At 36.2% G+C, this 72,089-nt stretch overlaps 6 protein-coding genes across 12 annotated transcripts in view; 3 read left to right on the forward strand and 3 right to left on the reverse strand.

Annotated features, from left to right (window-relative positions):
- The window catches only part of LOC127807816 (cysteine protease XCP1), a 40,729-nt gene extending 40,556 nt beyond the window's left edge, over positions 1–173 (forward strand). The window contains exon 4 of the mRNA XM_052345937.1: positions 1–173. This exon is cut by the window's left edge and continues 52 nt beyond it. The gene's annotated coding sequence lies outside the window, so the exon portion shown is untranslated.
- Positions 167–3,098, reverse strand: LOC127807815 (probable inorganic phosphate transporter 1-9). The gene is made up of 3 exons (XM_052345935.1): positions 2,936–3,098; positions 1,809–2,862; positions 167–1,307 (listed from the first exon to the last, which is right to left on the reverse strand). The coding sequence occupies exons 2-3, from the start codon at positions 2,498–2,500 to the stop codon at positions 359–361; spliced, it is 1,641 nt and encodes a 546-aa protein (XP_052201895.1). The 5' UTR covers positions 2,501–2,862; positions 2,936–3,098; the 3' UTR covers positions 167–358.
- Positions 3,099–29,858: 26,760 nt separating this feature from the next.
- LOC127808335 (heavy metal-associated isoprenylated plant protein 28-like) lies at positions 29,859–31,231 on the forward strand. The gene is made up of 3 exons (XM_052346840.1): positions 29,859–30,281; positions 30,602–30,674; positions 30,777–31,231. Exons 1-3 carry the CDS (start codon positions 30,276–30,278, stop codon positions 30,977–30,979), a joined length of 282 nt encoding a protein of 93 aa, XP_052202800.1. The 5' UTR covers positions 29,859–30,275; the 3' UTR covers positions 30,980–31,231.
- A 1,028-nt stretch (positions 31,232–32,259) lies between these two features.
- On the reverse strand, positions 32,260–60,641 carry LOC127807573 (AT-hook motif nuclear-localized protein 10). Of its 6 annotated transcripts, XM_052345538.1 has the most exons (7): positions 60,476–60,553; positions 60,276–60,346; positions 59,393–59,892; positions 58,324–58,376; positions 45,904–46,035; positions 45,217–45,378; positions 32,260–32,884 (listed from the first exon to the last, which is right to left on the reverse strand). In XM_052345538.1, exons 3-7 carry the CDS (start codon positions 59,874–59,876, stop codon positions 32,639–32,641), a joined length of 1,077 nt encoding a protein of 358 aa, XP_052201498.1. In that variant the 5' UTR covers positions 59,877–59,892; positions 60,276–60,346; positions 60,476–60,553; the 3' UTR covers positions 32,260–32,638. The 6 variants fall into 6 exon arrangements, with proteins under 6 accessions (XP_052201498.1, XP_052201497.1, XP_052201502.1 ...); XM_052345537.1 differs by lacking the exon at positions 60,276–60,346 and having other exon boundaries at positions 60,476–60,641; XM_052345542.1 differs by lacking the exon at positions 60,276–60,346 and having other exon boundaries at positions 59,393–59,857; positions 60,476–60,623.
- Positions 60,642–65,822: 5,181 nt separating this feature from the next.
- On the forward strand, positions 65,823–70,547 carry LOC127807514 (psbP domain-containing protein 3, chloroplastic). Of its 2 annotated transcripts, none has more exons than XM_052345415.1 (10): positions 65,823–65,989; positions 66,063–66,132; positions 66,212–66,330; positions 66,414–66,479; positions 67,967–68,047; positions 68,128–68,210; positions 68,339–68,414; positions 69,081–69,199; positions 69,336–69,380; positions 70,031–70,547. In XM_052345415.1, exons 1-10 carry the CDS (start codon positions 65,911–65,913, stop codon positions 70,055–70,057), a joined length of 765 nt encoding a protein of 254 aa, XP_052201375.1. In that variant the 5' UTR covers positions 65,823–65,910; the 3' UTR covers positions 70,058–70,547. The 2 variants fall into 2 exon arrangements, with proteins under 2 accessions (XP_052201375.1, XP_052201374.1); XM_052345414.1 differs by lacking the exon at positions 70,031–70,547 and adding an exon at positions 69,572–70,019.
- Positions 70,548–71,301: 754 nt separating this feature from the next.
- The window catches only part of LOC127807516 (probable RNA-binding protein ARP1), a gene marked incomplete at its 5' end in the record, with an annotated part of 9,474 nt that continues 8,686 nt past the window's right edge, over positions 71,302–72,089 (reverse strand). Inside the window, 1 exon segment of the mRNA XM_052345416.1 lies at positions 71,302–71,830.

The raw sequence follows: 72,089 nt of genomic DNA on the forward strand, positions 1-72,089 counted from the left end.
TATATATATATATATATAATTCCCTTTTGCTTATCCGCATCATTTGCTTTCTAATATGAAGAACACGTTGTTGTCTTCTCAATAATTTAACCACGCTTTTTGTTCCCTTCAACTGGCTATACGCTCCTGTTTGCTATCAAACAATGTTGCTGGTTGCTGACCATAATAAGAAAAGACAATACTTGCTATATATATATGCTATATATATATATAGATAAGACTCTGAGACTAGAGAAGTGAGGAGCTGTACAAGAAGGCGAAACCTATAATTAACTAGATAGAGGTAACACAAAAGCAACAGAAGATATATATATATATATATAGGGTTGGTAGGAAAGCATGCACGGTCAAGTTTTCTTCAATCAGCTCCAACTTCACGGACGAAATTAGACCCCTGGCCGGCCATGCACCAACCAGTGTTAAAACACCTCAAGAAGCAAACATTATCATTTTCACCCGTCGGCTCATCCTTCTCATTCTCCTCCAGTGATCTTCCCATGGTTTCGAACATAAACAAGTAGGTTACGACCACGCCCACGACGCACACTCCCCCTAGAACCAGCAACGCGACCAACATCGGCGTCTTTTTCAAGTCAGAGCTGTCGGCGGCGTCTTCATGCTGATGAACGGCCCATAGAATTCCCACTGCCCCGATTATTGCTCCGACCTTCCCAACCGCCCCCGAAATGCCATGACACGTGGACCGGAACCTTGCCGGAAAGAGCTCCGCCGGGACTATGAAGGTGGTGGTGTTGGGTCCGAAGTTGGAGAAGAAGAAGGTGATGCCGTAGAGGAACAGGAATCCTTTGTTTTTGATGTGGTCGTGCCAGTAGGCGGCGTAGGGGATTCCCATGGCGAACAGTGCGAGGGCCATGAAAAAGAAGCCCATCATCTGGATCTTGACTCTGCCGATGCGATCGATCAAGAAGACGGTGGCCCAGTAGCCCGGGATGGTGGAGCAAATTGCCAGCAGGGCTTGGAATTTGGCGACGTTGAAGGCGTCGCGAAAGGCATTGACGTTGTGGGGATTAATCTGCGTTTGCCTGTTGGGAAAGTACTTGCCGTAAATCTCGGCCTGGACGAGGTTGGTACTGTAGAAGACGATGTCGACGAGAAACCAGGATACGGAGCAAGAGAAGAGATCGCGGCCGTGGCGGCGGAAGAATTGTTTGGAGAAGAAGGGGTAAGATGGAGGTGGGTTTTGTGGGTATTCGGCATCCTCTGCGATTTGGCTCAGGGAAACATCTAGCACCTTCTCCATGTTCTTCGCTGCCTGAATAACATTCTGCTCCACCAACGCTGTATATCTGTAAATAAAGTGAAACTACCAGTTAAATTAGTACTCCTAACACCCTATAAATAGAAAAATTAATCAAGATCTTACACTAGAATGACATTATAATATATCAAATCTTAGACTAGTTGTTAACTATTAGTTAGTAGACACCCATTTCTTCTTCTCATTTTATATTTATAGCTAATATCTCGCCTATAGTCAGATAAAAAAACTCAAAAGTTTCTAGGATAATACTAAGCTCAATAATATAATTTCCCCTTTTATTCGGCTTCCGCTAATTATGTCTGAAATTGGAGGGTACGTTTTCAATGATACTTATATATGAAAGATAAAAGATCGATGATGCTAATTGCCAAGTCACCAACCCAATAATGGAACTCCTCTCTTTAGTTAGTTAGACAAAGGACACTAAGAAAGTGAAAAGTCAACAAAGCATGCAAGAAATCATCGGAGAGGCGCGCGAGCAAATCAAAACTAATCCATAGAATATATAGTGAATAAAATAATTAACCTGGCAGTTTCCGGCATCATCATACGCCAGTAGCACGTCAAGGCGGCCGGCAGAGCCCCAATCATGAGAATGAGCCTCCACGCCAAGTCGGCCGCCACCTTCGGAGTCTGGTTCGGCCCCGGGTTCGTCGCCGCCTCGAAGATCAAGCACACCACCATGGTGACGGTGCTGCTCACCACAATCCCCAGCCCCTGCATCGAGAACACCGCCGCTATAAACGCGCCACGCGTCCTCTTGTTTGCGAACTCCGACATGATCGTCGCCGACAGTGGGTAGTCGCCGCCGATTCCGATCCCGAGGAGGAACCGGAAGAATACTAGACTCGCCAACACGCAACCCGGCTTTGTGCATATCGAAAACCCGCACCCCAAAGAGCTCAGCACCATCAACGTCAGGGCCAGACCGTAAACCCTCCGACGGCCGAAGCAGTCGCCGAGGCGGCCGAACACCAGCTTTCCGATCACCGTGCCCAACAGAGGGATGCCCACCATTAGGGAGCTAACGAAGATGGGCGGGCCTTTTTCTTTTCCAACGTCCTGGTAGTATATGCGCGCGATCAGTCGCATGATCGGCGGAATGCAAAAGAGGTCATAGGCGTCGGTGAACATGCCCATCCCGGCGACTATAATCGCTTTGAAATGATAGTACTGCGTTTTAGCAGTGTCCAGCGCCGAAAGCACCTTCAACGCCATGGCCTTCGCTTCACTGAATGATTCTCTGGGTCAAGAGAAGATCAATTGCTCAAGTAATTAAACATATATATTCTGATACAGGCCGGGTTAGGTAGACGAAAGCTGGAGGGAGCTTCGGCTTCGTTGACTGACTAGGAGGTTGGGATGGAAAGATTATTCCATGGAAAAATACGAATCAAGACCCTTTGATGTTGCTCTCGTTTCCGATTAACTAGTATACTTTTCGTCTCATTTTATTGTATGTGGTGACAAGGACTTGCGGAGACGTTCATTCGAGGTTTTCACTTTGCTCCGTCTGGAGACAAGGCTTAGAGGGTTAATCCTGTCGGGTTTGTCGTCGCATGTTCTAGCCTTGGTTTCTCCTTCGTATATACATGAAGGCCCGATGGTTAATTAATAATTATGATATATATATACACACACATAAATCCAAACCTCCGTTGATCGAGCCACGAGTTCATCGGCGGCGCTCGTCCTGGACGGCTGTGTTGCAGTTCTTACAACAGACTCACAAGTTAATAAGTTACATAAATATGGCATATACGTTGATTGGCAAAATTTGTTCTTCTTAATCAATTTTCTTCCACCGGAGAAGAAAACTGTAATGCCGATCGAGTCGCGGTCATATATGTCAAGCTTCAAGCAACGACAAAAGATTAGGGTTGTCTTATTGGATACGGACATACTTTCATTAAATGCTGAGATGGAAAGGAAAAATCAATCGCCTGCAGGAGCCAAATGGCCACACACACACGCACATATATATATATATATATATATACACGACACCGCGTGGACCCTCGCACATGCAAGCAATGACCGCAGCTTGATGCATGACTTTTAAATGGACGAATATGAATTTTGTGTAATAAATAGAGAGCATGACATGAGAGAATGAGTAGAGTAGGCATCGAATTCTGAGATGAATGGCTTAAAAAGCTGCTGTCACTTCGTCCATTGAAAGCTCAATTAACCAACCAGCAGCAAACTACTATAGTACGTTGGGGCCTTAATTTCATTAATTCCAACTGTGCGTGTTGACCTTGTAAGTTTCTAAGAAACGTCGTCTGGTGTCTATTCTCGGATAATTAAGGAAGAGAAATAATATATATATATATATATATAGAAACAGAAAATGCCAACCAAACGAGCCTTGAATGAGAAGAATATAATATATGTCCCAATATATATATATATAGTTGTTAATTAGGTTTTAGTAAGTGAAAGAAATTTCAAAGGATGGATGAGGCTGCTGCTATATATGATTCATGTATAATTAATAAACTTAACAATATCAGCTAGCGTAGCGTATGGCGGCTCTCATCTTCATCATCATCTTGGTTTAATTGTTGGCTCTGGCAGTTGTACGTACTATTTGTATTGTTTCAGTCAAAACCCAAATCTACGGGCCGTTTAGCCTAGAGTTTGTTGGTTCGAGGGTCAAAGACCAAAATTTAATGCTCCCTATATAAATTGTTTTAAGGCAGGCAAAAACTTAACCTCACAATTTTGATAGGTTGAATTTGGAAAAGTTGAGGTCCAGAGATACAATAAACTCTACTTTTTAAATATATTTTAATTTTGTCAATAACTACAACAAATTTTAATTCCTTACATATATATATATATATCCTAATAAAACCCACCCCACATATATATATATATATATATATATACTTTTCCTTGCTTTATATTTATATTTATATAATATACATATATAGAAAATATATTTATTTTCACATTACTTTTAAATATTTTTGTAAAATAGATTTATTAATTATACATTCTTTAATCACAAATGTTGAGAAGTAAAAAAAATTAATCAAACTTTATTTAATGTTGATTGAAGGAAATAAAAAATATAGTTTTAATTGAATTTTGATTTTATATTTAAAATTATAAATTATTATAACTTATATATATATAGATAATATTCATGACTAATTTTATGTCTTCTTTTTTTTTTGTTATTTTGCTACCTTAATTCACCTCAGTTGAAATATTTACCAAACACTAATTATTGAAACTCATCGCACTTTATCTCACCTTACTTTACTAAATTCATCTTATGTGAACGAAACCCAAATCTCCACCACATGTGGGTTAATTGAGAGTGAGATGGAGACCCAGCTAGATATTCTATTTTCAATAATATATATTTATTATATTTTATTTTAATATCTACATAAAATGTAATAAATACTTATATATATTTAGGGGTGTGCAATTTTTCGGTCTGATCGAACCGACCGGTTCGGTTCGATTATTTAGCTTAGTGGTTTGTGGTTCGGTTTTTAGATTGGTTTTTGGCTGGTTCAGTTTTGCGGTTCAGTTTGTTCGGCTGCGTACCCAAAGAAATCGAACCGACCGAAATCTAAAACGACGTCGTTTTGTATTTCTTGAAATGACGTCGTTTTGCGCTTAGAACCCATATACCCAACCCGACCTTAGGTCAGTCCGTTCGATCGAGAAGCTTCCTGAGTTCAAAGAGAGAGAGAGCGAAATCGGAAACCCTAACCCCTCATTCCGAACCGAACCCCGACCGTCGCTGTTGCCGTCGTTCGTCGCCTCCGCCTTCCGTCACCCTCGATTCCTTCGTCGCCTCTGCCATCCGCCGCCTTTCCCTTTACTGTTAGACATTAACCAGTCACATAGGTGACAGGTGAGTCTCATGACTCTCATCGCCTCTCTCTCTCTCTCTCTTTATCTCTCTCTCTCTGAGTCTCTGGTATTTAACTTGTTTGTTGATTTTGCAGATATTAGCGTCGATCGTCACCATCTGTCTGCTTTCCATCTTCCGTCCACTCCAAGGTATTTTTTGATTTATTTGTTTTTGTGGTTTTGTTTTGTGGTTTTGGTTTTGATATGCTACTGCTACTCAACAAACGACAGTTGGAGTTGGTTTGGTTTTGTGGTTTTGTAACTTTGTTTTGTTTTGTGGTTTTGAGTCTTAAGTCTTAACTTCGTGTACACAGTACACTGTTGCGAGTCACTTATGTTGACCGATCGATTAATTAAAATGTATAGTTGTGAAATTTTTGTGTTTGGTTTGGTTGGATAGAATTAAATATTTATTTCTTTATTTTGTGTTGTCTTGAGGTTCATTATTAATTTATTGATGAGAAAAGACTACATTCCTAATTTGTTAATCAGTTGATAAATATGCATGATTTATGTTAATCTATGTAAAATTGAAAGAACTCACTAAAACTAGAATACATTTAATTAATAGAATACATTTAATTGAAAGAAAAGAACTCACTGGAATTAGAAACTAAGGTTTTCTCTTCTGCTTTATGTTTTCTTTTTTGGCTCTCTCTCTCTCTAGGTTATAATAACAGAATACATTTAATTAATAACACTATTTAATTAAGTTATTAATAGTAGAATACATTTAATTAACAATACATTTAATTAAGTTATTAACAGCAGAATATCCTTGCATAGTTGCACAATACAGACTGAACAGTATACTACTTATGAACACAGGTTTCTATGGATGCTAGTGGTGGTATTATTTAAACCCCACTAAGGCTATCCTTCCAAGGCCATTCAAATAATAGTAATGACAACATTACTATTATTTGAAAGAGACTAATTTTGATAATATTATTGTAATGTAACAATGAGTATAAGTGTTATTACACTGGTACTTCATTCGAAATGGCAGACTCAACGTCCTTATCTTGCAATGTACGTAAAGTCATACTCCTATATGATATTTTTGTAATTGATCCTTTTTTTCATGTGTTGGGTTTCCTAATTTATGTACATAGATGCCCTTTCCAACTATAATCTTTAGTCTTTAAAAATATTTAAATTAAATTAAATTACTCTTTAGTCTTTACTCTTTAGTCTTTAAATACATTTTAATTAAAATTACAATTTTCAATTGTATTAATTTAATTTTAGATGGCAAGAGAAGAAGACATGACTTACACCACAAATATCTCTAGTGTGGATGATAGTTCAAGGCCTGCACCACCAATAGCACCAACCCAAGATAGCCAACTAGAAAATGATAGAGGTACAACATCACTTGGTAAGACAAAAAGAAAACCAATAAGAGCTAGGTCAAACGTTTGGGATCATTTTACCAAGTTTACAAATTTAGAGGGTGAGATTAAAGGGAGATGCAACTATTGTTCTAAGGAGTTCCACTGTGATCCCAAAAAAAATGGGACTACAGTTTTAAGGAATCATATGAGAAATTGTAAGAAACACCCTCATGCATTAGAATCTCGTCAAATGGAATTATATTTTCAATCAACTACAACAGGGGGTGGGAGAGAGGGTAGTGATAATGTTGCTTCAGTGGTTAATTGGAAATTTGATCAAATGCTCGCAAGAAAGGCTTTAGGTCGTATGCTGATGGTAGATGAGTTACATTTCAAGTTTGTTGAGCGTGAGGGATTTAGACACTTTGTGAATGTTATTTGTCCAAAATTTTGGTTTCCTTCACGTTCGACTGTGACAGGTGATTGTTTTGAGTTATTCAAAGAAGAGATGTTGAACATGATGAATGAGTTAAAAAATTCTTGTCAAAGAGTTTGAATAACCACTAACACTTGGACTTCAATTCAAATGATTAATTATATGTGTTTGACAGCGCACTATATTGACAATACTTGGATTTTGAAGAAAAAAATCTTAAACTTTTGTCCAATATCTAATCATAAGGGTGATGCCATTGCTATGGCAATTGAAAAATGTCTCATGGGATGGGAACTTGATAGAGTTTTTACTTTGACAATGGATAATGCTAGTTCAAATGATGTTGTTGTAGCTAATTTCAAAAAAAAATGGCAAAATGGGATACTAGCATTATGAATGGGTAATATTTGCATATGAGGTGTGTGGCTCACATTATAAATCTAGTTGTACAAAATGGGTTGAAAGACCTAAATGAATCGATAACAAAAGTTAGGGATGCAGTGAGATATGTTAGACAATCCCCAGCGAAATTGAGAAAATTCAAACAATGTGCTGAAATGGAAAAAATTGAATGTAAGGGCTTGTTATCGTTGGACGTTACAACTAGATGGAACTCCACCTACTTGATGTTAGAGACTGCTCACAAGTTTGAGAGGGCTTTTGAGAGATTTGATGAAGAAGATCCTTGTTTTAAACTTGATCTCAGTACAAGTAATTGGAATACTGACTTGAACCAAGTTATTACTATTGATGGGAGATCGAAGTTAGAGGATTGGAATAAGGTCAGACTTTTTGTCAAAGTGTTGAAACATTTTTATGAGCTAACTTTGCGAGTATCGGGTTCATCATATGTCACCTCAAACACATTTCTTCATGAGCTTGGTAAGATACATTGTCTCTTACAAAGGTGGTTGGAGAGTGACGATTTTGAAATGGTGGAAATGGCGATAAAAATGAAAGAAAAGTTTGATAAATATTGGGGGGATCCGTACAAAACAAATCGCTTAATTTATATTGTTGTGGTGCTTGATCCGAGATACAAGTTATAATATATGGAATATGTACTGAAAGAGATGTATCAGGGTGAGAGAGGAGTTGGTTTAGTTTTGTTATTAAAAAATTCCCTACATGCTTTATATGAGGATTATAAGAAAAAGTTGGGACCTCGAAGTGATGTTGGAGAACCATCTGAAGTGTTTACTCCAACTATTGTGGCGGATGACGAGGACGATTTTGAAAATTCATTTTTTTCTTACTTTAAAAAACATAAGTGTGGCGGTGGTAGTGAACTTACAATTGTGCCTTCAGAATTGGATAAGTATTTCAGTGAAGTGTGTGAGCCTCCAGCTAAAGAATTCAACATTTTGAAATGTTGGAAAGCAAATTGTCATAGGTTTTCTATTCTGTCTTCAATGGCTCGAGATGTATTGGCAATTCCAGTTTTTATTGTTGCGTCTAAGTTTGCATTCAGCACTAGAGGTCGAGTACTTGATCCATTTAGGAGCTCTTTATCTCCTAAAGTGATTGAAAGTTTGATTTGTACCCAAGATTGGCTTCGGTCATCTACCACCCCAATAAGTGTTGAAGAAGACTTGAAGCATGTTGAACAACTTGAAAAAGGTAAAACTCAGTGTTACTCTTTTTTAAATTTATTTAAGAGTTAGTTCAATACATGTTATTTTGATATTAACTAATTCATTTTACTTAATATTTTAGAATTGTCAAAGGTTATCATAAACAGTAGCAGCTCAACGTCCAATATAGAAATTTAGATTTTTGATTTTGAAGATTGGTCGCATTTGTAAGTATATATGTTTTTTACTTTCTAGTTGTATATATTTTAGTTTCTGTAAATTAGTATATATATGTTCGTCCATAATAGTTTCATGTGGCAATAGCAGTACAGTTGCTAAATTGAACATTTTCCATGTTTTTCCCATTTCTTAGAATTTGTATGCACTTGATTTACTGCTTTTCATCCTCCATTTCTTGCTTTAAAGATGAGATGTAGTGGTATTAGGCTTATTATTGCATTTTATGTGGAGAAGACCTGCTCATTCTGTTATAGCTAGCAAAGCCTCTGTCAATTATTTGAAGATGGAATTGGTGTATGACCCAGTCAAATGTTATTTGGTGAAGTCATGATGACTGGTTTTTGGTGAAGTCAGTGAACAAATGATTGATAATTGCCCACGTGGGCTTTTTTTTTATCTCATGCACGTGAATTGCCCACAGTGAACAAATGATTGATAATTACTCATTCCTCATTTTCTTTATGTCTCTTGAGTCCCTAACATTTCAAATTAAATTGTCCATAGTGTTTTTTTTGTTTTTTTATTGTGATTAATGGCTGTAGCACCATAACATGAACTGTCATTGCATTTTCTTGTGATTAGCTTTCTGATTGTTTTTTATTGTGATTAATGTTTTAGTTGTTGGTATGATAATGCAATGTTCATGTTGTCTGAATGCAGTTTGGCCCCTTAGGGTATGATAATGCAATTTGTGATTGGCTTTCTGTTGTTTTAGAGGGCGTTGCACCTAGGAATTATTATTGTCCAGTCTAGCTATCACAAGGTAGGTACAAAACAACAATCATTTATCAGGTCTTTCTTTTTTCTTAGCTTTACTGGATTCATCTCATTATTAGTGGTCCATGAAAAATTATTGAGTAACTTATTTCAATACTATTCTCTAAATCTGTCAAGGAAGCATAGTTATTTGGCAAGGCTTTATGGAATTACTAGTTCTCAGTTGTTATCAATGTTGTGAACAAACTTGTAAATTGTATTGAAAGAACAATAGCACTAATTATTGTACAGGCCTTATTGTTTAATAGCACTTATTTATATGTTTATGTTTATGTTTATAATTTAACTCTTTTCTCTTTTGTTTAGTTTTGTTCGATTTGGTTTTGGGTGGGTTTTCGGTTCGGGTATCTCGATTTTTGTTTAAATTCGGTTCGGTTAACTCAGTTTTCGTTAAATTCGGTTTGATTCAGTTTTAGGTAAGTTTTTCCGGTTCGGTTAGCCTAAGTTTAAAATTGGTTTGGTTGATTTCGGTTATTTTGGTTAACTTAGGGTTCAGTTCGGTTCGATTCGGGTATATACTTAGAGGCGATTCGGTTCGGTTTGCCGAAAATCAGTCGATTCAATTCGGTTAAATCGGATGCACACCCCTATATATATTTATACAGGCTTTTTCTAATTAAGAAATAATTATATATTCAGCCATAAATATTACTAGAATACAAGTTCATTACTTTAGCCCACCACAATAAATTATAGGGTGCGTTTGATAGGGGTGGAATTCATTCTTTATCCGAATTTTAAGAAATTATATCAAAAAGTTTTTTTTATTTTTATGGAATTCAAATTTCATTTTAATTCAAAAAGTGAAGATTTTCCTTGAAATCAAGAAATTAAAATTTCTAGGAGATGGGGTGAAAATTAAAATTTCATCTCTCTTTTCACCCTCCACGTCCCACTTTTCACCGTACAATCAAACACACTCAATAGTCTCGAGAGTTGCAACTTAGAACTGTGCCCATGAATAGCAGTACTACGTCCCACAAAGCAAGAGAGTCACTTAAACCAATTAATTAAGCTATCATTTAAATGATTTAAAATATATATATATATATATATATATATTGAAGAGAAAGGAAGAATTAGGGATAGTAATATAATTGAAAGGCTAACCTTTCCCTATCTTTGGGAGTTTGCAGGGGACCGAAGAACCAAACAGAAATGACAAAGAAGGAAGAATAGCTAACTTATCCTACGGATGTTAAAAACAAAATTGAGTGAGAAGGAAATTGGGAAAAGAATATATTATGTGTTTAATTATTTTTGAAATTAAGAATAAGGCGTATATATATAAGTATTATTTTTTAAAAAACAAACGATAATAAAATATAATTATAAGCATTGCCCATATATATAATATATATATATATTAGCGTATACTCATACCTAAAGACACGGTATAAATAATATTAAGATTAAAATATAATTATAATTTATACATATTATGTTAAAATTTGTGAAGAACTTGTAATAAGAAACAAACATATAAGATTTATAATGTTTACTAATATTACAAATCAAAATATAAAAGCAAGTAAAAAAAATTATAAATACTAAACAAAAAACAAAAATTAAATTATTGTATACTTGTTAACGTTTTATAATAAAAAGAAAAAAATTACTAAATCTATGTAAAAAAATACATCCGTAAGTGTTCCACAATTTGAATAAATTAAATTAAAAAATTAAATATCAAACAATATATATCAGTCGTCAATGGCCGCCATGGCCACGGCCATCAATCGGGGGGAACCCTGGTCCATGGTCGGGGAACCTTGGGTTCTCCGACCATGCGTGGTCGAGAACTCTTTGATTTTTATATTATTTTAATTTAAAAATAATTTTATTGTGTCTAAAATAAAAAATAAAATTAGAATTAAAAAAATAAATAAATTCTTTTTAAATATTTGTATCTTTAAGTAACTAAATAGGATATATTAACCAATTTCACATTTTTTTAAATCTCAAATATTCAACACCTAAAGATAAAAATATTAAATTTTGAATTAAACTTTCTACTTTGATATCATTATTTGAATAAAGTTTTACACTAAAAACAGTATTTAATCACCAATGATTTAAAAAAGAAGTTTTTATTTCTTTTCAAATTGAATCATCCATATCAAATTCTTATACATTAAAACATACACTACTAGTGTTTTTTTATTTAAAAAATTTTAAAAATTAAGTATTAAAACTTACATGATATTTCAAAAACTTACACCGTTGATATTTATAATACTTAAAAATTAAGTATTAAATGCTTTAAAAATTAAATTTTAAAAAAATTAAAAGTATCAAATATTTAACACCTAAAGATAAAAATATTAAATTTCGAATTAAGTTTCCTACTTTGATATCATTATTTGAATAAAGTTTACATTAAAAACAGCATTTAATCATTAATGATTTAAAAAATAGATTTTATTAAGTTTCCTACTTTGATATCATTATTTGAATAAAGTTTTACATTAAAAATAGCATTTAATCATTAATGATTTAAAAAATAGATTTTTATCCCTTAGAATTGAATCATCCATGTCAAATTCTTATACATTAAAACTTATATTGTTGGTGTTTTTTTATTTAAAACTTACATGATATTTCAAAAAAATTCAAAAACTTACATTGTTGAATGCTTTAAAAATTAAATTTTTAAAAAATTAAAATTTTAAAAAAAAAAATTGAAAAAGAGTCACCAACCTTTATATTATTTTTTTTAAAAATTAAAAATTAAAAAAAAATTAGAGTCCCCGACTGTCGTTGGTCTGGGGCTTCAAGGGCCCCCGACAGCGGCTGGGGGCCCTCAGGTCAAGGGTTAGTCGAACCCCCGTTGTTCCCCTTATCCGTCATTGATAGCGTGGGTGGGTGGGTGATGAGAGGTCAATATTTCCTAAATCTTAATGAATTATATCCCCATTTTGGCTTTATATTTATGCTTAAAATAAATAATTATTTACATTACATATTATTACAGGATGAAGCAAGGAAGTTGACTTCTACAATTAATTAGGGGCATAAATCGAAGACGTTGGATTACCCATTATTGTTGCTCAAATTCATGGACAAACTATGGAGTCTAGAGGATATTTCAAGTGCACTTGGCCCAACTATCAAATAAAATCCAATATAAGAAAGGTCCAAGACCAACCAAAGACCCAAGACCAATCAAAGGCCCAACAAAGTCCAATTTGTAGAAGACTTTTCTTTGTTTTGTATTTTTTTTATAAGTGATTTACCACTTAAAGTCTTTTGTATTCTTATGAGTAGTCCACCACCTAAAGTCTTTGGTATTTTTTGTCTTTTACCTAATTTTCTTCCATTAGTTAGGTGAATATTTTGTGAGTGCCCATTAGATATAATTATGTTTAGTTGAATAATTGTGTAGTTTGTATTGCATCTTGTGAACTATAAATAGCTCACTTGGATGCATTTGTAAAAAAGTTGTTATTATTTGAATCAAAGTTTAGTTTTGTTCTTAGAGTTTCTCTTAGAGAATTGTTCTTATTCTCTCTCTTTTTTTCTCTTGTAATCTTACTTCCTTTCTTTTTTCTTTTAAATTCTTATGTCATTTATCGTTACTTTATTATCCACCGTCTAAATGGCCGATTAATTTCTACCTTTAAATTTCTGCAATTTTAATTCTTGTCTTTTAATTATCCATCGCCTAAATGGCCGGTTAGTTTCTACTATTTTAATTCTTGTCATTTAAATTCTGTTATTTAAATTACGCCATTTAAATTCATGTCAATTAACTTTTAAATGAAAATGAGTAGCTAAATCTAATCTTGGGTTAAGGCAAGGACAGTGTCCAACGCCAATGATTGCCAAAGAAAGCTGCGCTTTAAATGAGTAACATTAATTTAAATTTCAGTATGAGTGTGTTTTAATTATTGGAAAATCACTAGGTTTGGATTGGAGCGTAAGCCTAATTTAGAACTTTCATGTCACGCATGAGAGTTGCTAGAACTGGAAACGCTATCATACCCAAATCCGGATGATTAATTTAGTTGTTTTGTATATTAATTGTATTTGGATTTATGGTAGTTGCTTAAATTAGAATCCCACATATCATGTATGGGGATTGCTTAAACTAGAACTATCATCATCTCTGATTGCATTTAGTAACAAACCCTCATATTTGAAATTAAATTAATGTTACTAACCTTGTCTGCTAAAATTTGGGAAGCAACGGATTGGTGCTGAAATTGTCTTAACTCAAGTGCTATCCAATTTTATATCCTCACATTAAGCATTTATTTCAACTTCTACCTTACTTTATTTTCTAGTATCTGTTATCTAAAAAATCATAAAAAAATCTTGTTACCAATCCATCTAAATGCGTGTGCGTGTGTGACATTCTTTTTCTTTTGCCATAAATAAATCTCTCAGTAGACGACCTGAACTCATCCAGAAAATATAAATTTAAATTTGGACTATAACTGCACTCGTATACTGACGAGTATAAACCTCTCACCTAAATAAACAAAAAAATATAAAATTTTTATTGTGTTTTGTTTTGTATTTTAATTGCAGGATGAGAGTGCAAAATTTGGCTGCACTCTCACTCTGCAATTAAAACACAAAACAAAACACAATAAAAATTTTATATTTTTTTTTTATTTAGGTGAGAGGTTTATACTCGTCAGTGTACGAGTGTAGTTGTAGTCCAAATTTAAATTTATACTTTCTGAATGAGTCCAAATCGTCCACTGAGAGATTTATTTATGGCAAAAGAAAAAGAATGTCACACACGCACACATTTAGATGGATTGGTAACAAGATTTTTTTATGATTTTTTAGATAACAGATACTAAAAAATAAAGTAAGGTGGAAGTTGAAATAAATGCTTAATGTGAGGATATAAAATTGGATAGCACTTGAATTAAGACAATTTCAACACCAACCTGTTGATTCCCAAATTTTAGCAGACAAGATTAGTAACATTAATTTAATTTCAAATATGAGGGTTTGTTACTAAATGCAATTAGAGATTATGATAGTTCTAGTTTAAGCAATCCCCATACATGATATGCGGGATTCTAATTTAAGCAACTACCATAAATCTAATTACAATTAATATACAAAATAACTAAATTAATCATCCGGGTTTGGGTATGATAGCGTTTCCAGTTCTAGTAACTCTCATGCGTGACATGAAAGCTCTAAGTTAGGCTTACGCTCCAATCCAAATCTAGTGATTTTTCAATAATTAAAACACACTTATACTGAAATTTAAATTAATGTTACTCATTTAAAGCGCAGCTTTCTTTGGGAATCATTGGCATTGGACACTGTCCTTGCCTTAATCCAAGATTAGATTTAGCTACTCATTTCCATTTAAAAGTTAATTGACATGAATTTAAATAGCGTAATTTAAATAACAGAATTTAAATGAAAAGAATTAAAATAGTAGAAACTAATCGGTCATTTAGGCGGTGGATAATTAAAAGACAAGAATTAAAATTACAGAAATTTAAATATAGAAATTAACCGGCCATTTAGGCGGTGGATAATAAAGTAACGATAAATGACATAAGAATTTAAAAGAAGAAAGAAATGAAGTAAGATTACAAGAGAAAACAAGAGAGAGAATAAGAGCAATTCTTTAAAAGAAACTCTAAGAACAAAACTAAACTTTGATTCAAGTAATAACAACTTTTTTATAAATGCATCCAAGTGAGTTATTTATAGCCCACAAGATGCAATACAAACCACACAATTATTCAAATAAACATAATTATATCTAATGGGCACTCACAAAACATTCACCTAACTAATGGAAGAAAATTATGTTAGAACGGGAGGTGCTATGGCACACACCAAGAGGGGGGGTGAATTGGCTATTTTAAAAACTTAATTGAACTTGAAAAGCTTTTTAACACAAATTGAGGTTTTGTAACACCCCAATTCCTGGGAGCGTTAACGTAACGTAAGATTTCGGGGATAAATTTTTTTTTCAAACAAAAACCCATCACAAAAACCATTCCCTGAAGATCCCGTTACACCTTCTCAGTATATCAACTATGAACCATTAATAAACTAAGACAGGTTCACCAACACAAATGCGGAAGCTAGATCGAAACCTCAACAGGTCATAACCGAAACCACTTTATTTATATATAAAGTTGCACCAACGTTTACATGACGTTTTCAAAAGTAAATAACATAACTGAAAAGACATAATGTAAACTATCCGCTAATCGCCGTCACTCCTCGACGATTCCTTTCCCTTTTGCACCGCTGCCTTCACCTGGAACGTTTGAATATTCTAGGGACAAAGTCCAAATTAGATGATGAATCATCTAAGTGAGAGTTCAAAACACATTTTTCATGAATAATGGAAGACATGAAATAAACCAATATACCCGGTAAGCCCTAGCTCAAGAGGATTCCCACGCGCTTAACCCTACCACGGGAAAAGAGCAATCTCTCTAAAAGCTATGCCACCACACCGACTCGACGACACGACCACGCAACGCGATTCTAGCTTAAATGGGGCTACCAACGCATCTCACCAGAATACGTTCCCACCTTAAGCATCCAGGAACCACCATACAATCCCAACTCCAAAATTTCACATGGACCACCTAGTCGTCCTAATGTAACTTCCCTAGCCAAACGGTCTGGCACGAAAATCAAGGCGGCTATCCTGACATGCACACCTAGCATTAGATACCCCTATTATTCCATCACACCCTTGGAGAATTACGGCTACACTATCCAGACAACATCCTAGGCTGACATCCCACATGAACAACACAGTATAGACCACCTAGTCGTCCTAGTGCAACTTTCATGACCAAACGGTCTGGCACAGAAACCAATGCGGCTATCCTGACATGCACACCAGCATCAGATACCCCTATTATTCCGTCACGCCCTTGGAGAATTATGGCTACACTATCCAGACAACATCCGAGGCTGACATTCCATACGTACACATAAAACTCAAGACAATGCCACAATTCACAATTCAATGCATCGTATAAACAACATTTATAAAATGCAATGCACAGTTCAAAACGTTTAGGGACAAACCTCCCTCATAAATCCAACCGTCACCGGTTACCATTTTAATGCACAAAATCATTTTGCATGAAATCACCATATGTTCAGATAGAACAAGCACAATAAATCAAGTTTTGGGGGAAAACACTCACAACTTAAAACCAAGTTTTTCGGTAGAACACTCACAATAAATCAAGTTTTGGAGGAGAACCACTCACAACTTAAAACCAAGTTTTTAGGTAGAACACTCACAATAAATCAAGTTTTGGAGGAGAACCACTCACAACTTAAAACCAAGTTTTCAGGTAGAACACTCACAATAAATCAAGTTTTGGAGGAGAACCACTCACAACTTAAAACCAAGTTTTCAGGTAGAACACTCACAATAAATCAAGTTTTGGAGGAGAACCACTCACAACTTAAAACCAAGTTTTCAGGTAGAACACTCACCTTGAACGAAACTCAGAACACCTCGAATCTTGTGCCCAACCTCAATTTTCGTGCAACTCCTCAAGTCTTTTAACCAAACCACCTCCTTACAGGTCCTCACGCGCTGCCTAAATGCTCTACGCGTGTGATGCCTCGCTTATGCTTTAAAAACCCTCTATCCACTAAACCCGAAACACTCTCGTCTAGCACAAATGTATCACAACTTCGAATGAGAGAATCCTTAACCTTGAGCCCCTATTTATATGTTTAGGAAACTTAGCCACCAAGAAATATATATTCTGCAATCATTTTAAATCTTTCAAAATCTTTTCCAATCATTCCAAATCTTCTAATATTTTCTATAATCATTCCAAATCTTTTGATATCTTTTGCAATCATTCCAAAATCTTCTAAGATTCTCTGCAATCATTGTAAATCTTCTATAATCATTCCAAATCTTCTAATATCTTTTGTAATCATTCCAAAATCTTCTAATATCTTTTGTAATCATTCCAAAATCTTCTAAGATTCTCTGCAATCATTGTAAATTTTCTATAATCATTCCAAATCTTCTAATATCTTTTATATAATCATTCCAAAATCTTGTAAGATCTTCTGCAATCATTGTTATCCAAATCAAATCTTTTCTTATTCAATCAAATCTTATACAAATCTTATCCTTAAAGTCATCATGAGTCTTTATTTTATCTCTAACGTCATCATGAGACTTCATCCTTATCTCTAAAGTCATTTATGAAGCTTAAGTATCCCAATAAGTATCCCAATTGGTATCTTACAATTGTATTAAGGATTAGGAATGGTAACCCATTGGTATCCCACGCTCCTCGAGTCAATGAAATGTATTTTGAGGACACGATTAGAAATAATATTAAGTATTATGAATTATTCTGGATATGTGTAACCGCCTGTTTTGAGCTACAACAAGATATTCTGGAAGATAAGAGACATGTTTGGTAAGCTCGAATCATATAGAGATGTAGGTTATGAGTAAATTCTAAGGATTAGGAATGGTAATTAGGACATTTCAATTGGGAGACATTAACAATAGCAGTGATTCAATTATCACGGACCAAATTTCGAGGACGAAATTTATTTAGGGGGGGAGAATATAATACCCGAGAATGATTTGAAGTCATAAATAATATTTGATGAAGGGCATAAATGGACTTTGTGGAAAATAAGACTATAGGGTACAATAACGCAACTTTGGACGATCGAATTAGTCAGAGGGAGTACCCTGGACCCTAGATAGCCAAGGAAAATGGTATAGTATCGACAAGTAATACGAGTTATGATTTTAGGCATCAAAAGAAGTTGGATCGGGAACGGTTCCCGGTACAGCTAAAAAAAGGCAATTGTGATTTAGGCTGAAATACCGAATTATCGTACGGGGCATCCGGGAAGTCAATGAAACCCCGAGAAAGTTCATATTTCGCATATAGAGTAACCCTTCAGTAGTTTTTGGAAGAAACAAAAGGGTTTGTAGCTAAAACGAAGATTCGGGCCTAAGTGCAGTTTTTTTCGAAATTGACAGAGGGAGATCGAAACGATATTTTTTCGAAATTTTAAAGAGAATGTTTTAGGATATTTCAAAGGGTTATAAAGGTCTTTAAAGAGAAGTTAGGTTTTTGAGCCAAGGGAAAAATCGTAATTTTTGAGGTGGGGGTAAAAGTGTAATTTACCTAAAAATTAGGGGCATTAGCGCAATTAGTCCATTTTTCAGGGACTAAAATGCAATTAAAAATTAGCCCAGGGACCATGTTGAAAAGAGTCTAAGTGCAATTATCCAAAAATTCGGTCCAAAGTGTAATTCTTGAAATCTTTTTACTAGGAGCATTTGGGAGATTCAGGAAAAAGCTTCATAAATGACTTTAGAGATAAGGATGAAGTCTCATGATGACGTTAGAGATAAGATAAAGACTCATGATGACTTTAAGGATAAGATTTGTATAAGATTTGATTGGATAAGAAAAGATTTGATTTGGATAACAATGATTGCAGAATATTTTACAGGATTTTGGAATGATTAAATAAAAGATATTAAAAGATTTTGGAATGATTACAAAAGATATTAGAAGATTTGGAATGATTATAGAAGATAGGAATGATTATAGAAGATTTACAATGATTGCAGATAATCTTAGAAGATTTTGGAATGATTACAAAAGATATTAGAAGATTTGGAATGATTATAGAAGATTTACAATGATTGCAGAGAATCTTAGAAGATTTTGGAATGATTGCAAAAAATATCAAAAGATTTGGAATTATTATAGAAAATATTAGAAGATTTGAAATGATTGGAAAAGATTTTGAAAGATTTGAAATGATTGCAGAATATATATTTCTTGGTGGCTAAGTTTCCTAAACATATAAATAGGGACTCAAGGCTAAGGATTCTCTCATTCGAAGTTGTGATACATTTGTGCTAGACGAGAGTGTTTCGGGTTTAGTGGATAGAGGGTTTTTAAAGCATACGCGAGGCATCACACGCGTAGAGCACTTAGGCAGCGCGTGAGGACCTGTAAGGAGGTGATTTGGTTAAAAGACTTGAGGAGTTGCACGAAAATTGAGGTTGGGCACAAGATTCGAGGTGTTCTGAGTTTCGTTCAAGGTGAGTGTTCTACCGAAAAACTTGGTTTTAAGTTGTGAGTGTTTGCCCCCAAAACTTGATTTATTGTGCTTGTTCTATCTGAACATATGGTGATTTCATGCAAAATGGTTTTGTGCATTAAAATGGTAACCGGTGACGGTTGGATTTATGAGGGAGGTTTGTCCCTAAACGTTTTGAACTGTGCATTGCATTTTATAAATGTTGTTTATACGATGCATTGAATTGTGAATTGTGGCATTGTCTTGAGTTTTATGTGTACGTATGGAATGTCAGCCTCGGATGTTGTCTGGATAGTGTAGCCATAATTCTCCAAGGGCGTGACGGAATAATAGGGGTATCTGATGCTGGTGTGCATGTCAGGATAGCCGCCTTGGTTTCCATGCCAGACCGTTTGGTCAGGGAAGTTGCACTAGGACGACTAGGTGGTCCATACTGGGTTGTTCATGTGGGATGTCAGCCTAGGATATTGTCTGGATAGTGTAGCCGTAATTCTCCAAGGGCGTGACGGAATAATAGGGGTATCTGATGCTAGGTGTGCATGTCAGGATAGCCGCCTTGATTTCCGTGCCAGGCCGTTTGGCCAGGGAAGTTGCACTAGGACGACTAGGTGGTCCATGTGAAATTTTGGGATTGGGATTGTATGGTGGTTCCTGGATGCTTAAGGTGGGAACGTATTCTGGTGAGATGCGTTGGCAGCCCCATTTAAGCTAGAATCGCGTCGCGTCGTCGTGTCGTCGAGTCGGTGTGGTGGCATAGCTTTTAGAGAGATTGCTCTTTCCCCATGGTAGGGTTAAGCGCGTGGGAATTCTCTTGAGTTAGGGCTTACCGGGTGTATTGGTTTATTTCATGTCTTGCATTATTCATGAAAAATGTGTTTTGAACTCTCACTTAGATGATTCATCATCTAATTTGGACTTTGTCCCTGGAATATTCAAACGTTCCAGGTGAAGGCAGCGGTGCAAAAGAGAAAGGAATCGTCGAGGAGTGACGGCGATTAACGGATAGTTTACATTATGTCTTTTCAGTTATGTTATTTACTTTTGAAAACGTCATGTAAACGTTGGTGCAACTTTATATATAAATAAAGTGGTTTCGGTTATGACCTGTTGAGGTTTCGATCTAGCTTCCGCATTTGTGTTGGTGAACCTGTCTTGGTTTATTAATGGTTCATAGTTGATATTCTGAGAAGGTGTAACGGGATCTTCGGGGAATGGTTTTTGTGTTGGGTTTTTGTTTGAAAAAAAAAAATTTATCCCCGGAATCTTACGTTACGTTAACGCAGATAATTCCTCAGCCTCTTACGGCTGGTCATGCAAATTATCCATTTAGGTTTCCCAAAAACACAATTTCTCTTACAACAGCCTAACATCCTGACATGTTACTATTTCTCTTACACTATCCATCAAAAGGTACGCAGAGTTAAAGTTCAATGTTATCAATTTTTGTGTGATCATGGCATATGCATTAGTATAAGAATGGGTTGGGAGAATTATTAGTCAAACAAAATGGGTTTTGAGGATATAATTAGAAATGATATTAAGTATTACAAATTATTTTGGGATTTGTGTAACCGCGTGTTCAGAGCTACAACAGGATATTCTGGAAAATAAGTAAGATGCTTGGTAAGCATGGATCGTGTTAGGATGTAAGTTATGAATAATTGTTAAGGATTGGAAATGGTATTTATGATATTTCTATTGGGAGTCATTAGCAATAGCAGTGATTCAATTATCACGGCAAAATTTCGAGGACGAAATTTATTTAAAGGAGGGGAGAATATAATACCCGGGAAATTATTAAGGGTATAAATAATATTTGATGAAGGGCATAAATGGAATTTGCGAAAAAATGAGACTATATAGGGTACACTAACGCAACTTTGGACGACCGAATTAGTCAAAGGAAATACCCTGGACCCTAGATAGCCAAGGAAAATGGTATAGTATCGACAAGTAATACGAGGTATGATTTATGGCACCGAAAGAAATTAGATCGGGAACGGTTCTCGGTACAGCTAAAAAGGCAGCTGTGATTTAGGCTGAAATACCGAATTAATGTAGGGGCAATCGGGAAGTCAATGGAACCCCGAGGAAGTTCATATTTGGTATGTAGAGTAACCCTTCAGTAGTTTTTGGAAGAAACAAAAGGGTTTGTAGCCAAAACGAAGATTCGAGCCTAAGTGCAGTTTTCCGAAATTGATAGAGGGAGGTCGAAACGATATTTTTTCAAAATTTTAAAGAGAATGTTTTAGGATATTTCAAAGAGTTATAAAGGCCTTTAAAGAGAAGTTTAGTTTTTAAGCTAGGGGAAAAATCGTAATTTTTTAGGTTGGGGTAAAAGTGTAATTTACCTAAAAATTAGGGGCATTAGCGTAATTAGTCCATTTTTTTAGGGACTAAAATGTAATTAAAAATTAGTCCGGGGACCATGTTGAAAAGGGTTAAAGTGCAATTATCCAAAAGTTCGGGTCAAAGTGTAATTATTAAAACCTTTTTACTAAAGGTATTTGGAAAATTCAGGAAAAAACCTCATAAATGACTTTAGTGATAAAGATGAAGTTTCATGATGATATTAGAGATAAGATGAAGCCTTATGATGATGTTAGAGATAAGATGAAGGCTCATGATGACTTTAAGGATAAGATTTGATTAGATAAGATAAGATTTGGATAAGATTTAATTGGATAAGATTTTGTTGGATATGATTTGAATAATATTTGATTTGGATAATAATGATTGCAAAAGATATTAGAAGATTTAGAGTGATTGCAGAATCTCTTAGAAGATTTGGTAATGATTATATAATATCTTTGAAGATTTACAATGATTGCAAAAGATATTAGAAGATTTTGAAATGATTGCAAAAGATATTAGAAGATTTGAAATGATTATAGAAAATCTTAGAAGATTTACAATGATTGCAGAAGATCTTTAGAAGATTTGAAATGATTGTAAAAGATTTTGGAAGATTTGAAATGATTGCAGAATATATGTTTCTTGGTGGCTAAGTTTCCAAAAACTATAAATAGGGGTTCATGGCTAAGGATTCTCTCATTCGAAATTATGAGAAGTTCGTGTTAGACAAGAATGCTTCGGGTTTAGTGGATAGAGGGCTTTTTAAGCATACGTGAAGCAACACACGCGCAGAGCACCTGGGCAGTGCGTGAGGACGTGTAAGGAGGTGGTTTGGTTAAAAGACCTGAGGAGTTGCACGAAAATTGAGGTTGGGCACAAGATTCGAGGTGTTCTGAATACGTTCGAAGTGAGTGGTCTGATCCTATCTTTACCTTATCTTGAAAACATGTTGGAAGGTGTGTAGTGGGTTCAGGTGGGCGGTGTTACCCTCTCGAACTTAGGTTACACGCAAATGGGATCAGTTCTAGTGAGCGGTTTTACCCTCCGGAACTTGGGTTGTACTGCGAAAGCATTTCATTTATGTATTTATGTCATCATTTGCATATTGTACATGAGATATATTACATCAACTGTTTTTACTTACAAAAGAGTCGGTGCATGGCGTGTGATTTTTCTATCATCGGGGTATTGATATTCGTGTCAATGTTGTCTTCTGTGTTGGACGGGTTGGGGTCTACTTGAGAAAGGGACAATGTTAATCCAGGTGAACGGGTGTCACACTAGGGCACTCGAGGGAACAATGTTAAACTAGGTGAACGGGTGTCACGACGGTGCACTCGAGGGATTAACATTAGACCAGGTGAACGGGTGTTACAGTGGGGCATTCGAGAGATTAAGTATGTCAGGGGAGTTTCTCAGGTTAGACGTGTCTTGCATATTTACGTTTGTCTGAGTATGCCATGCTCGTGTGTCTCTCATGCATTGTATGAACTGTTTTATGCCGTCACTTAGATGTTTATCATCTAACTTAGGCTATGCCCCTATAACGTTTAATGTTCCAGCCAGGAACTGCTGCGAGGGCAAGGATGTGGCCGATTGAGGGCCAATGGTGCTTAGTTTGTTAAGTCATTGTAACGTTTGGAGGATTTAATATGCATTTCAGGTTGTAAATGAACAGTTGTATAATAGCAATTTTATCATTTGATCTGTATTACGTATTTTGCTATGGAAATACAATGTAAGAACTATGGTGTTTTGGTATTAATGTATCCGCTGCGTTGTATTAAGACTCGTTTAGTTTAAGATTAATGATCTTGATAGTTAAACGGGCAAGGCTGGGGTTCGCGGGGTTTTGTATCTGCATGTGAAGACTGTTCTTGATATACCGCGTGTGTTGAACTTGAAGAAAAAAAAAAGAAATCCCGGGAATACCCTTATAGTGACACGCCTGGCGAGACGGGGTGTTATAAAGTTATCATGAGCCTTCATCTTATCTCTAACGTCATCATGAGACTTCATCCTTATCTCTAAAGTCATTTATGAAGCTTTTTCCTAAATCTCCCAAATGCCCCTAGTAAAAAGATTTCAAGAATTACACTTTGGCCCGAACTTTTGGATAATTGCACTTAGACCCTTTTCAACATGGTCCCAGGCTAATTTTTAATTGCATTTTAGTCCCTGAAAAATAGACTAATTGCGCTAATGCCCCTAATTTTTAGGTAAATTACACTTTTACCCCAACCTCAAAAATTACGATTTTGCCCCTGGCTCAAAAATTGAACTTCTCTTTAAAGACCTTTATAACCCTTTGAAATATCCTAAAACATTCTCTTTAAAATTCTGAAAAAATATCATTTCAATCTCCCTCTATCAATTTCGAAAAAACTGCACTTAAGCCCGAATCTTCGTTTTAGCTACAAACCCTTTTGTTTCTTCCAAAAACTACTGAAGGGTTACTCTATATGCCAAATATGAACTTTCTAGGGGTTCCATTGACTTCCCGGATGCCCCGTACGATAATTTGGTATTTCAGCCTAAATCACAATTACCTTTTTTTAGCTGTACCGGGAACCGTTCCCGATCCAACTTCTTTTGATGCCTAAAATCATAACTCGTATTACTTGTCGATACTATACCATTTTCCTTGGCTATCTAGGGTACAGGGTACTCCCTCTGAATAATTCGATCGTCCAAAGTTGCGTTAGTGTACCCTATAGTCTTATTTTCCACAAAGTCCATTTATGCCCTTCATCAAATATTATTTATGACCTCAAATCATTCTCGGGTATTACAGGTTTTATGAAATAAAACGTGAAGTATATAAAAGTGACAGATGAAAGTTTACAAAAAATAAATATGTGAACCAAGTAAGGAAAAACGAAATGCTTAGAAAGATAAATAGATCAAAGAACACAAGCACAAGAAACACAAGGATTTATAGTGGTTCGGCTTAACCCAAGCCTAATCCACTACCTTAGCTCCTCACTAAGAATTTTACAAACAATCCACTAAAACCCCCTACTTAAACCAAGTAGGTCCTCTAGTCCAAGACTAGGAATTATAACCTCTTGCTTATACAAGCAAGTCCTCTAGCACCTAGCTAAGAAATACAAAACCTCTCACTCAAAATGGGCCCTCTAGCTACACAAGCTAGGAAGCATAGGAAATATAGAATATGAGAGAATCTAAAAGATGAATCTCTTAGTTACAATGTATCTCAAGATTAAACAAGGCTTAAATGAATGCATTAACAATAATAGAACGAAACCTTGGAGAGAAAAGTATAACAATGAAAGCACAGAACACTATAAATACAAATGAATATAAAATGTAAGCTCAAATCAATTCGTTCACGTCCATTAGCCTTCTCTTAGTCATCCATGACTTGTATTTATAAGCTTCCCACAAGATTGAAGAAAAATGAAGTCGTTTGTGACAGTTGGAGAATGAGAAACTAGCCGTTGTAAGTTTCTGTGAAACACACAGTCGACAGAGAAAATGGATTAGTCGACTATTCTATCAAATAAAGCTAAGCATAGTCAACAGACAGAAAATGATAGTCGACTATTTTATAGCACAAAAAATCTCATAGTCGACAGATACAAATGCATAGTCGACAGATGTGAAAATGTAAAGAGAATTTTGAATTTACAGAACAAAAATAGTCGACAGATGAAAAAATAGTCGACAGATGCCTCACATAGTCGACAGATCAAAACAGCATAGTCGACTATCCTTATACATAGTCGACAGCACTAAACAACATAGTCGACTATCTTCTTAGAAAATCTGAAAACTTAACAGATGACATGTAGAAGCACACTTGATTAATACAAAACATCACCACATATTTACATTTCTTTAGTTTAAGTAAATGTCCTCATTTTGTTTAATTTATATTTTACCTTCCATTTATTTTAATATATAAATGTAAATAAGAAAATACCCCCCATTTGGATTCAATAAAAATATCTAAAAAATCAAAATCCATAAGAATAAAAAATTAGAATTTGGATTTTAGTAGGAACTTAGGATTTTGCGATTTTACCACCTCCGAGATATACATTTTCTATTTCTTGAAAAATTCTTTAAAAATCATTTTATTACTAATGAATGTTAACTATTGAATTACCGGGAGTTAGTTTTCTAAAAAGAAAATATTTTCATATATGTCTCCTTATAAGGTGCTAGTCTTCCAGACTTAGAAAAAATATTGAAATGTTCTCAAAATGAGTTTCAAGACATGATGCATGAACTAAAAGATTTTTCATACGATTAAGTTTCAAGCCAAAACCTTTCATGCACGTTTCAAAATATGAAAGCTTATTTTGAAGTATGAGATTAACATAAATGATTTTTCATACTTAAGATTGGATTTTTATCAAACACATATATGTTAAAGATGGTCTTTTGCCTTAGAACAATTTTAGCTCTATGTTAACCAACGACTTCAAACCTAATTTGAAAATCATTTTAAGAGATTCTTTTAAGACTAAATACTTGACTTTGCAAATCTCCAACTAATATAGAAAATCATAAATCTTTTTGGTTTTCATTTTAACAAAGCACTTGAAATTGATTTTTGTTGAAAACCATATACTTGACTCATGACTTAGGGATAAAACAAGATATTGTTTTTCATCATCAAAACTAAACACAAGGGTAGAACATCAAATTAGGTAAAAGATAAAAAATACCAAAAACTTTAGGTGGTAGACTACTCATAAGAATACAAAAGACTTTAGGTGGTAAATCACTTATAAAAAAAATACAAAACAAAGAAAAGTCTTCTACAAATTGGGCTTTGTTGGGCCTTTGATTGGTCTTGGGCCTTTCTTATGTTGGATTCTATTTGATAGTTGGGCCAAGTACACTTGAAACATCCTCTAGACTCCATAGTTTGCCCATGAATTTGAGCAACAATAATGGGTAATCCAACGTCTTCGATTTATGCCCTTAATTAATTGTAGAAGTCAACTTCCTTGCTTCATCCTGTAATAATATGTAATGCAAATAATTATTTATTTTAAGCATAAATATAAATCCAAAATGGGGATATAATTCATTAAGATCTAGGAAATATTGACCTCTCATCAGTGGGTCTATGAGAGAGAGGGAGAGAGAAAAGTAGTGAGTGAAGGCGATGGGCTGGTGATCGCGCGAGTGTATATGTGCTTGTGTGTGTATATGTATGTGCATGTGTGTATATATATGTATGTGTGTGTGTGTGTGTTTGGGGGCGATTGGGAAAGGGGACGACGACGTTGGGGCTGGGTCGAAACGGTGAAGGGGGCGGCGACAACGGGGGGCCTGGGCCAAGAAGGGGTGCAGCGAACGACGGAGGGATGGACGATGACGGTTGGTGGGGCAACGGGGGGGTCAGCGATGGCATGGGTGGGGGCCTGTGAGAGAAAGAGATAGTGAGTGAGAAAGTGGGTGGATGGGTCTGTGAGAGAGAGAAAGAGAGAGGCAGTGAGTGAGGGAGTGAGAGAGAGAGAGAGAGAAAAGTTGGGCGGAAAGTGAAATTTCTCTCCGTCATTGATAAATTTTGAAATTCATCTCCGCCATTCATCTCAAATGTGTCTCTGATTCATTTGAGACATTTTTAGAAACCCTCTTACCTTATTATATAGATATGTACACATTTTGTAAGATTAAATAGATGAAAAATAAATATGAAAGAGCACGCATTGTAAAAAATAATGGGTGCCATCACTGGCAATCATTTTTTTAATTTTTTATTTAGTTAAATTTATCTTAATTAGAATTTAAATTATGTTTTAACTACTGTAGTTTATGAGAAAATGAAATATGCAAGTGAAAAAATAACCATAAATTTTTTTAAAATGTACAGTTATTATGGAAATGAATATATTACAACAATAGATTTATAGTCATGGGAGAAATGTCTTCAATTCTTAGGAATCTTGTAAAATAGAAGATCTTTTAAGGGCACGAGGTGTTTTTCATGTGGATTCTCTAATATCTAAGTTAAATCCATCGGAAGTCAAAAGAGATAACAATGCATTTTGTCTAGTATTTTTTGCATACCTGGAGAGTAGGTGGTCACCCTTATTTATGGAAGTTAAAACTGAAAAATTGGAGAGTATTTGTATCTTTCGAGATCTTTTGTTTCGACTTTTAAGACATCAATTATGAAAATTCGTTGGCATATTTCGACCAAAACTACATTCAAAGGGCATCTAGAAAACTTGTCACTCTTCCATAGACTCTTCCCTTAATGTTTGGATGAGAGTTACTAAGAGGGTCTTCAAGAGATTTATACGAGAGGGTCTCTTGGCCTTTTGTGATTTTTTGTTTTATCCTTTAAACTTCTTTGACCTTATTTAGTTTTCGGATAATTTTTTTTATAAGAAAAAATGTTATTGGTACACCTTTGTGTATACTTTAGACTACATAAAAGTGTATCAATGACAAAAAAGTCCTTCATGAGGCGCGTGAGGCGTATGTGAGGTGAGAGGTATTTTAATCATAATATCCCCTTATATAATTCAAAATGTACAAATGTGTTGTACATCTAGAATGATTCTTTTACAAGTGGGTTGTGATGCAAGATACATCAAGAATTCAAAGGGTATAAACAAGAATTCAAGAATTCTAGGATGATTCTTTTACCCTTGTATATGTTAGTGGTACCACGTCACTATTACATGGTCCCAGAAAGAAATGCTGGGTCTCGTGGCCACGTAGGAAAAGATATCGGGCTTACAACCGCTGTGAGGACTAGAGAGTGGGCCACTTTCAATCTGTTCGATCGGAGCAACAAGACCAAGACAGTCCCAAGCAATTCCAACAACAGTGGACTGCTGGGCCGCCTTCTGTTTGGCTGTCCGAGGTTTGATAAAAACGAAGATGATGATGATGATAACGAAGTGGTTTTCTTTCTTTTGTTGTTGTTTTCGTTTCTGTTTTGACCAGCATCGTCAGTATCTAGAAGAAGCAACGAGATTCTCGAGGAATTCTAGATCCAGATTCCAATTCCAAAGCACCCCCCCGTCCTCGATTGATCTATTCCAAGCATATGGGACTGCATCTGAGAGAGAGAGAGAAAGAGAGAGAGGAGGTTTTAATCGGCTTCCAACTCCACAAAGCAATCAATCCCCTTCTCCAATGTGCTTCTGATCAGATCCTTGTCTTTTTGCTCCCTCCTCAAAAGCAGTGGTGGCATCCCACCTCTCAATCCATCATCATTTGCTTGAAAGATTTTTATATAAACTTAAACTCAAACTCCAATCATAATTGAATCAGTAAAAAAACACTTCTTAATAGATTGGCATTCAGCAATCCAATGTCCATCAAGACTAGAAAATGAAAACAAGAGCCACACCCAATTAGGAAAAGATGTGAACCTATAACTGATGGAATCACATTGCTCGGATCCCACCCCGAAAAATACCAAACTTGCTGAGCAGTTTATTTGTTGTTCCATCCTTCAGCAGCCAAGTGATGTTGTTCTCTTTTTCTTTTCCTCCTTTCTTTTTCCCTTTTCACCCCCACCAGCTCTCTTGCTTGATCATCTTGAATACTAGAACATAATTAATAGTGAATATGTGAAATTCTTAGCACCCATCAAGCGATCGCCACATATACAACTTAATTTATCAAAAGGAAAGAAAGACAAGTCCCAGATTATCACAAGCTTTCTCGTGAACAAAACAGATGAATCGTTAGGAGACAGTTTTGCCTGCATTTTGATGAGAAAAGTCAAGTCCAAATACCGGATGAGAGAGAGAGAGACCAATCTATAAAGAAAAGTTAAGTTGGACCCGTCAAAGCCAATCATTTGAAATGCTTGAGACTCGCATTACTTTTGGAAGACGGCAGCTATATATTGAACCTTGAAGCTTGAGCTATCTATTTATCCATATAATATATGAGGATTATAATTGAACTACACGTATATCGACATAACCGTTTCCTTGGTATTCTGGTTTTCGTATTAGTAGTAGTAGTGTTCCTTAAATTCATTTTGTTTCTTCCCTTTGAAAAAAGCAAAGCAAAGACAAAGCAGATGTTTCCTTCTTCCGATCCCAGTACCCAATGCTCATGAATTCACTTTATTGTTTATTCCAAGCATCTTTTCTTGCCCTTCCCCTGGTCTCCTCCATATATATGTGTGTGTGTGTGTGTGTGTGTGTGTGTGTAAATTAATCCTCCTCGCTATTCTCTATCATCAACTCATCCCAACTTTCTCTCTCTCTGCCACAACTGATATTCCTGCAACAACCCTCCCATCGTCTAACTTGCCGTCCTTGTCTCCTCTCCATTTCTTCATTTGTTCTCCCCAAGCACATCATTCCTCCATGGAGGTAAGTTTTTTGCTTTCTTCTCTTTATATTTTAAGAGCAGTATAGATGAAGTTACTCCTTGCTATATATATATGTACACACCCCTTAAACTAATAATAAGATTGCTCATTTATGATTCGTAGAAGATCACAGATTTTAATTATAGAAATAATATCTTTTTATCAAAACAAACAAATATTACATACAAATACGATTCTAACTTGATCCCTCACAAAATTGAGCGAGTCTTTCTTGTTTGTTTTTTTTTTTTTTTTTTTTTTTTTTTGAGTCTTTCTTGTTAGTCTCTCTACTCTAATTCATGCTTTATATATGATTGGCAGAGTGTGGAACTGAAAGTGGAGATGGTTGGCATACACGAGAAAAGGCTGAGGAAATGCCTGTCCAAATTGAAGGGTATGTACGCATGAATTGATCCTCTCTCACATAATTGCTGCATCAACAGATTTGAATGTGGTGTTGATGAATTAATTACACAACGTACTTGTATATATACAGGGATAGAGAAAGTGGAAGTGGATGCCAACAATCAGAAGGTGGTGGTGACGGGTTACGCACATCGGAACAAGGTGCTGAAAGCAGTGAGGCGAGGTGGTCTCAAAGCCGACTTCTGGTCCGCCCAGAATGAGCTTCTCACTGCATACGCTAGCGCCTCTGCCACTTATGGAAGCTTCAGATTCAACAACTTCGGCTTCTCCTAGACAACGTACCTGAGGTCCGCAGGACATACCAAATTATATAAGTTTTTGGGTTTTTCTTTCGTGTTTTTGGGTTTTTTTTTTTAACAGTTTTTTTAATTTTTTTATTCCCTTCTCCCCCAAAGAGATATCATATAGATGTTCAATGATACATAGAGTGAGTTGGAGTTGATGGAAGACTGTTTTCCGCAGCTTAATTTGTAAGATTTTCCTTGAATCAAGAATACACAATTTTACCTTTTCCTCGTGGTTAGATAATGTGCTAGACTTGGCTCTCACTGCATCATCAACACTAAACAAATTGTTCAAATTTTCAACAAGTTTCGAAGCAATTCCTATGCCAGAGACGAGACACGGTCGCAAGTCTTTAGAATGTTCATCATCCTTAGCTTGGGTTGAAGTTGGACCATATTTATAAACACTACTCAACCAAAATAAAAAAAGCCCTTTTTTGTTGCTAACTTCAACCCATCTTAAATCTGGTGCAAAAATTGAAGGAAATGTAGTTTCTTTCTTTTAACTACTTTTAACACTCTGTAACTTTAATCTTAATTTGTTGAAATCAATTTTATAAATCTTACTATTTTAGACTGCCAATTATTTGAACTTGATAAAATTTTGATACAATTTTATATACTTCAAAACTGAGACTCAATTTCATCAAACTGGATTTATTTGATTTTGTTGTATCATAAAGTCAAAGTTAAGTCCAAATTCACACTCTTAAAATTCGTTCAGATTGAGATATATATATATATATATATATATAAAACCCAAACAAACCTAACACATCCGACACTCCCTCGTAAACCGAATGGTCAACATCAGTACACCAGATGAGGAAATCTTGCATTAGTAGCCAATCGACCAGCCTCAAGCTTCTTTATCTGCATTGCGTGTTTGTTATGAGACCTACTAAATTGTGCTTATTAGACCCCGACCCCAGGGGAGGGCTACCATACCTACCCCGTTACCATGCCATACAAATTTCATGGTTTTGAGATTGACCCCACCGTTGTTGGTTTAGGAATAGTTATTGCCAAAAAAGAAGAGTTTCCGTACAGGGAAGTACGAATTTCAGGTTGATCACAAAGGCACAATTGATATTTCAACATCGCCCCGTCTTCTAAAACATGCTACAGCCAACAAAGGCACTTGTCACACATTCTGCAGCATATCCTATATGAAGAAATTGCGATTGCTCTCTACCACTATAAACCGAACGTAAACATTGACATTAGAAAGCGTTATCTAGCACACAACCCAAAAAAAAAGGGCTATAATTAATAAGAAACCCTTAGAACTGTCACTGAAAAAGGTCTTCGTACCATAACAGTGGTGCAACGCGTACTACAAGTCTACAACAGTCAGAACGAAAGACAAACTACAATCACTGTCCCTGTTCCACTGAACCCTACAAACACAAATCTAATTCATTTTGGATACAATAGGGAAGGCCCAACACTAAAACTACAAGGGAGGCTATTCCCAGCACCACCAGGGTCAAACTGGAAAATCGCCGGTTGTCCTTCATTCTGCACGACTAGAGTTACATAATGGGCTTAAGTTACAAACTCATCACTCCAAAAGAGGAGGGATTACCTAATAAGCTATAGAGCACATGCATCCACAAGTTAGTGACAACACGGTGCAGCAGACAGATCACCTCCATGGCATACCCAACATCCCTTGAGGATTACTGTTGTTGCAAGCTCCTGAGCTCTGGTTGAGAGGACTCCCAGGTCCACCTGAGGATTCACTGAGCGTCCCACGTGATGGGGGGCTGCTGCTAGCACCCGTTGCACCACCACTTGGGCCAAGTCCTGGGGGAGCCGGCAAGGCTTCCATTTGGTTTGGTGGCTTTGATTCCTTGCGACCACCATCCGCGATGAAACTACCCACAATCACCTGCAGCAGCAGATAAGACACTCAAGCAATGAAAAGAATCAATTACCAGAGACACATGAAAATCACTACCGTGATGATGTTCATCAAACTAAATCAACGCTGGTGTTTACATAACCACCATATAATATTCATTGCAGTATTGACAAAAGAAATCTACTGAAATAAGAGATCTTTACATATACTCAGAAAGAGTAATGGCTTTGAAAGGATTTTAAAGGTGTAGCTAGCTTCAAACTGAAAAGAAAACAAAAGCCAGTCAGAACAAAAATCTGAAACACAATGACTCAAAGAATAAAAATGATTAGTAGTCACCCAGTAACTTGACAACTTAGTGTATTTTCTCAAAAACTTACTTCACAAAATAAATTATAAGGTCGCAGGCAAATAAATGCAGGACAGGGTTATGTTGCCATATGGTGCACGTGCACTGCTTTAACCTCTATCAAAATATGATTCTACTCCCTAAATCAAATATAACTCTATCATCTTATCAAAGCCCCAAGGATATAATAGTAATTATCTAATACACGTATTTCTTTCTTGGTGTTATTGTTGTACTTTAGGCTGCTGTAGCAGTTGTACCTTTCAGTTGTATTGTAACTGAAAGAATAGTAAAGCCTATAAATAGGCTAGATCAGTTAGAGAATGATAGTTGTTGAATGATAATAGAAATCTCTCTCTCTCTCTCTCTCTCTCTCTCTCTCTTCTTTCTGCTCTAATTATCCCTTATATTTCTATGTTCTTCTGATTTCTCCCTCCCTTTCTGTCCTATCTCCCTTGATTTCTTCCAATTTCTCACTAAAAACCCTAGGTCAAATCTAGGTTCACGACATTTGGTATCAAAGCCAATGATTCTTGGCTGTGATTCTGACACTTCTATTAGTTGATCCCGCGAAGTAGAGACAGGCTATTTCTGGCGACCCAGGCAAACTCTCAAGCTACAACAGAGCCAGGTTGATTCTTGGCTGGATTCCGGCAATTCTTAGCAATGGTTCTAGGTTTGGATTTTGAAAGCGTAGCAGAGCTGGTGGTCCTCAGCTGCTGAATCGCGATTGAGGCGTGTCAGGAAGGAAAGTGCTGGAAGCCGTTCCTGAGAGATTACTGATCATAGACAATTGCAATCATAGGTGGTCATTTGCAGTTGATTGGAGACAAATTTTTTTAAGCAGACCAAGGCAATTCTCGGCTGCTGATTTCTCTATTTCAACTGTGGACACAGGCAGATTCATGCAAGTACAGGAAACTGTTTCAAAAGCAGTTTTCAAAGAGTTTGAACTGTGAAGATGGCAGAAGGCATTTACATGAAGCAATTGGAGAATACAGCAACCAGAGAAGCTGTGCTCTCCTTGGAAAGAAATGTACAGACAATTGAGACAATTAACAGAAGATTTACGGAAATTTTTGCTAATATCAACCAAAAGCTGGATGAAATCACGATTTTGATATCACAAAAGTTTCAGATCAGCCACCAGAGGAATTTCTTTCAAATTCCACTGTAGAACCGATTCAAGCAGGCACCGGAATCCTACCTAATGCTTCCAATTTGCAGGAAGCTGATGAATTAGCATTGGATCTGCGCAGATACTGGCGCTGGAGTCCTTCCTCAGAGGTCTGACTTGCAGGAAACTGAGGAACAAACGGAATTGGAACAAAACATTGATTCCTTAGATATGTCGTTTATCAATCAGGTCAGAGATGAGAGTTGTGATGAAGAGATCCTGTATGCATCTGATGAGATGTGAGCCTGTGACATCTATCCTAGGTCGGATCAAGTTTTTGATGCTCCACATGCAGTCAAAGGAGTTCTGATTGGGCAATTCGAACAGGAGCAATCTTATATTGGCTCTAAGGAAATTGATCATAAGGCTAATAAGGTCCTATGGCTAGGAATTTTGGACCTTTGGACTTCAGAAAATCATTACAGGAGGTTTAAATCAGGATATGGAGGTCGTGTTTCAGCCAATAAGGAACCTGTGTGAGATTCTCATCTCTTCTCCTACAATCATGATGCCAAGAAAGGAGTGGCAGTTGCAAGGAAAGACACTGCGACAACATTGGAGCATAAATCTGTTGCAGAAGAACCTTTGGTGTACGCTAGTAAGCAGGAAGCAACAAATGCTTTAAAAGCATTGTTGGAGTCCACAAATGTTGAGTCCAATTGGACATGGGAGCAGATAATGCAAGTAATCTTTAAGGACAAGAGGTATGGTGCTTCAAGAACTTTTGGTAAGCATAAACAATGAGTACTTGGACCAAAGAAATAAGCTGGAGACTGAAGAAAGGCGTCATTTCTGCTTGAAGGTCAAGGAAATCACTGGAACTTATAGAACAATTGGAGAAGAGAGCATTGACATGGAGATCTTTGAGGACTACATTTTATATTTGCTGGAAAAGCAAAAGGAAAAGAATGTAAGTGAAAACAGGAAAAGGCTTAGAAGGAGAAAGAAAGAAAGAAAGGAAAAAGAGGAGGATGGACCAAATAGCGAAGGCAAGAATTGGATAAAGAAAATAGTGGTTGTTGGTATAATTTCTTGAGGATAGGAAATCTCTGAAGGAGGGGGGAACTGTCACGACCCCAAGAATATAATAGTAATTATCTAACATGTGTTTCTTTCTTGTTGTTCTTCTTGTACTTTAGGCCGCTGTAGCAATTGTACCTTTCAGTTGTATTATAACTGAAAGGATAGTAAAGCCTATAAATAGGCTAGATCAGTTAGAGAACGATAGTTGCTGAATGATAATAGAAATTTGCTTCTCTCACAACTTCTCTAATCCCTATCTTAATTCCCTCTGATTCTCTCCCAATCCTCTTTGTTCTCTTTTCTCTCTCAGTTCTCTCTGCTCTAATTCTCCCTTATATTTCTCTGTTCTTCTAATTTCTCCCTCCCTTTCTGTCCTATCTCCCTCGATTTCTTCCAATTTCTCACCAAAAACCTTGGGTCAAACTTAGGTTCATGACACATCTAACAACTATGATAAACCAAATCAAAACAAGATACATATATCCCAACCATGCTCACCCAGTGGGAGAAAGCTTGCCCTCAAGTTTCGTGAATATGCACTATCAAAACAGTACATGAGTGAGTTAGTTAGATAATTATTTGTTTTGTTTGTTAAAGTTAGTTAGTTGGTTGAGACAGGTAGAATCTGTTACCTGTTAGTTGCAACAATTCTGTATATATATTTGCTTTTCTTCTTTGTTTTCTCTGAATAAAACGAGAGCTGCCTTTCCAATCTCAAGTAATTCTCGTTCTTCTTACATGGTATCAGAGCTCTGAGGTTCAAAGTTTCTTCCTCATTTTCTTTCTCTGAAGCTCTCGTTTGTTCCTCTCTTATGGCGATTTGGACTCAGTCCTCGGTCTCATTAGTTGAAGATCCTCATTCGCCATATTATCTTCATCACTCAGACAATCACAGCACTGTGGTTGTTGTTCCTGAACTTACTTCGAGCAATTACCTGTCCTGGAGCAGGTTGTTTATGCTTGCTCTTTCAATTAGAAACAAGTGTGGATTTCTTGATGGCACTGTCTCAGAGCCTAGGGCTACTGATTCTCTCCCCGTTGCATGGAAAAGGTGCAACGATCTGATTGTTGCCTGGTTGTTGCGTTCCATTTCTCCGCCAATTGCCTCTACAGTGTTCTACATGAGCTCTGCATCACAGATTTGGGACACACTGAAGAAGTGTTTCTCACAGCCGGATGATTCAAGAATTTGTAAGCTTCAATACCAGCTTAATATCTTGACTCAGTTACCAGATCTGTTGATTCGTATTTCACAGAGCTCACTGGGGGGCTATGGGAGGAGTTAAGGCAGTTTAGGCCTCGCCACATTATTCTTGTGGATGGTGCAATTCGGAATGTTTTCAAAAGTTTGGGGACGTTCAGCAAAAGGACTGTGTGTTTTGGTTTCTGAATGGACTGAATGAGTTCTATTCATCAACCAGGTCTCACATTCTCATGACAAGACCATTTCCTTCTTTGGATGAAGCATATAATCTCGTTACTCGAGAAGAATCACAGCGAAATTTCCAATCTGTTACACAGCCATTCACAGAGTCCTCTGCGATGGCAGTCACAGTTAACAATGGTAGCAGCAACAAGAAGAAAAGTCAGGTGTCATATGTAGTTACTGTGGGAAACCTGGACATAAAAAGGAGAGTTGTTACAGGTTGATAGGTTTTCCTCCAGATTTCAAGTTTCACAAAGTCAAAAACACCACAAAGTACCAATTGAGTTGCAGCAGTGTCAGGCATGACAACAGAGGAGAATTCTCAATCCGAATCATTTGCACGGCTTGGTCTCTCCTTGGCTCAGGTTCAGAGGCTCATAGCCATTCTTGGTGAGAATGAAGGTTCACCAAACACCTGCCACTCAACCAACACAGTTGACCCTACACCAGCTGCCTCCTCTTCTAATGCTATAGGTAACTCTCTTGGCACTTTAACTTTCTGTTCTACTGCTCATTGTCCTTCAACAAACCAATTAACCCCGTTTGTAATACCCGAAATACTTGTAAGATGTTGTTCTTAAAAAAATAGAGTATCTCTTGAAATTAGGGACCCTGGCATGTAAGAGCAGTTTTTGAAAGATGGAAAAAATTTGGAGAACAAGTGTAAATTCCCAAAAACTTTGGGAATGAATGCAATAGACCATTATTCCAAGGGTATTTGGAAGATATAAAGCAAATCCAAGGGCTCAAGTGATAAAAGGGCAAAGTGCTTCGGGCCAAAGCATAATTCTTTGAAAGTTTATAGCTAGATCCTTAGAATAACCAAACGGGGCAAACAGGCAGTTGAGGGAGTAATGATAAGGCATTAATCTCAAGGGGCAAGTGGCGCAATAGGGTAAAACTCATGATGGGGCTCTTATCTCGAAGCAACACATGGCGAAACCCGATTTGTCGAAGAAGTCAACGGCACATGCAATGCATGCGCCGCTGCTGGCAGCCCGTACAGGAGAGTGGGCCATCTTCTCTGGGCACGTGTGGGCCTCCCTTGCTCTGCAATTTTCTAGTTATGCTCATTTAATTTTGCCATGCAACCTTATATAAAAATATTGGAAGTTTGGTATACGAAAACCCGTGTTTTTTTGCAAAAATCCAATCCCTCTCACAGTGCACAGTCAAGGTAAACCAGCAAAGTAAGTGGTTCTTGCATGCTTTTGCTTCATACCGATCATTTTGGTTTCATTTGGGTGAGGGTGTTAATTTGCATATCATACTTTTCCTTTGCTCCAGCATATTTCTTTACTTTGTCATGCATCATCGTGGTATATGTAGCTAGTTGATGTCAGGGCCATCGTGTTGGTCTAGGGAGCGATCATGTGAAGAGTTTGAACATTATGAATCAGCAAGGGTGATTGCAACGCCTTGACATCTCTACCACACAAGAGGTTTCACGACATACTTACGCATTTCATTTACATGCATGAATTTTCTTTACTGAATCACTTACTAAGATGTTCATATCTTACTATCGGCATATTCAACATGCTAAGTACCCCAGGGACAAGCCAAAGGAAAGGCAAGGAGGTGGTCCACGATTTGTTTAACTTTCTTTAAGTTCTGTTATAAAAGTGTCACATGTTTGTATACTTTTGTATTTTAAGTGTTGTATTGCAAGAACGATGTAAGAAAAAGGGATCATGTATAGTCCCTAGCTTCCTATTTTGCAATAAGGTGTGTCGTGATGTACTTGTATCAAGAACATATAGTGGAAGCCTCAATTTCTTAACTTGTGGTTAAGCTTTCAAGTCCGATCCTTTGCTCCCATTGACATAGGCTTCCATAACGCCCATTTGAATGTAATTGGTTCCAGATATTGTCATGTAATTAGTATTGTTGTATGTGGTTAAGATGCGAGGTGTTACACCGTTGCCCAAAACACTTGGATTATAGACACAGGGGCCCCTGATCACATCCCCTACTCCCTAAATTCTTTTCTTTCTTCCCGATCGGTAAACAATGTCTTTGTGCATTTACCGAATGGAAACGAATCCAAAGTTACTCATATTAGCACTGTGATCTTGTCTCCTTGGTTAATTTTGCATAATGTTCTCTATGTCCCTTCTTTCACATTCAATCTCTTCTCTGTTAGTCAATTCAACAAGTCCCCAAACCATTGTCTAATCTTCCTTGGTCCAACTTGCTTGATTCAAGACCTGTCTTCATGGACAATGATTGGGCTTGCTAAGGTGAAAGCAGGTTTAGACATTGTACACTTTCCGGAAACCAGCTTGTCCATGAATGAGCCTACCTTTGTTTCTGCTAATAACATTGTCTCTCCTTCTACCTCTATTCCTTTTGATTTGTGGCATTGACATTTAGACCATGTCTCTGTTGATAGAATTAGACAGATTCAACATCTCTGTACTGGTGTCAAATGTAATTCCAATTTTGTGTGTGAAGTTTGCCCTTTAGCAAAACAGAAATGATTGCCTTTTCCAATGCATACCACCAGTACTTCTCGCCCCTTTGCGTTGATTCATACAAATATTTGGGGGCCTTATTCTGTCACATCCGTTGGAGGCTATCAATATTTCCTTACTATTGTGGATGATTTACCAGAGTTACATGGGTATATCTGATGAGGTCAAAGTCTAATGTTCTTTCCATAATCCCAACCTTTTATAACCTAATCAAGAATTAACTTGACCTCACCATTCAACGCATAAGATCCTATGATAAACCAGAATTCAATTTGGTTGATTTTTATGCCTCCCATGGGATCATCCATCAAGTAAGTTGTGTTGGCACCCCATAGCCGAATGGCACTGTTGAGAGAAAGCATCAGCATCTACTGGTAGTAGCTAGTCCCTTTCTGTTTCAAGCTTCACTCCCTCTCCATTTTTGGGGTGATGCCATCCTTACAATAGCCTATATTATTAACCGGATTCCTACCCTTGTTCTCAACCAGAAGACTCCATTTGAGACCCTATTTCACAAGCCACTTTCTTACTCAAACTTTCGAATTTTTGGTGTTCGGTTTGCACAAGTACAGCACCACACCGAAGAGAGGGGGTAAATTGGGTGTTTAAGATTTTTGAAGATTTGCTGGAGATTTTCAAAGATAGATGTGAAAACAGTGAAATATAAGTGAAGTACACAATCAAAATAATGCTAGAGACACAAGAATTTAGAGTAGTTCAGCTAAACCTAGCCTACTCCACTATCTTAGCTCCTCACTGAGGATTTTCAAATCCACTAAATCCTCCTACTTTGCCAAGTAGGCCCTCTAGCATAAATCGCTAGGAAATACAATCTCCTACTTATGCCAAAGTAGGCCCTCTTAATTCACAAGCTATGAATTACAAGAATGATATACAAATAGAGAGTTGACACTCTCAGTTACAATGATCCATCGTGTTGATTGGCAGGGCTCGGATGTTGCTGTAAAGATTCTTATTGATCAAGATTTCCACCTAGAGAGATTGCGGGAGTTTTTGAGGGAGGTCACAATTATGAAAGGCATGCAATATTGTTCTTTTCATGGGAGAATTGAAGTCTCCAAATCTTTTGGTTGACAAGAAGAATACAGTAAAGGTTTGTGATTTTGGCCTATCCCACTTAAAGGCTAGCACATTACTTTTTAAAAAATCAACAGCAGGAACTCCTGAATAGATGGCTCTAGAAGTTCCCCGTGAAGAACAATCCAATGAGAAGTCAGATGTATACAGCTTTGGTCTGAAATTATGGGAAATTGCATGGAATTCCACACTCTATTGGTCTGATAGAAAACCATTGGCTCTGCTGCTACTTCCAGTTCGATTTTACTTCAATTCCCAGATTTGCTCAATCAAATTTCCCGAGCTGCTCCGCTTCTTTGGTTTTTTGTTTCTTGAGGACAAGAAAATTTTCAAGGGTGGGGAAATGTCAGGTTCCTAGGGTTTTAATAGGATGTAGCAAATTAATTTGCCTAACAGCTATAGCCTATTAATTTTGTAGAGGATCAGTTACAACTTGTAACTGATTTTTAACTGTTGTAACTGTTGATTGGTTAGCTTTATAAAGCTAACCAATCTGCTTTGAGAATCATTAAATGAATTACTGAATTTCAATTTCACAATTCTCTCTCTCGATCTCTCTCTCAGAATTCTCTATTTCACTCTCGATCATCCTCTCTCTCTCTATCTCTCTCTCAATTCTCCCTATTTTCTGCCTTAATTCTCGCCACCTTCTGCCCTAATTCTCCCCATTGACTGAGAATTTACACCATCAGGTCCAGGTTCCTAACATTTCTCTTGAATAATCTAACCTGAAACTGAAAATAAGATGACTAATGGTCATAGATCAAAAGGAAATCCATTGAGGGTTATTTAAACCCCATCCACATCATCAGCTGTATATTATGAAGCAGAAAGAGATGACTGTACCTTCAGATTTTCAAGAAGTTTAATCAGCATATAACCTAAATTCCTATCAGCTGTCTACATCACTTTTTTGTTTCTTTTGAGACAGGGTCCCATAGAATTGTTTTCTATTTCTTTCAAATTTCCTTCCCAACATAAATATTCCTTCAGAAACTAAATGTAACATAAGTACAGCATGCAATCAGGCATTAAATGTTTTCAAAAGAAATTATTTCCGGGAAAACCTGCAAGCTGTAATGATACTAGATGGGCTACATGGTTTCCACAGAAGATATGTACAAGTCCAATGTGCCATATGGTTAGCACAATTAATGTTTGCCACTGGTGTAACTTGAAAGAGCAATAGAAGGTATTAGACAGGTGAGATGGACCAGCTTCCCATAAATTAATTATAAGGAAGATGCTTTCAACAAAACACTTTTGCAGCATAAAATAAATTGTGCAAAAGGAACAATCTAATACTTGAAAACAAATAAATAGGGTACCAAATATCCCAATTTTGTCCTCATTACGTATTATGTTAGAAACTAATTTGTTACATTTGGAGTGCAAAGAATTAATCAAGAATTAATCCTAGGCTAAGTCATTTACTATGAAGTATGAATTAATATGTCTTATGGTATTCTAAGTTGCTTGTTTAAGAATTTCAGGAAATCCTGTTTGTAATTTTCATATCCCTTGTGTTATGGAACACTGGAGCCACTGTTAAAACTGTTGAAAGCAAAATAAAGTTTCCACATGACAACTGCATAGCACACAGTAGCTGAGGCTGCTTGCTCAGCCGGCTTCTTTTATTATTTTTCCTCTCCCACAACCCGCCAGAGGAGGAGGAGGAGGAGAAAGGGGGGCGTGGAGGATGTGAGGGCAAGCCTCAATAACAGTGAAGTTGCTTCTTTGCGTGGCATCCCATAAATTAATTAATAAGCATGGGAAGAAGGTCACAGGGAGTAGAGACTTATAAAAAGAAGACATTTGCACCAAAAATTCACTGTTGAAGCAGCTGAAATACCTCAGGTAAATTGCTGAATTTAAAATCAGTTTTGGGGGGCTAAATAAAGAGATAAATTCCTGCATTTCTAATATGTTATTAGGAATAAAATGGGGATTCTAATGATATAAAAATTATTAACTTTGGTAAAGAATTGAGACAGTCGGATTAAGGACTTAATGAATGAAATTAAAGTTAATCAACGAAGGATTAGCACAGTCCCAACTTAGGAAAATCCACCAAACAAGTGCTAGGTGGCAGCCATTACTTCCTAACAAATGAGAAAAATAGGAAACAGCCCATTCTTCAGTTTGGTCTTTCTCTTGGTGGGATTCTCTATTCGTTCCTCAAAGCCAGAAAGATCAACGCTTCTCACTCTCCATCAGCGACCCCTCCATATATAATATATGGGCCTTTAATTACATAAAGAAAATTAATTATTAGGTTGTGGAACAAAATTTTGTGATGGACAATGAGGGTGACTGTAGGAATAAAGATGGAAGTGGAGGAGAGTGAAGCAGGCAGAAGCTTTAGTTTAGAGAACATGATCTGCAAGCATGGGTTGTTCATATTATGGCTCCAAATGTTTGGAATCCATCCATCATAAACGTTGGGTGTCCTTTGAGGCTAGCAGACTTCACCTCTTCTCTGACAATTTCCATTAACCAATTTGCTTCTTCTTCAAATCATTATCCCATGCTCCTCCTTCTCCGAGTCCACAACACTACATGCCTCTCAGATGCAGACAAGCAGGCAATACTGTCTTAGGTTGCTCGCATGTTAAGGATCTCAACCAAAGACGAAAGGGACGTCCAAGACTTTCACAAACTTAACCCAGATGCCCGTAAGGTAGGTTTTGGTCGTCTCTTCCGATCGCCCACATTATTTGAAGACACTGTTAAAGTCTATTTTGTTGAAAATTTCCTTATTGTGGGCTAACATCAATTGTAGATGTTTTTTAGTTATTAATAAATTGGAGTCCTCTGCGATAAATGTGTTGAGCCTATATCTTTTGTGATCTTTTAAGAATGGGTCAAGTCACTTATTTTATGCAGATAAGGACTGACAGTAGTGTGGACTAAAAGCTTATATTGAGCCTTAATGGGTGGCCTAATATAATTGTTTTATATTAGGCTAGGTCCTCTCAATTTCTCTCATGTGTCTTGAGTTCTACCCATTGAGAATTGCCATCATCTTGCAAGGAGAAAGAGAAAGACTAGTCTGGACAATTTCTCTGATTAGTGGAGGTTTGTGAATTACTCTCATGTTGTTCTTGTTCATGGCTCAAACAGGTACGAATCCAAAATCTTGAAGGTGTTCTATATTTGTGTATGATGCCACATATTGGATCAATATACAAAATCATACACAAATATAAAACACCATAGAACACCTTCAAAATTTTGAATTCGTACTTGTTTGAGCCATGATCGGGAACAAGATGAGGGACGACCTGAAACCCATGGACTTAATAGCATCTTCAAATAATGTGGGCAATTCAAAGAGACGACCGAAACCCACCTTGTGAGCATCCATGTTAAGTTTGTGAAAGTCTTGGACGTCCCTTTCATCTTTAGCTGAGATCCTCAACATGCGAGCAACCTGAGATAGTATTACTTGCTTATCTACATTTGAGAGGTATGTAGTGTTGTGGACTCGGAGGAGCAGGCAATAATGATCAGAAGAACAAGCAAATTGGTTAATGGAAACAATCAGAGAAGAAGTGAAGTCTGCCAGCCTCAAAGGCTGCCCATCAGTTTTGGTGGATGGATTCCAAACATTTGGATTCATGAACAGCCCGTGGTTGCAGACCACGTTCTCTAAGCTAAAGCTTATGCTTTCTTCACTCTCCTCCACTTCCATCTCTATTCCTACCATCACCCTCATCATCCATCACAAGATTTTGTTCCACAAACTAATAATTAATTTTCTTTATGTAATTAAAGGCCCATACATTGTATATTATATATGGAGAGGTCGCTAGTGGAGAATGAGAAGTGTTGATCTTTCTGGATCTAAAGAATGAAAGAGAATCCCATCAAGAGAAAGATCAACCAAATAAACTGAAGAGTGGGCTGTTTTCTATTTTTCTCATTCATTAGGGAGTGGGCTGCCACACACTCAGATGTTTCAGCAGCTTAGAAATGCCCACTAAATAGGCCTTCAGCCTTTCATTTTAAGCAGAAGCAAGATAGAGTGAGAAGCTCTAAGTAATAAAGCGTTAAGATTGAAAGCTGCAGAAACAAGCTTAAATAAGGGAGATTCTGCTGGAAATACAATAAAAGGCATTAAGGAAGAATATTCTGAACAAGGTATGTGCATGGTTATGGTTTAGTTATTTTGGCATTGAGCACAAAATGATGTTATGACTGTTGTTATGCATTTAAACATGATTGTGTCCAGATATGTGGCCATAGTAAACATACTGCATAATGTAGGTCAAGCATGAATGAATGAGAAGGTTCATTGTCAAACTGAGTGTGTGTAAAAACCCTCTTGGCATGGGAAATGTGTGGAAAGACCAAGGGTGAGCCTTATGCAATGTAAATGATATGGCAAGAGTGGTGCACGATGGGCATATACCTAAGGTGTAGCCATTAGAAGAGAAAATGGGGGAAACAAGTGTGCCTTATGGCTTAGGTCAATGCAAATGCACACAAGTATGTTTTCAGTTAATATAACATGCATATATCAGAGACCATGAGGATACATCCACATAAAAACCAAAAACCTAAAAGATCCATACAGCTTCTCATAACACCCAAACCATACAAGTATGCATCAAGGGGCAGTAGGTATGTTGCCCCAGGCACCAAATGCCCCAGTAATGGAAAATTTATCCAAGATGAGTCTAAATCTTAGCCACCCTTCTATTAGTACTGATACAGTGGATAATTTGACAAGATGTTGATAAAATGTTAAATTTAAGTACCCAGGTTTACACAATATGCATAAAATTTGCTAAATAAGTGACAAACCTGAACGAGTGATGCAGCAGTAAGAAGTCCTGCAACACAACCACCCAAAACACGCCCATCTGGTCCAGCCAATGAGACACTCAGGCCACCAGTTCGGCTCCTCTGACCACCGACCTCGGTCAGCAGAAATGAGCCACACAGAGACAGAATATCAAAACGCCCCTGCATAATTGATTAAGATGAACTGTTTGGTAAGAGATAGGGTTTATAGCATGCATATATTGATCTGTTCCATGCAGATAATGTTTCATGAAACGTAAAAGTTGACAAAAAGTGGATTGTGGTAACTGGACGACACAGCAGGTGCCATAAAGCTCCACAACAAGATCACTTTCCACAATAACTGAATAATATGCCAGCTCTTGGAAAGAATTGTCCATTGCTAAATAAATTAAAAGGAAATTTTAACACACTTAATAATCTCTCCAAGTTCCACTATAATTCCTCAATCTCTACTGTACACCTTACAGTTTCTACTATGCACGCTTCAAACAGAAAAATTAACAATACAAACATATATTCTTAACTTTGATCCAACAAATTAAAATTCAGCATATTTTCCTTCAGTTCATACTTGGATTTCAGAGATTGGATATTTTAAGGAGAAATTTGCAACAATTTTAAACAAGAAACAAGCTCATGTTCCCCCGCAAAAGATGGCCAAAATGTGACAGACAATGAGACAACCTCATATGTTGCAGTTCCACCAGATGTTGCTGCTTGACGCAACGTCACATTAGAAATGGCACCTGTTGCAGACAGGACACAAACAGCCCTTGGACCATGCTGAGAGAATGACATTATCTTGGAGGACACATCCTGAAAAGTACAAGAAGAAAATTAGGAACAAATTTCTTTTCTCAACCTAATTGGATTGAAAAGGTGAAGAATTTTATGGAACAGGAAGATTGATAATAGATGCCAAATATGAAGAACTGAAATTCAACATAAACAAATATGACAAAATAAATTAAATATACAGCTTCAATAGGCACAGAAAATATACATATATATATAATATTACAAAGAAGAAATCCAACATCCACCATATTATGTCGGTTTTAGCATCTAGAACACTCCACAATTATGTGGAATAGTACACCCAAACCCAATTCAGAAGGCAAATGGGCTCGTGTCATTGATAAACAACTAAATAAATGATAAACAATTATTTTTTATTAGATAGCCAACTCAAGGAACAATTCTTTTTTATTAGGTAGCCAACTCAAGGACTAAAAACAATTCTTTTTTATAACAGAACCAACTCAAGGACTATATACAATGCTTTTCTGTTAGATAGACAACTCAAAGGACTATTTACATAACATCTTTTTTAAGGCAGAAACTCAACACAATCAGTAGTAGGATGGTCTTCAAACATAGTTATTATAAGGATATCTCAGAAGGATGGACCTTCAGTAGAAAAATAGAAGTGGCAAATAAATCAAAATTTTAAGAAGCATAGACCAAAAACTTAGTTCTTTATTGGATTAGATGAATGGTTTTGAAAAAGAAACCCTCAAACAACATATGCAGAGTAAAGCTTACTGCATTCTGTACTCAGAATAAAAAAATACACACACATCTTATGAATTGCAAAAATAGAAGTGTGAATAATGACGTGATGAGACTTGAATATCAAGTTATTCATATAAAATATATGTTTAAATATGTCAGACCAATTGTTTAAAAAGATCATTGAGGATGTTACTCAAAATCAAATATAAGCATAACTTAGATGAAAATGCTATAGTGGAATTGCAACCATATAAGAAAAGACATAATTAGAAACAAGATTATAGGTAATAAGGATGGAGTGGCACCTTCCAAAAATAAGATGTGAGAGACGCAACTAAAATAGTTTGGGCATGTGAGAAGAAGACCAACTGACACAACTATAATGGAAAACCCTTAAACATGCTATGCTGTATAATAGCTTTATAGATGATAAGATCATGGATAGAGATGGTTTATGAGCTAGAATTCATGTAGGTAACCCCCTTAGTTGGATAAGACTTGTGATTGTTGTTGTATCTTAGAACTAGTTAATCATTTACTACAACTGTTTGCCCTCAAGAAAAACATAGATTGTGCCTCCACAAATGTTCCTGCCGCCACTATTTGTGGAGTTCTATGACCAAAAAATAATTATTGAACAAGAAATAAAATGATAGCAACCTCCCAGTTCTACAGGAAAAGAAGAAAAGAGGAACCAAAATAAATTAGAAATATGAGACAAAATCTCTAAATGAAATATAAATCAGATCATATATTTCTTCCAGACATCGCTACTAGCACCAAGTATTGAGCAAGGGGAAAAATATTAAGTGGATAGGCATCAATGGATTTCATCTTACTCAAGATGTGGAGCATCATAAATCTCACCGCCACTCTCCAAAAAATATATTTGTAAAGTTAATAATTACCATTACCTATTAAGCAGCTCTTATTTGTTGCATTTAACAATATTTTTTAACTTTTTTCTTCTTCTTCTTTTTTTTCTTTTTTACAAACTTCTTTCATCCCATCCACTCTCCTTATGGTGCATCTATTGGTCTTTTTTCTCACATAACCAAACTATCTTAATTCTGTCTTTGAACATTTTATCCTCAAGTCTCACCACGATAGCATCCCCAATTCTATTTTTACTAAGTTTCAACTCCATGCATCCTATTTTCAACTTGCTCAACTAAAAACCTTTGTGTTCTAAGGTATTCCACTATTATTCAAGCTTATAGTATTTGCACTTCTTTCATCTAATCTATCAAAACAATATCATCTGCAAATAACATATACCAAGATCCCTATTCTAAGATAATTATATGCTATATTCCAGATTAAGTCAAATTTGTTGAAATTAATTAATTATATCATTAACATCATTACAAGCCTTAATTGCACTAGGTGGGTTGATTATATGAATGCTAGCCCTTTAATCATCTCTCTCCATGGCCATAGCTCCTGTAAGACTATTTTTATCCCATGTCATATCTAAAAGTTACCCCTTTTTTTTCTTTTTTTTTTTTTTTTTTTTTTTTTTTTTTTTTGGGGGGGGGGGGGGGGGGGGGTTCTTCCTTTACCTCTTTTGCAACAAGCATCTTCCATTTCATCTACCCATCTCATAAGTGCCTCTACTAATTCTCTTTTCACAGGTCCAAACTATTTCGATCACATCTTCTGTATTTTATCTTCCATAGGCATTGTTCAAACCTTAAACTTGAGTATCTTGAGGTTTCCAATGAGAATTAGTGCTAGATACCACATCCAAGTATCCATGCTCCATAGGCATACAAGATCATACTTACACCTGTCAATCACCACAAAAACTGAATCTACTCCCCGTTGAGTCCGCAGTAATCCCAGTACAAAATCCATGGCGAGATCTTGCCAAATGCCATCAAGAGCAAATGGCATGTGCAACCCAGTATTCTAGACTTGACCCTTCATCACCTTGACAAGTGTAACACTTTCGGATTATGGTGCCAACATCCCACTTCAGTTGGGGCCAATAATCTCTCTCCTCCATACTGGCTATGGTTTTGTCACGCCCCAAATGTCTGCTCAAACCTCTACCATGCAAATCCTGAATCAACTTCTCATGCAAGGATGAGGTAGGAATACAAAGCTGATTGCCCTTAAACAAATAGCCATCATTGACATGGAAATCTGCCATTGGTTCGCGATTCACACATCTGCCCCAAATCTGCCTAAAATCATCATCCTAATATAACTCCTTCACACACTCAAACCCAACAATTTCTTGGGAAAGTGTGATCAACAGAGAGGCCCTCCAACTGAAGGCATCAGCAACTCAATCCGAACTCTCGAATTTGTGCTTGATCACAAAAAGAAATTTCTGTAAGAAGGTCACCCACCGAGCATGCATCTTATTGACATGTTTCTGGCTGTTAATAAACTTTAGGGCTTGGTGATCAGTGAAACAGTACAAATTCCTTCTGCATAAGGTGGTGTTCCCATTGCTTCAAGGCTTTCACGACTGCATAGAATTCTTGGTCGTATGTACTCCATTTTTGCCAGGCATCACTCAATTTTCCATAAAAGAAAGCCATTGGTCTCTTTTCTTGGGAGAGTATCGCCCCAACACCCACGCCACTGGCATCACATTCAACCTCGAATACTTTGTCAAAACTTGGCAAGGCTAGTACTGGAGTGGAGCACAATTTCTCCTTAATGAGGGTGAAGCTTTTATCTTGTTCCTCTCCCCAGCTAAATCGTCCCTTCTTCAAACACTCCATAAGTGGAGCCACAATGGTGTTGAAATGTCGAACAAATCGTCTATAGAAAGTGGCTAAACCATGGAAACTTCTCACATCTGACACGGATTTTGGAGTTAGCCAATCTCAGATTGCCTTTGTCTTCTCCTCATCCACTTGTATACCACTCTCACCAACCACATAACCCAAGAAGAGGAGTTTATTGGTGCAAAATGTACACTTCTTCAGGTTGATGTAAAGTTGATTTTCTTTTAGCACGTCCAAGACTTGCCTCAAATAATTTAGATGTTCTCCTTTGGTCTTGTTGTAGATGAGAATATTATTCAAATACACAACAACAAAAGAGCCAATGAAAGGTTTAAGTACCTAATCATTAATCTCATGAAGGTGCTTGGAGCGTTGGTCAATTTGAAAGGCATTACCAACCATTCGTAGAGTCCATCATTGCTCTTGAATGCAGTTTTTCACTCGTCTCCAAGCTTGATTCGGATCTGGTGGTAGCCGCAACGAAGATTTATCTTTGAAAACATACGAGACCCCTCAAGTACATCCAACATGTCTTCCAGTTGGGGAATAGGGAACCTGTACTTCACAGTTATTTTATTGATGGCGCGGTTATCCACACACATGCGCCAGGTCCCTCCATTCTTAGGCACCAAAAGAACAGGAACAGCATACGAACTCATTATGTAGAATTTGATGAACCCCTTCCTCGACAAGTTTTCAATCTAATCTGGTAGAATTTGATTCTTCTTCGGACTCATTATGTAGTGAGGCAAATTTCGAAGGCTTGCCCTTGGTATTAGATCAATCTAGTGTTGAATATCTCGCATGGGAGGCAATTCGTTTGGTAGCTCGTCTAAAATCAAAATTTGAAAATCATTTAGTATTTTCTGCGCTTCAACCGGAATCGTTTCTCCTTCATTAATGGTCACCATAAGGCCTTTAACCACCACTGGACAGATGCAGTCAAAATGTGTTGCAGAATCCACTATCTCTCACTCGCTGCTCGTAAGAGTAAGGAAATTTTCTTACCGCTATTTGTTCGCATTATCGATCTATTTGAGAGGAGCTATGGCGATCTTGTGACTACCCATGTAAATATCACCACATTATCATGTCCCCTGAAAGTAGAGTCAGCATCAAACTACCAAGGGCGGGCAACCCAAAAGAATATGACAAGCATCCATATCAATGACATCACATACCACTTCGTCCCTGAACAGAAGATCCCCTCTTCATCCAACCAAGGGAATACAGATTGGGATGGTTCTCAGTTGGTAGTTGCAATAGACTTACCAACTTTTTGGATACAAAATTCACAGCTTCCATTATCCACAATCACCTCACACACTTTATTCCTGATAGAACAAAGTGATTGAAATATGTTATGTCTTTGTCCCTCTTCTTTTGGTGATAAGAGGACTCGCTGCAACACCAAATTCAACCTTTCTAGTCCTTCCCCAACAACAAACTCGACTCCCTCATATTCACCTTCATTCGCCACCTCTATAAGTTCCTCATGTTCCACCAAATTAGCTTGTCTTTGTTCTAGGCAGTTGTTGGAGTGATGCCCAAATTTTTTGCACCTGTAGCTAGGGGTGTGCAAATTTCCGGGTTAACCGAACCGGCCGAACCGAACCGACCAATTCGATTCGGTTATTTTGCTTTGTTTGTTGCGGCTCAGTTTGAATGCTGGTTTATTGGCAGTTCGGTTTTGCGGTTCGGTTAGCTCGGTCGAGTATCCGAATAAACCGAACCGACCGATATTTAAAACGAAGTCGTTTTGTATTTCTCAAAACAACGTCGTTTTGCACTTAGAAGCCGTAAACCAACCCGCAACCCGACCCCAGTTCACTTCGTGCCCCTCATTTGCCATTCGAGAGGCTTCCCAAGTTCAAAGAGAGAGAGAGGGCGAAATCAGAAACCCTAACACCCTTCCCTTCGGAACCGAAGCCTTACCGTCGCCATTGCAACCGTTCGTCGCCATCGGTTTCTTCGTCGCCTCCACCTTACGTTGCCGTCTATTCCTTCGTCGCCTCATCCATCCGCTGCCTTGCGCTTTGCTGTTAGACGTCGACATAGCCACAACGGTGACAAGTGAGTCTCATGACTCATCGCGTCTTGCTCTCTCTCTCTCTCTCTTCGATTTTTAACTTAGTTGTTGGTTTTGCAGATATCAGCGTCAATCGTCACCGTCTGTCCGCCTTTGGCCTTCCATCTTCCGTCCACTCCTCCTAGGTATTTTTTGATTTATTTTGGTTTTGTGGTTTTTGGTTTTGATTTATTTTGGTTTCGTGTGAATCGTGTACACTGTTGCCGTGCTGCAAGCCACAGTTGCTGACCGACCGATTAATTAAAAATTTAAAATGTGTTGTAGTTGTGTTATTTTAATGTTTGGTTTGATTGGGTTGGGTAGAATTAAATGTTTATTTCTTTATGTTGTGTTGTCTTTGAGGTTCATTATTATAAAATAATATTATTAATTATTTTTCAATTAAATGAATTTTATTTACATTCCAAGAACTTTACAGAAATGAATTCATCTGAATAATGAAATGAAAAAACAGAAAAATAATTCTTTGTAATAATTTTAATATAATTTATTGGATCTTATAATGTGAATTAATCAAAGTGATTTTAAATTCATTTGAACAATTTTTTTAAAGCCTATCTTGTTTATTCATTTAAGGTCATTTACATAATGTTTAGATTAAACCTAAAAGGGGAGAAAATTAATTTACAAAAACTTAAATATTTAGTATAATATTCATTTAAGGTCACACCCTATAATTAGCTTGTTCTAAAAATCCTGACATACTCCCAAGTGTTAATTAGCTTACCCATTCCCCTATTAACTCATTTAACTTTAAACACTTTGATTATTCCGAATCAAGCCAATTAATTAATTAACTAAGAATGTCAAGTGTCCCTCCTTTATGCTTTAGTCTTTGGGTGTGGGAAATTCTATTCCCTTAACTATTGAGTCTATTTTCACTTCTACTTTCTTGTGTATTTCATTATTTTCCAACATATCTTACATATATAAATGGTCAAAAGGGCAACTTCATCAATATACTAATGACAATGTCTAGTTTAGTTATTATTGATTTCTTTGATTAATTTTGTACTTGAAGTTTCAAATTGTTCCAACTTAATATTTGTCATTAGTCAACTATTAATCATAGGTAATGGTTGTTATTTAAATTGATGGTCAACTAAAAACCGATATGAAATTTATCCATATGGATGCTAGTGGTGGTATTATTTAAACCCCACTAAGGTTATCCTTCCAAGGCCATTCAAATAATAGTAATGACAACATTACTATTATTTGAAAGAGACTAATTTTGATAATATTATTATAATGTAACAGGGAGTATAAGTGTTATTACACTGGTACTTCATTCGAAATGGCAGCCTCAACATCATCTTCTTGCAATGTACGTAAAGTCATACTCCTATATGTTATTTTTGCAATTGATCCTTATTTTCATGTGTTGGGGATTGTCTAAAATTACTCTTTAGTCTTTAGTCTTTAATCTTTAAATACATTTAAATTAAATTAAAATTACTCTTTAGTCTTTAAATACATTTTAATTAAAATTACAATTGTCAATTGTATTAATTTAATTTTAGATGGCAAGAGAATAAGACATGACTCACACCACAAATATCCCTAGTGTGGATGATAGTTCAAGGCCTACACCACCAATAGCACCAACCCAAGATAGCCAACTAGAAAATGATAGAGGTACAACATCACTTGGTAAGGCAAAGAGAAAACCAATAAGAGCTAGGTCAGAGGTTTGGGATCATTTTACCAAGTTTACAAATTTAGAGAGTGAGATTAAAGGGAGATGCAACTATTGTTCTAAGGAGTTCCACTGTGATCCAAAAAAAAATGGGACTACATCTTTAAGGAATCATATGGGAAATTGTAAGAAACACCCTCGTGCATTAGAATCTCGTCAAATGGAATTACATTTCCAATCAACTGCAACAGGGGGTGGGAGAGATGGTGGTGATAATGTTTCTTCAGTGGTTAATTGGAAATTTGATCAAGTGCTCGCAAGAAAGGCTTTAGGTCGCATGCTGATGGTAGATGAACTACCTTTCAAGTTTGTTGAGCGTGAGGGGTTTAGACACTTTGTGAATGTTATTTGTCCAAAATTTCGGTTTCCTTCACGTTCGACTATGACGCGTGATTGTTTTGAGTTATTCAAAGAAGAAAGGTTGAACATGATGAATGAATTAAAAAATTCTTGTCAAAGAGTTTGCTTAACCACTGACACTTGGACTTCAATTCAAAGAATTAATTATATGTGTTTGACAGTGCACTATATTGACAATACTTGGATTTTGAAAAAAAAAAAAATCTTAAACTTTTGTCCAATATCTAATCATAAGGGTGATGCCATTGCTATGGCAATTCAGAAATGTCTCATGGGATGGGAACTTGATAGAGTTTTTACTTTGACAATGGATAATGCTAATTCAAATGATGTTGTTGTAGCTAATTTCAAGAAAAAAATGGCAAAATGGGATACTAGCATTATGAATGGGCAATATTTGCATATGAGGTGTGTGGCTCACATTATAAATCTAGTTGTACAAAATGGGTTGAAAGACCTAAATGAATCGGTAACAAGAGTTAGGGATGCAGTAAGATATGTTAGACAATCCCCAGCAAGATTGAGAAAATTCAAACAATGTGCTGAAATGGAAAAAATTGAATGTAAGGGCTTGTTATTGTTGGACGTTGCAACTAGATGGAACTCCACCTACTTGATGTTAGAGACCGCTCAAAAGTTTGAGAGGGCTTTTGAGAGATTTGATGAAGAAGATCCATGTTTTAAACTTGATCTTAGTACAAGTAATTGGAATACTGATTTGAACCAAGTTATTACTATTGATGGGAGATCGAAGTCAGAGAATTGGAATAAGGTCAGACTTTTTGTCAAAGTGTTTAAACATTTTTATGAGCTAACATTGCGAGTATCGGGTTCATCATATGTCACCTCATACACATTTTTTCATGAGCTTGGTAAGATGCATTGTCTCTTACAAGGGTGGTTGGAGAGTGATGATTTTGAAATGGTGGAAATGGCGATAAAAATGAAAGAAAAGTTTGATAAATATTGGGAGGATCCGTACAAAACAAATCACTTAATTTATATTGTTGTGGTGCTTGATCCGAGATACAAGTTAGAATATATGGAATATGTACTGAAAGAGATGTATCAGGGTGAGAGAGGAGTTGGTGTAGTTTTGTTATTAAAAAATTCCCTACATGCTTTATACAAGGATTATAAGAAAAAGTTGGGACCTCGAGGTGATGTTGGAGAGCCATCTGAAGTGTCTACTCCAACTGTTGTGGCGGATGACGAGGACGATTCTGAAAATCCACTTTTTTCTCGCTTCAAAAAAACATAAGGGTGGCGGTGGTAGTGGACCTACAATTGTGCCTTCGGAATTGAATAAGTACTTTCAGTGAAGTGTGTGAGCCTCCAACTAAAGAATTCAACATTTTGAAATGGTGGAAAGCAAATTGTCATAGGTTTCCTATTCTGTCTTCGATGGCTCGAGATGTATTGGCAATTCTAGTTTCTACTATTGCGTCTGAGTCTGCATTTAGCATTGGGGGTCGAGTACATGATCCATTTAGGAGCTCTTTATCTCCTAAAGTGGTTGAAAGTTTGATTTGTATCCAAGATTGGCTTCGGTCATCTACCATCCCAATAAGTGTTGAAGAAGACTTAGAGCATGTTGAACAACTTGAAGAAGGTAAAACTCAGTTTTATTCTTTTTAAAATTTACTTTAGAGTTAGTTCAATACATGTTATTTTAATATTAACTAATTAATTTTGCATAATGATTTTAGAATTGTCAAAGGTTATCATAAACAGCAGCAGCTCAACGTCCAATATGGAAATTTAGATTTTTTATTTTGAAGATCTCATACATTTGTAAATATATATGTCAAAGCATAGAATTGCAGTTTATGCCTCTTTTGCTGAAACATTTAACTGATATTATTCTTAAATTGTTGTTTCATATTTGCAGTTGTTGCTTATTCTAATTCACGCTTGGATACTAGATTTGGTTGGAAAAGCTGGAGATAAGGTTTGTTTTAGTTTTAGTGCTATTGGTTTACTGGGGTCCTAATATCATTGGTTTTATTGTGCTGTTGTTTGATAAAGAATCAATTATTATCAGCAGGACCTGTTTTAGATATACGGGTTGGTTTTGTGAGTTGGGTGTGCTAGATTTTTCTATTTCTAGAATCCAATGATACTAGGACACCAGTAAATATTCTTATTTTCTCTCTTAAGGTATATTGCATAATTTGTATGGTGTTAAAGCGTGGATTCCTTGGCTATCTTAAAGAAACTATATTGTGGAAGTAAAAGCAAAAGGAGAATGAAGTTTAGGTACTTGTGTGTATTAGTAGACTTGGAAGTATTATTCCACATATTGGGTGGATGTCCAACCAGACATATATGGGTTATCCTGCAGCTGTGCACAAGTGTCCTAATGATCCTTCTTGCACTTCGAAAAAGCATGTAACATATATGTAATAAGTAATATCAACCATGGTTTCATAAATCTGGCCACATTTTGTTTCTTGTCTTGGCAGAAGAACTATATCTTAATGAAGATTAAATGCCATCTTAATCTATATTTTCATATTCCAGTTAAAAAATGTATGCTGCCATCTTAATCTATATTTTCTTCTCTTCTTTTTTTCCCCCTCGTGATTAGGGAATATTGTTTGCATATATTAATGAACTTAATCCATGGTTTCTCTTCCTGTGTGAATGTGCCTTTATCATATCCTGGTTGTTGTTTGGCAACTCTTAATCCATGGTTTCTTATGTTTCAATTCATCTAGGTTCCAAAGAGCATAGTTGCTGATTTGTTTCAAGGGAATTGGCAATATAGTGCCTTCCAAATACTTCATTACCATGAGTTGCTTATTAATTTTCTATGTTGTCTAATTGCCTTACAAGGTGATTAATTTTCTATGTTGTCTAATTATTCATGGATGATGATTTACATTGAGCAGTGAGCACTTTCTGTCATGAGCTTGTTGATTATGTGCTTATCAGTGAATGATTATGTGAAAGACATGATTATTTATGATTTTTGAAAGACATTCTACAACTATTTGTTGCGTTAACGGTCTGCCACAAATTTGGTTGTGTTTTCTGTTTAGCTTAGTGTCAAATTCGATTAGATTGCTGTTTATTAAAGGTTTCGGTTAGTTCGGTTTTTATTAAATTCGGTTCGGTTCGGTACGGTTATGGGCTAGGTTTTTCGGTTCGGGTATTTCGGTTAGTGTTTTTGTTCGGTTCGGTTCGGTTATAGGGTTATCGACGGTTCGATTCGGTTATCTTAAAATCGGCCGATTCGATTCGGTTAAACCGAATGCACACCCCTACCTGTAGCAGAAAACTGCAGTTACCAGGGGGAGGGGCACACCCACATATAAGGCACATGTTCGTAGGTTGAACAGCCGATGTGTGACGATTCTCATCCTATATCAGACACTCCTACCCAGAAAGTTGTCAACTTGATAGCGGAATCCTCACGCCAATCGACTGACAAACTCCCCCAGCCAGCGGAACCCTCACACCAAACTGCTTGGGTGGAGTGCCACGAGGCAAACCTCACTCTAATACCAAATGATGCAAGGGCATGCACCCCCGAAAACTGCAATTACCAGGGAGAGAGGCACACCCACATACCAGGCGCCTGTTTGCAGGCTGAACAGTCAATATGGGACGATTCTTGCCCTACATCAAAGATGGCTTGAACATTTGAGCAAAAGACCGATAAGCACACCTATTAGGAGAATAAATGGAGCAAAAGAATCTTATAGCAAATGAGGTGGATGAACACTAAAAAAAAATGGATAAGGAACCCTTAGATATGATATTGAATAGATAAAGATAATTGGACAGCTAGGATATATGTAGAGAATCTCACCTGGTAAGAATGAGATTTCTGATGATGATTGAATTTTCAGGACACTTGAACACCTAAGTTCCTTTAACAAGATAAGTCAATAATTATTTTAGCATACCAGATAGTGGTAGCCTTGTAAACTAGGTTGCCCTTCTAGAATGAACTAACACCAATATATTTGTAAGCCTGTTTTACTCTCCCATTAAAGCTGAAAAATTCTTAAACACGTATTTTAACAGAAATCGGAGCTCAAACACCACCCTCATAGATATTTGCATCTCTATGTAATCTTAAATGTTCACAAGCATTAATACAGGTGATGTGTACAACAAAGTTACCCAACTATTCATTATTATAAGGTGTCCCCAATGCACGTGGCTGCCCACTTTGCAAGGATCAGGAGAAAGTTGTTTTTGTATGTAACCTTACCCTAGCTTCACAAAGTGATGTTTTCACAACTGAACCCATGAATTGCCAGTCATTGCTACTACCAAGGCTTGCCCTTCAACTATTCACTATTCTAAGAAGAACTCAAAAAAAGAGCGTTTATATTACCATATCAAGAACACAATGGAAGGTAAATTAACTACTTTTCCACAAACCAGAGAGAAAAGATACAGGAAACAAAATAGATAACTTTTCCTTCATGCAACCCAACAATAAGCAAATAAACTTGTGCATAAACATATGCTGCAAATGATGCACATGAATATTAGAATAAATATAAGAAAAATTCAACAGGAACAAGTCAGCTTAGGCCTGACACAAATTCTAACACACAATCTAGCTTCAAGGCAAATAAAAAATTGCATTTCACCAAAACAGTAAGTAAATAAATAAAAAGTAGAATTTTATATCCAATTGCATTATTAAAGGAGAAAAAAAGAAGAGAAAGAAAAACCTCTCCAGCTTTGACGGTGATAATGTGCGGTGTAAATCCAACCCCTGCTGATCCTGCAAGGAGCATCCTTAATCAGAAATTTACATGGTGCATGTGTGTGAATGGCAGAAGTGCAGTAATATAATCTCAAAGGTGAAACTGTTAAAATATAAAACCAAAAAAAATATATATATTTAACATGCATGTTTATTTACATGCATAAAAGCACAAGAGCTCAGTGAAACACCAAATCAAAGCTTAGTGTCTTTCCCTTGTAACAACGAAAAAAAAAATGGAAAGCAGATGAAATAATAAAATATTCTGTAATTTCCAGGAAAATTGGAAAGATAAGTCAACACTTGTCACACTATGAACCTCTTCACTGACTATATTACTCTTATAACGAGCCCCACTACAAAATATAGAAATATATTTACAATAACTGGAAGAAAAGAATATTCCTAATTTAAACTACTTGAAAAAATTTCTCCCTAACATAATCCATTTATCAAGAAGAAAATTAGGGAACTTTAGCTGACGTGAGGAAAGTCTCTTCCCCTGTTTGATAATGCAACTGTTCCAATGTCCCAGCTCTAATTAGAAACGATGCAGAGCACTAAATAAGGCCTTAGATGGAGAGTTGCATATTCCCGCTGTCCCCATCATTCTCGTTAGCCCAAAGAAGTCATGTGACTAAATAGAAGATCAAATAGAACTGAACAAGTCAACAGAGACAAACAGCATAAATGCAAAGCAAATAAAGGGCAAATGTGTAATTTGATCATGTACAAGAAGGAGCGGGTCAGAGCTAGCAGATTCCAGGTTCCCGCATAACCCATTGCCTTCCTTTTTCCTATTGCACACTCATCCACTCAACTCGTCAAAATTGATATAAAAATCACATATATACATACTACAATATTAGCATGGAATAAAAACCAATTATTATTCCCTATATCACGTATAATTGAAAATAATAACAGCGTCTCGGAACATTCATTATTCCAGCACGTGACGTGCCGGGTCTATCGGAAGATAGAAGCGAGTTCAATCAGAAAAATGCCATTGATAAATATAAGAAGGTAGTTACCCAGAGCTTCCATTTGCTGCTTCTTGCTTGATCCAGGGGGTCGACCTCTAGCCTTCTTGAACGACGAGGCCGAGCCTGAGCCTCCAGAAAGAGTCGAAGGAGGCGGAGAAGAGAATGTTCCTGGGCTCTGCGATGAACCAGGAGGTGCCGGTGACAAAGCCAAAGCCATGGTGCCATCTGGCCCGTACTTTCTCGGCCTCCCTCTCTTCCTCTTCATTGGTTCGCTCAAATTCATGTTTAGATTATGGGACACAACGGCGCCCGCAGCCGAGCCCTCGGTAGTTCCGACGCTATTCGCAGCGGACTGGTACTGAGGAGAGCTTCCGCCGGCGGTCTTATACATCGGTGTCCCCTCGGCACCGTAGGCTAGACGGAGGTTCTGTATCGCCGGCTGCGACGGGACGACCGGAATCTTTTGAATGGCGACGGTGAACGGTTCGCTGTTCGTTGTCATCACTGCTCCTCCTACATCAGAACCCGACATCTTTCATACGCTCTCACTGAAATTAGACCGAGAAAGAAGTCGTTCATTTTCGGATCGCATGCGAAGACTAAACCCTAGAAGATGACAATCATGACATCTGGAGATGTAAACAAATTAAGAAACTAAAAGTAAACGAACAACTCCACTCCACTTCACTTCACTGCAAATGTAAACCAAGTGTAAATAGAAGAAAAAGAAGAAGAAGAAAGAGAAAAAAAAAATAACGGAAATTACTGAAGTTAAAATTCCTAAGAAAGCTCAGTTCCGAAATTTAAATCTAAACCGAAACCCTAGAAGCCAAATCGCTCCCTCAAATCTAGCGAAAAAAATCTGAAGTAAAATCTAGTAAGCGCAAACAAGAACCCTAAAAAAGCTCTGGAATGACTCTCAAAGACTTACCTTTGAAGATCATTTCGGATTTTTGAAAAGATCACGCCAAAAATCGAAGGCAGAGTTCAAAAATTGCAGCACTGAACGACGACGACCAGTTTAGAGAAAATTCTAATTTCGAGTTTTACAGCATATAAAAATTGCCCCCGAAAACACAGATAAAATGAGAAAATCACAGAAAAAATCCAGAAAAATGCGAATTAACATACCAATAAATGGGGGAAATTTTTGTGAAGCTAGCAAGAAATTCAGAGATCGAGATACCGGAGAAAAGGAATTTTTAGGGTTACCGGTGAAGACGAAAAGGGCTCTGAGAGGCTTTTTCTAAAGAAATGTCGAGAATTGCAAATTATTTTTATTTTCTTTTCATATTTAATTTTTTATTATTTCCGGGGTTTCCACTTTTCCATTATTACGCTCTCACCTCGCTTTGACGAAATAAAGCAGAACCGAACAATCCCTTTGCTGGCGATTAATTAAATGCATTAAATCAGCCGAGTCCACGCCATTAATCCCTGAACTCGCTGTCTCCAGCCGAAACGTACGACATCTGGGGGTTCAACCACACGCAGCTGCACTCATACGGCGAGTACATGGACATTCCCTACTCGTGCGTGGCGGCGATCATCGGGGGTAGTTTTGGTGTCGCCTTAAATCGGTTGATTTTTTCGTTTTTTTTTTTTATTTTATTTTTCCTTAGAAGTTATGTCCTTCTTTGTAACTAATGGTAATAATTACTCACCGGTGCCTCGTATTTCAATCTAGCTGCTTCCGGAGCGGTAATTTCAAATTTCATTTCATTTCAGTTTTTTGAATTTCCGGGCATTACATGTTGATGTAGTAATGTTTGGCATTCAATTGGATCGCATCGAATTGAATTAGATCAAAATTTAAAATAATTTAAACTTATTATTAAATTTTATAAAAAAAATAAAAATATATATACGTTATACTGAACAAAATATCAAAATAATATGAAAAAAATCAAAAAAATAATTAAGAGAGATAAGTGTCACGCGGCCACCTGAAGATGTGCCACGTGACAAGCCAACCATGGATGACCTGGGGGGTCACTCGAGGGGCTGCCACCCTCGAGTGGGGGTCACTCGGGATTGGCAGAAAGACGCATCCCTAAGGTTCACTTGGCAAACGCATGCACTACTCGACAGCCTAGAGAAATACCATCCCCACACAAAGCCTCGCCCCCTAATTAGGGGTTACTCGGGGTGTTGTGCTTAGTGTGCGCAGTCTCCCACAGCGTGCTTACACGCATGGTCCCATTTGCCCGCACCCCCGTGGCCTTGCACACTCGTACACATGTTCGTTTACGTTTACCGTCGCTCGCACCCATTCATACTCCTGAATATGGTTCACCCAAAGTACCACAATCACGTCCGAATGCATATATGTCCACACTCCCACGCCACCATCTTCGAGAGAATCGATCAAACTACCTTCACTGGACTCAGTCAAAGTCCCTCCGATAGTCTTGCCAAGGAGATTGAGACATGATTGGCCTTCCCATTACTATAAATAGGGGATCCCTTCAACTTATTTAGTACGCAAACTCTAATACTCACACTTATTTTTTGCCTTCAAATGTTTAATTTCTACGAGAGTATGACTTAAACATTAGAAGGCCCACGCAGGGATTCTCACTTGCACTCTTAATCGATTTTCTTTCCAGTAAGTCATTCGTCACTTAGATACGCCACACGTGATTCATCAATCGCTTGGATAAGTCACATATGGGTCATCTATCGATAGTTTCTCATCCTAAAAATTCATTATTATAACTGTGCAACAACGATAACATTTAACTTAATTTTTTAATAGATAATAACAAAATATAATATTTAATTTTTAAAAGACCCGGCCAATTTTCAGTCTTGGGCCAGTCATGAACCAAAAACATAAATTATTTTGACAAATTGCACAAAAAAGTATAGGATCGATAGCTTTTAAAAATTATTTTTTTATTTCTTTATTTTAATTTTATATTAAATGATTTAGTCTTCAATTAGAAAATATTAAACAATGTTTTCTATATTTTTAACATAAAATGTTAGGCTAGTTTAATTATAAAATTAGTCACAAATTAAAAACTATTTTGTAAAACTAAACAAACCCTAACCATGGTTTCAATTTTAGAGTGATAATCACCTTCAATTTTGTTTCAATTTTGGAATATATTATTCTACTGTTAGTAAAATCCATTAAATGTTGGTGTAGTCCACTTTGATATGTTTTTACCTTACTATTTTGTGGCATATCAATATATACAAAGATATTGATATATATTACATTGATTGCGTTCGGCCATTAATTACAAAAACTTTATCAACACTGACAGTGTCTCATTTTTATGGGGTTTATGTGTTTATTGTTAAGTTTAATTCGTTTTACAGTTCCTATTTGGTTATCAACAAAGAGAACATCTATTTTTCGTTTAATATGGGTTTCTACTTTCCTTATAAGTGTAATAAATATACGTCAATACGATAAGGGCAATTCAACAATCAATCACTAAAGGCAAATGAGAAATTCACATCAAATAAAAGAAACATCAACGTTATATTAAAAAGGACAACACAAATAGGTGAAGTCCCGTCGTTAGTGAAAAAACTATATTATAAAGTTGGTTAGATGTTCGTAATCGATTATTGTTACATCATTATACGACCGATCTAATAACTCTTTTGAAACTATAAGAAATTTTAGTCAATCTCATCACGTACTAATCACAAAATAAGATCCTCGATGACATCAATAAGAGTTTTGCACTTATTGTTATAAATTATCTAAACAAAAGTTAATGCGGTAATCATTAATCATTAATATAGCAATAAATACTAATGTGATTGTCACGTCAACCAATTTAGTAAATCCTAACAACATTTAATGATTTATATTAACAATAATTTAAAATTAAAATAAATTTAAAATCAAGACAAATTTTAATATTTTCTTTCTCCCATTTATAAGTTTTGTCACTACTAATGGCAACTGTCAAAGGAAGGCTACCATTGCCCATTATTGGAGGACCACCAACAATTGAGAGGATGGGGGAAGAAAGAACATACAAGTACAAATAATATATTTAGTTTTGTACAATTTTTAAATTTCTTAAAGATAACAAATAAATAGCCAAACATAAATTTTCTCTTTTTATTTCCAATAAAAAAACCTAATTTTTTATTTAAAAATTAAATTAAAAAGATATATTACATTTAGACCCCATGTGGTTAAAAAATGCTTATGAAGATTATTATAGTTTGAATTTTTTACTTTAACACCATTTCTGTCACGAACCACATCGATTGGACATTAATTTAGTTAGATTAAATTAATTAAACAAAAATTAACTTAAAATTAGCAAAAGTAAAAACAGTACCATCTGATAAAATTATAATTGTGTTATATCTGGGCAATAGTTCTAGCAACTATAACCCATTAGCAAGGGAAATATCCCTAAATTAGAACCTATACACCGGAGAAAAATAAGAAAATGATAAAAGAGAAAAAAAATAAAAAACAAATAAATATATATATATATGAGGAAATGGAGAAGAATCAAGATTGTATCTAGATGAAAATCTAGTTAGAATAATCATTATTAGACAAAATTAATGGTTTCAAATATAGAATAAGTCGTCTTTTTTATTAACTGTATTTTACCTTTTAACTCAAGATATATTAACAAAGTCTCTATATTCGCTCAACCATTAATTATTCACATTGTGTTTCTTTCTTCTTTTCATTCTCATTTTATTTCTCAAATTTCAAAAAATTTAAAATTTACCAACGACCGAAATATTATAGATCTAGAACCTATCCACTGCATTGCCATTTCACAATGAAAATCCTTGAGTTCTATTTGGAATCTATTAGTTTCAACTAATGATGGTTCCAGCAATCGATCGATAACCCGACTATATTTTGCCTTAATAATAAAGGTATATATATTTTATAAAAGCAATTCAAATTTTGTTAGTATTAAAAAAATGAATTTTTATTAACTAAAAAGTTTTTTTCTTTTCACTGTGAAGTGAGAGCATAATTTTTGAGTTTCTGCTATAAAATAAAAGTAGAAGCAATAAATAAAATATTTTTAAAAAAAGTACCATCAATCAATATTTAGAATTACAATAATTATACCTAATAATATTAAATATTAACTACATAATGTCACAAAAATAACTATTGAGCACTCATGGCTAGCTCTCTCCTAACATGTCTAACTTCTATTGCAACTATAAGTATCACAAGAATTAGTTTTTTTTTATATACACTTAATCGTGCCCCTCGACGATGATTAAAAAATTATCTTTAAAACTTGTCGCGCAAATGCTAGCACAAGAGGTAGCACTTATTTTGAAATAACACATCATTACCCTCAATATGATTGGAAAAAAAAAAAGAAAGATAATATGACAATGAATTACTTTTATGTATTGTTTGTTAATCAAGATATAGATAAAAAAAAATAAAATATAAAAAATATTACAAATAAAAGTACTTTCTATTATTTTTATTAAATTTATCTAATAAACTCTAAAAAAGAAGTCATGCAACTTATTATATGAGTTTTTTTTAGATATATTTATCTCTCTATTTCTTTAGATAAATTTATATTGATTCTTACAAATAAAAAAAATAACACATATATCCTTTAGTGTATTTTTAAAAATTTAACAAATAATTTAATAATTTTTTTAAAATAATTCATAATCTTATTTAATCATTTTATATATTGATTAAAAAAATATTATAATTTTATTTTAATTTAATATTTGTTTACTCATTTTAACTAAGGTTCCTTGAGCAAAAACCACTACGTTGATTGTGTTTATTTATAAGCAACGGTTCTGTACAATTCAATGAATAAGCAATGTGTGTGTGATTGATGCCTTGTGCATTCGAAACGTGAAAAGCTTATCTGCATGGACAGTCTAATTGGTCAAGAAGAGAGTACAAAGTATCTCTCGTGGTGAATTTTAGATCAAAACCAAGGATCGAGTCTCGTCAACGACAATGTGAGAGTTTCCTCCAAAGAAGGAGGCTCCTTCTGCGCAGCGAACCTGAGTCTAACCACTGCGTCTGATTGGGTCACCATAATTAACCCCTTTATATTATATCAGGCTAGGGTGTGGGGCGCTTGAGGTGAGCGATTTCACTTTTTGGACCAAAACTTGAAAAACTTGTCAAATTATCATCAAATCAACCAATTCCTACAATTTTTAGACGACGTGGATTTTTCTAGAAAGGCTATTTTTGATAATATAAATATCAGAATAATGTAGAGTCTACATCAAGCACTAAACAAGCAAAACTCTAATTTATAAAAATATAAAAAATATTATATCTCGAGATTATCATTTTTACGCGATTCTTTATTGTTCGTGCCCTCAATTGTGATAAAGAAGATAAATCACAAATAAAAATTTTATTTCACTAAAAAAAATAAAAAATTAAACCTACAAACAAATTACGAAACTCAATTTATCGTAATCAGGCAAAAAAAAATATTCTATCTCGCCGGATAGATTGTATGATGGTAGGGCACGATGCAATTCGTATACCGACAAAATATATCCGCAATATCTACCGAAAATCTGAAACGAACGACTGAGGAAGGACGGCAATGGCGTCGTTATGGTGTTTGCAAGCCCACGTCTGCAGCGCCATCCGGTCTCCAGCTTCATCTTCCATAGAAGCTCGTCGTGAGTTCTCTGAACCCTTCAAAATGTTATGTAGAGACAGTGCCGTTGAGTTTTGTTTTTTCGTTGTCTTCAGGCCTCAAGAAGCACAAAAGGCTACAAGTTCTCTGTTGCCTGAACAACGAACACCGCCATCAAAGCCCGAGGTTCAGTCTCGAGTCAAATCGAGTCAATTTTGTTCCGTGTCCTTACTTATTCTGAACTTTTTTTTTCTGCGTTCTACAGTGATTGCAGTATTGGAGTTCAGCATCAATCAGGAGCAAGGAGGAGACAGGTCTTGTTTCAGTCCGTTCTTGCGGCATTTTGGGTTCCTTCAATTGTTTCCGTTGCATTGGCAGATAAAGGTAACCGGCTGTTTCTGCCCCTACTATGCGTTTGATTGGATTTGAGCTTAATTTCTTCATTGCGAAGCTTATTTCGGTTTCAGATGTACTGCTGGATTTCCGCCTTTACTCGGATGAGGTGAACAAGTTCAAAATAATGATTCCCCAAGGTGAGACCTCAAGCAATTTTGTCTAAGTTTTTCTGTTCCAGTCTCTTCTAACACGGTGTTTGAGTTATTTATAGATAGAATTGTACAAGTGATTAGCTATACAAGAGATCATGATAACTCTAAACGATGGATGGGCGCAATCAGGAGTTGAACTCAACAGAATACAGAATATCGCAAAGAGGAAAGCCCAATTCAAATTTTTACTTCAAAGTTAAAATCCGATTCTCAGCAATAGTCATTGACTTTAAAGTTACCATTACAAAATAGGGTTCAGTATACAATGACACGGCACGGGGCCTCCAAAATAACACGGACCTTTAAGTTGACAATTGTTCCAAAAGCTTAAGTTGATAGAAAATTGTCCTAGCAATGCATTTCAAGTTATTCATCATTCTTTTTTGCGGGAGGCTTTGTTTCAGAACTGGATCAAAGATGCAAACATATGGGTTGAACAAGGTGCACAGAAGAAATTGGACAACAAAAAAGATAATGGGAAGCATATACATATTACAGACTTGAACCACTCTAAAGTAAAGCTTCAATACCGATCACTAATTGAATCCCCTCAAGAAATAGTCCACCAAGTATGTCAAACTACTGAACAACATGATCATCGAAGGCAATAAAAGAGTTTAGGTGCAATAAGGAAAGCAGTAACACAGTTCAGTCGACATTGGCATGAAAAGCAACGGTTGATACATCAAGTTTTAGTGTGTCTTGCGTGTAGAAAGATTTTAGAGTTTCTAGATACAAAAAATAAACTCCTAAATACTGCATCTATTTATCATGTGTTGCATGCATGGATTGTTAGAACAACATTGTTTTTGTTCTATATATAGTCTTGCATGAGCATTAGATTTTGTTTTGAATTCATGATAAAATATCTGACAATTTTACATTGGCTGTCATTTACCTAGTGCAACCCACTTCTATCCATGTTCTTGGAGTAGTTGTGAATAAGAGGAATACCTCCAGCACTAGAATTCATGTTGCTGATCTCACCTAATGGGATTAAAGCTTGTGATTGAGTGAAGCTAGCGCAGTCAGAGGAATAAGCTTGTGATTTGACTTCGTACCAATCTAACCACCAAAAAAAATGAAAGTTTATTAGAGAAATACAGAAATAAATAAATTGCTCAAACAAGCTCTCTAGGTATTAGTGTGCAGAGTGCCACGGTGCACATACAGAAAGATAATATTTCAAAGAAAAAAAATTAACAAAATAAAAGGCAAGATTAGATTAATGCACTTGGAAGTAGGAAAAAACAGGGTTACTGGGGACTCCACTAATTTCCTTAGCATCTCTGTGCAATTGTAACTCACTTGAGACTTGTCTTATTGAGTTGTAGATCCTCTATTTTAATTGTTCCCAATAGCTTTTAAGATATTGCTGAATGAATATTCTGCTGTACCCTGTTAATGCTTTTATACATTGTCTTATTGAGTTGCCTATGTGTGTGATGGTAGCAGTTTCCTTTATTTTGCAGATTGGCAAGTAGGTGCAGGAGAAAGTAATGGAGTCAAATCAGTAACTGGATTTTACCCTGAAGAACCTTCTAGTTCAAATGGTATATATGGGTTTCTGGTGGATCCATCCCTTCATTATTTGATTTCTGAATATTAAAAATTAACTGGTCGGATGCTTCAGTCACCGTAGTAATCACGGGGCTTGGTGCCGATTTTACTAGATTGGAATCTTTTGGTAAGGTTGATGCTTTTGCAGAGAATCTGGTGAGTTTTGGTATTCTCAATCCTGTAAATTATTCTTTTCATAGGACAAAATTGCATTGGCTGATTCAACAGAATGAAGCTTAATTAGATCATTTGCTTATATTTGCGCACTAAATCTGTTATATCAGGTTAGTGGACTGGACAGAAGCTGGCAGAGGCCACCAGGTGTAGCGGCAAAACTTATAGACTCAAAAGCTTCTAACGGTAATCACTTCTTTTCATATGCATATAATCACATTTTACAAGCCCTGAAAGCTTCTAAAGATAATCACATTTTCTTTTGTCTGCATATAATTACTGCAACTATGTTAATAATGAATGATGGCCTCACTATTATCATCATCACAAGCCTTAAAAGCTTTTTAACAGTAATCACATCTTTTATATGCATCAAATCCTTGCAACTATGTTAATAATGATGGCCTTGTCGTTATTATCAATATAATTCTTCATCCCATCAGGTACAGTCAGCTACATGAGTTCTAGCTCTACAGTCATAATATATTACCTGAACTTGTGTTGAAAGATCCAATGAATTTTACACTGAATGTTGGCTACCTAATATAACCACCTTTTATCTAAGATTGGGATTCACCATAAGAAAGAGAAACACCTTCAGCTTCAAGTGAATTACTCAATCACAATGATGGCCTAACCTTAAAAAAGGAAAAAAAGAAAAAAGAAAAAAGAAAACCATTGTTGGTCCAACATTGGAGTAGTCCTCTGACTTGCTACAAAAAGTGCTGCTGTATTAAGTATCCGTGCTGCAGAACTTTTGGTGGGAAAGTTTAATGTAATTGAAGAAATTTTTATGAATTTATATTCATACATGTGGGACTTGGGTTATATATGATGTTGCTTATTGGCCAGGTTTATACTACATTGAGTATACACTGCAGAATCCTGGTGAAAGTTGCCGACATTTGTATTCAGTGCTTGGGATGGCAAACAATGGTTGGTACAACAGATTGTACACTGTCACAGGACAGGTCAGTGTGGTGAAAACAAATAAATGTGTTCATCCGCTGTCCTTTATTTTTCAAGAACTACAGTTTTCCATTCCATTTGGTAATGTGCATCAGGCTTGAATTAAGTTTAGTCCTAAAGTTATATAATCTGCTGCAGTTTGTTGACGAGGATTCAGAAAAATATGGTTCCAAAGTTGAGAAGGTGAGCTTAAACAAACTTGGTACTGATAAAAAAAACTGCAAGCACAAAGCTCCTATGGCTCAATTTTCTTTCTTGTTTTTTACTTGCCTTGTTTTTGAATGTTGCATTATTACTTCCGTATATTAGCTTACTAATAGTTGACGACTTGTAATTTATAGACTTATTCATAGTTGGCAACTTGTAATTTATAGTATTTGAAAGAGAAAGAGGAGAGGATAGGAGGTTCTCTACCGGTCTGACATTGACAATAAAATACAAGGGGAAGTGCAACTTTTATTGAATAGGAGATAGGTGCGTTCATTTAGAAAGTTGGCTCCTTAATTTGATTTTGGTGTGGGTTTCCATTTGCAAATATATTAGCCTTAATGTCCTGCATGGACAAACTCAATTTTGTCCGAATTGAAGAGCCTTTGAGGACCTTAGTAAACAAATGACCAGGATGCATCTTCCTTTCGTTTTCATCTGTAATGCTACTAATTCTTTTGGGAGTGCTAGATCAAACTGGGAAGAGAAAGAACAATTAATTAGAGAAGCCTAATCAGAGAAATATGGGAAACCTGCAAAGAGCCAGAAGAGTTGTTCCTCATTCACAATAGATACCCGACTGGGATTGGAATTATGAGGCTTTACTTTTTTTCCTGTCCTTGCAGGCCATTGCTTCTTTCAGACTAATCTGAGATTCTGAGATAATAATGTATGGTTCAGAGTACTGATTCATTAGCGTGGCCTTGGCGCATCGCATGTATGCTTCTGATAAATTGGGTTAGCTTTACCACTGCAGTCAAGTCACTCTTTGGAGCTGCATCTGAGGCATCTCCACATTGATTATTCCCCCTCAGGCAAACAATATCAACTAATTCCACTGCTATGATGGTTGGGATGCTTTTAATTCTTGCTTTCAACCTCACCTCCTATTGCTGCAACATCTCCCTTGGAAAAGTATGGCTTTCAAGAAGGAAGCAAGTGTATCAAAATGGTTTTCATATAGCGGTCAATGCAGCTGCTGGCTTAATCTCTTTGCTTGCTTTCATCAGCCTGTGGCATATTTGATCTGCTTTTCTTTTTGGTCAGCCGGGCCCTCAAGTCTCCCATGTTGGATTTAATGACACATTAGCCCGTTTGTTACAGCTTAATTAAAGAAATTATAATTTATAGCTTCTTAGATTATAGCTTCTAAAACTTAGAATAAGTTGTGAACCTGTTTGCTGCAGTTTCTTAGAAATTGTAGTTAAGTAATTGTGGTGTTTAATACCATAAACTGAAAAATAACTTATTTTTGTATAATTGTCCATAATATCCTTAATAATTATAGAATGATAATTTAAAAATTAATTAGTGTATATGTATAAGTTTTAAGTGTTATAAAAAAATTAATTAAAATATAGAGAGGAAGATGACGAGAGAGGAAGAGATTTGAAAATGAAAATAACGGTGGAAAAGAAAAATTCATGATTACGTAGACAAGAGAGTAATTCTTTGCTAAAAATAAGAATAAAATTGTCATAAAAATATAATTATTTAAGCAGAAGTTGTAAAAATTAGGGTATCCAGTTTTGAAAAAATCAGCTTCTACCCCTTCTAAAAACTAGTAGAAGTTATAAATTAGAATTCTATAAGCTAAAACAAACATTACATCCCAACTTTTTTGAAATTAGAAGCTAAAAATTACAGCTTTTAAGCTGTAACAAACAGGACCATTATTGCCTATTCACGCTTTAGCACAAAAAGGAAGAAAAAAGTACACTGTACAAGCTTCCATCGTCTGCCAATTGTTTTTCTATAATGGGATTACTGCCTGTAATTGCATCTTGAAATGGAATGGAAAAGTCCTTGTATCTTTCTAAGATACCTGTGGACCATGTTCTGCATGCAATCCTTTGAAAATAGAAGTGAAGAATTTATATTTGAGATCAATTCACTGTTGAATCAATCATGCGTTGCCATTATTTTCTCGACCATGGAATCAGAACAAAGAAAAGAAAAACTATACACAAATCTCCTTGTATATGAGACGAGACCTGGAGCTTCACCAATGCTTTGAGGTCAGCCTCTCAAAAATAATCCAGAACACAGACTTTTGAGTTCCCAAATAAATACCCAGTTAATGCTATGCACAAGACTCGAATAACTATTATATACGATGCAGGAAAGAACCAACACTACACACCAGAGACTATCTACAGACCCAAATGCTGGGACAAAAGTATGAAAGAATCATATTTTGATTCGAACATGATTTTTACAGTATTTTCCTACGATGGGTGCCAGAAACCATTTCCAGCACCCATCAACCCAAGACCCTACCAGTCATCTGAAGCTCTGGTAGCGTTGACCGTTGTTTAGATGCACAAAGGTGAAGGAAGAGCAGCCTGCATCTTCCCTGTTCCCAACTCTGCCGGCTGGAGTGACTCGGACACATGACTTCTCTGGTGAGTATGACTCTCTATAACCTGCATAACATCAATTCTCAAACTCCTGGAACTGATATTGAGGGGAGAAAAAAAAATAAAAATAAAACAAAGAAAGAGGGCACTTGTGAACATCAATGAACATGACAGGTAATTCTGTATTCTGATGAATTATCCACAAACCTGACTTGGCCTGGAGAAACAACCAACCTGATGCCTGGCCCGCGGGATATAGAATAAAGTGCAAAACCATCAATTGAAGCTGATAACTAACCTAATAAGAAGCCTATATACGCATGCA

Source organism: Diospyros lotus, chromosome 8, assembly GCF_014633365.1.
Source record: "Diospyros lotus cultivar Yz01 chromosome 8, ASM1463336v1, whole genome shotgun sequence".
NCBI classification, from domain to species: domain Eukaryota; kingdom Viridiplantae; phylum Streptophyta; class Magnoliopsida; order Ericales; family Ebenaceae; genus Diospyros; species Diospyros lotus.

Bases quoted from the DNA above. Each gene is read 5' to 3' on its own strand.
- LOC127807815 (XM_052345935.1), bottom strand. From the start codon at position 2,500: ATGGCGTTGAAGGTGCTTTCGGCGCTGGACACTGCTAAAACGCAGTAC. The intron at 1,308-1,808 runs GTTAATTATTTT...CTTTATTTACAG, and splicing joins ATGATGCCGGAAACTGCCAG to ATATACAGCGTTGGTGGAGC.
- LOC127808335 (XM_052346840.1), top strand. The intron at 30,675-30,776 runs GTATGTACGCAT...GTATATATACAG, and splicing joins ATGCCTGTCCAAATTGAAGG to GGATAGAGAAAGTGGAAGTG.
- LOC127807573 (XM_052345537.1), bottom strand. From the start codon at position 59,876: ATGTCGGGTTCTGATGTAGGAGGAGCAGTGATGACAACGAACAGCGAA. The intron at 45,379-45,903 runs GTTGTCTCATTG...TCAATTATGCAG, and splicing joins GTGGAACTGCAACATATGAG to GGGCGTTTTGATATTCTGTC. The intron at 32,885-45,216 runs GTTTGTCACTTA...CTGCTGCTGCAG, and splicing joins CTGCTGCATCACTCGTTCAG to GTGATTGTGGGTAGTTTCAT.
- LOC127807514 (XM_052345414.1), top strand. From the start codon at position 65,911: ATGGCGTCGTTATGGTGTTTGCAAGCCCACGTCTGCAGCGCCATCCGG. The intron at 66,331-66,413 runs GTAACCGGCTGT...TTTCGGTTTCAG, and splicing joins CGTTGCATTGGCAGATAAAG to ATGTACTGCTGGATTTCCGC. The intron at 66,480-67,966 runs GTGAGACCTCAA...TTTATTTTGCAG, and splicing joins CAAAATAATGATTCCCCAAG to ATTGGCAAGTAGGTGCAGGA.